At 46.5% G+C, this 69341-nt stretch overlaps 1 protein-coding gene and 2 long non-coding RNA genes across 5 annotated transcripts; 2 read left to right on the forward strand and 1 right to left on the reverse strand.

The window, feature by feature from the left end:
- Positions 1-26913: 26913 nt before the first annotated feature.
- LOC148002515 (uncharacterized) lies at positions 26914-32476 on the reverse strand. Of its 3 annotated transcripts, XR_015633019.1 has the most exons (4): positions 32347-32476; positions 31598-31796; positions 30866-31028; positions 26914-28172 (listed from the first exon to the last, which is right to left on the reverse strand). It is a non-coding gene; the product is annotated as an uncharacterized LOC148002515 (long non-coding RNA). The 3 variants fall into 3 exon arrangements; XR_015633020.1 differs by lacking the exon at positions 30866-31028 and having other exon boundaries at positions 27943-28172; positions 32347-32448; XR_015633018.1 differs by lacking the exon at positions 26914-28172 and having other exon boundaries at positions 29025-31028; positions 32347-32448.
- Positions 32477-35045: 2569 nt separating this feature from the next.
- LOC148002516 (uncharacterized) lies at positions 35046-44226 on the forward strand. The gene is made up of 3 exons (XR_015633021.1): positions 35046-35276; positions 40602-40704; positions 43096-44226. It is a non-coding gene; the product is annotated as an uncharacterized LOC148002516 (long non-coding RNA).
- Positions 44227-57734: 13508 nt separating this feature from the next.
- LOC148002517 (elongin-C) lies at positions 57735-58214 on the forward strand. Its single transcript, XM_087577266.1, has one exon. It carries the CDS (start codon positions 57849-57851, stop codon positions 58185-58187), a length of 339 nt encoding a protein of 112 aa, XP_087433392.1. The 5' UTR covers positions 57735-57848; the 3' UTR covers positions 58188-58214.
- The last annotated feature ends 11127 nt before the right edge of the window (positions 58215-69341 follow it).

Below are 69341 nucleotides of genomic sequence, written 5' to 3' on the forward strand. Positions count from 1 at the left end.
ATTAAGTGTTCCAACACCAAAATATGTATCTTGTCCTGAGCTTTGGTGCCCAACATTCCTTTTAGGTGACCCAAGGCTTGTATCTCACGCTGAATACTTTTTCCTAAAGGAGGGGGAGGTCCTCTAATACAGTGGTTCTCAACCTGTGCATCATGACCCCTTTGAGGGGTTGAATGACCCTTTCATGGGGGGGGGGTCACCTAAAACCATCAGAAAACACAGATATTTATATTACAACTCATAACAGTAAAAATATGACAGTTATGAAGCAGCAACAAAATAGCCTTATAGCTGAGAGTCACCACAGCATGAGGAACTGTATTAAAGGGTCGCGGTGTTAGGAAGGCTGAGAACCACAGTACTAACGACACCTAAGTCGCTTGCACGCTACTACCGGCTGGGTCTGGCAGAAGCATGGGTTCCATTTGTTGCTTAGGGCTTGGTGAGGTTCTTCACCACAGTGAAGTTGGTACCAGCTCCACTAGGGCTCCTTGGGTCACCCCTACCCCACCCCGCACAGCCTGTAATCTTCCAGTAGGCGACAGCTTCCTTCTCTGACAGAAGCAGTGTTCCAGCTTGGGAAATCTGGATTGTCAGATGATGCTACATCATGCTGCCCCTTCTGGTTACTTAAAGAAAGTCACAAGTCCAGCCCGGTTTCCAAGCTGCAGAAATAGACTTTGAGATACTTCTTGAGCATCGAAGACTTACGCCACCCTGAGTCCCCCCACTTGGAATTGAGCTCCGCTGTTGTCCACTATTTAAGCTGAACAGTTAGTCAGAATGCCAAGACCTCCACAGAGGAAAACTCTCGGCAGGGACCAAGCTCTGCACAGGCACACACGGCTCGGGGAAGGGCAGAGATCAGAACAGCCCCGTCCTGAAGAGGCCCCTGGAGTTTAATTGTAAGAATCACAGAAGAAGCCAAGGCTGGACGCGTGCCACAGGCTTGATGCATCATCTATGATCTACCGCATCCCATCAGCATCCTCAGCGCGAACCCTCGCACAGCGCTGCACTGGGCACTGTGCCCAACACACAGCACAGAGTAACTCAGTGAATACCAGCAACTGAAACGTGAGATGCCATTGTTGATCCCGTTTCACAGGAAAAAGGAGACCAAGGCCCGGAGAGGTTACACGAGCAGTCCAAGGTCACACAGGTTGCTGCCATGGAGTTAGTTTTGACCACACAGATAAAAAAGAGCTGGAGTTCCTCAAAAGACTTTGCTAACAGAACTGAATTAAGATTCCTGCCTAAACTGAGTCCTGGTCTGAGCCTGAGCATCCTGGGATGCTTCAAGAGAAGGAATATTCTAGACTCTTCCAGAAAGAAAGGACTCGTTTCTGTGATGAGGCAGTCCAAGGCACTCAGACTTTAGTGAGGCCACGTTAACTTGGGACAGAGTAGACATTTGTTTCACAGCAGATGAGAATAGACCATCGGGCCGCCTTCTTTGACGCAAATGAAGTGGGAGAGACAGCAGGCACCTGGGGCACACAGCTGTTTCCTGTCTGTTCGGATGGTTGATTTCTGGTCCATAAAGAGAATGGACTACTTCCTGTCTACAGCAAACATGACCGTCTTTATGGGAAGCTTGTGTAAACACTGGCAGGGGGCTGCTGGAATACCCTTTGAAATTCAATTCCCCCACCACCTCATATTCCCAGCTGGACCGGCTGACTCCCAAGCTGACCTGGAACTGAGAAGGGGCGAATCTAGAAACCTCTCCCATGGCAGCCTAACGGACTGTCCCAGGCCTTTTTATGCCTAGCCTAGGGCCTTATCATGAGTTCTAGAAAGGGAAGAGAGAGGGAGGGAGGACCGTGCTTGATGAACTGTCTGGGAGCACCATTGCAAACGAAGGCTGTTGAGTTCCAACCAGCCCCTGCATTGGCTTGGACAGAAACAGAAAAGCAATTGACAAGAGACTCTCTGGGTTGTGCTTGGAGAGTCAAGCGGGCTTTAGCAATGTCCCTGCCATGTTCTAGAAAATCCCCCAAGAGCCTGAAGGATGTGGCCATGGTCAGACAGAGCTGGAAAGGGCAAAGTGACCACAGAAAAAGGAGCTCTGACAGAGACTCCGGAATGTGGAAGGAAGGATCACGGAACTGACCTGACTGAGAACACTACCATTGACCTCTCCCACACTGGCCTCTGGCACTGTGGTGGTTTGAATACGCTTGGTCCAGGGAGTGGCACTATTGGGAGGCGTGACCTTGTTGGAGGAAGCGCGTCACCGTGGGCGTGGGCTTTGAGAGCTTCTTCCTAGCTGCCTGAGGATGCCAGTTTTCTGGCTGCAGTCGGATCAAGATGTAGAACTCTCAGCTCCCCCAGCGACATGCCTGCCTGGACGCTGCCATGCTCCCACCTTGATGATAATGGACTGAACCTGGGAACCTGTAAGCCAGGCCCAGTTAAACGCTGTCCTTTATGAGAGTTGCCTTGATCATGGTGTCTCTTCACAGCAGTGGAAACCCTAAGGCAGGGACCCTGGCGAGGACGGAATCCTCAGCTCATGCCTCATTTTAAAGCTATGCATCTTTGTTGCCTCTTCAGTGAACCCAGGTGCTAGTGATGATAACTGGGGTGAGGGTGGACAAGAGAGAGCAGGCCCAGACTGGCTACAAAATCCCTGTGAGCACAAGGTACCCTGGGACAGCAGTGTGAGCTGCTGGGCCTGCTGTGTGATCGGCATCCCAAACCTCTGTGGAACAGGTCAACAAGGCACTTCCCTCTATCTCCTCCATGCTCGCCCCCCCACTCTCTTTCTCGCGCTCTCTCTCTCTCTCTCTCTCTCTCTCTCTCTCTCTCTCTCTCTCTCCCCCTCTTGCTCGTTCTCTCTCGTTCTCTCACACTCTTTCTCTCTTGCTCTCTCACTCTGGCGCTCTCTCTCTCTCTCATGTGCTCTGTCTCTCGCTTGTTCTCGATGAGTCAGCACTTTTTTGGTTACTGCCCCTTAAGCGCTTCCATGGTCAGAATTTGACCACAACACAGATGAGGAAGATGTCATAGGAAACCAGGTTCTTCCGGTCTCTGCCCCTTCTCTTTTCCCCTTCCTCCCTCTTCTCCACACCTTCCTTGACATCTATTTGATCTTGGAACGGAATAAACTGTGAGCATGTGCATGTGGGCGGATGGATGGGTCACACATCCAGCAGAGGCCAGCTTTCTGTTCATAGGCTCCATTCAGACTGGATCACTTTTAATTTTTTTCTCCAGTGTCTGGGATTTCTACCTTCCAAAATAAAAAAAAAAAAAAAATGCTCAGGCTACTTGAGCATGTTAGAAAGATTTGGCCCTTTGAGTTTCCATGGAGACCTCAAAGAACCTAATATTCCCAAGAGAATGAATGGCTCCAATATCAAACATGGAGGGTCCCCAAAGAAAAATGTTCCAGCAATGAGCTCAAGTGGATCCACCAGGCCCAGAGTTGCTCCAAACACCTAGAAAATTCTTGAAGCTCTCAAAGTGTAATCACCAAAGGACACAGGCCCTTGGTAGTTGTAAATGACCAAATGTCACAGTTGAACTACCAGAAACCCATTTGCTGGAGGACTGTGCGGGCAGGGAGCTGGGAGTAGCTCACTCCATTAGAAACAAACAGGAGATGTGGGCCGGCTCACTCCCGATTTCTTATAACCCAGCATTTCCCTGTTGCCTCAGGAGTTCCTGGCAAGTTGGGGCCTTGTCCAGGACCTCATTCACTCCAGAGGTTGCCTGCAGCCTGCAGCCTGCAGAAGCTATCTGGAAGCTCCCCATCAAGGGAACGTCATCCAATGGTCATTGGCTTTGTTTTCCCTAAGTCCTCACAGTGGGGACTGACAGTGTTCGCTGTTCATATTTTACTGAGGAAAAAAATGCCCATCACTTCCTCCCAGAAAATCAAATGCTGCTTTCCGTGCTGGGGGAACAGCATGCTCTGACAATCCCCACTGAGCAAAGCGAGAGTGATTCATGCTCAGTATTTAGACCCAAGACCAACATATGCTGGGCACATGTGCAGGGAGTAGGCCACGCTGCCAAGCTGCGTCCTGAGAACGGCCCACTCAAAAGAAAGTTCCTTATTTCACCCTCTGCCCAAAACAGAAACTCACACCAGTTCTCCCACCTAAATAGCACAGCCGTAGGCCTTGGCATTTCGGAAGGGCTGCTCAGAGGCACAGGACGCGCGTTTGAAACCAGACCACAGAAGGGCAAGTCAGATTTATAGAAACTGAATGAGCCCCATTACCTAAGAATAAAAGAACCCAGATTCTAAAAACACAGCAGCACTCTTCTTGCCAAGCCCCCGTGTTTCTGTACCCATGTGGTGTTGAGAAATCTGTGCCTTTTAAAGATGTTTCTATGGTTCTTGCCACAAAGAAACTGATTCCAAGCATCGTTTAAAATAGCTGACAGCCCCTGGTACAGGGTACTCCACCTGAGAGGCTCTGTCAGAGAATGGGACCCACGGTTTGGAGCAGGGTAGGTCTCTGGTTATGTTTGAAAGGCACTGAAGTATTTACAGCCATAGGGAGAAGCCTTGAGCTAAGAAAGCGTTTGCAAGAAGCCTCCTTACTTGTTCAAGACAAGGATGCTTAAAACAGAGACACAGGAAGACATTCATAAGAAACACACTCCAGTGTGCTTCCTTGGGGGAATGATGGCCTTGGCCCCCAACATTCTCTTAATACTTAACTGGGAAAATCAGACTGAGATAAAGCTCTGGGGTCTGAATTACACAATTAAATATGAGTCCTCATCCTGCCGTTCTCCATGACTCTCAGGCAAGAGCTTCAACAGTCTGTAGGGATGGACTGTTGTCTGTCCATTGTCATGGTGAATCCTCATTGTAAGTTTGACTGTTAACACCTGAGTGTATCTGAGTGTTCCCAGAGAGCATCACCTGAGGAGGGAAGCCCCACCCTGACTGTGGATGGAGCCATCCCATGGGCTAGGGAAGGGATTTAAACAGAAAGAAAGAGGAAACAAGCTGGGGTGAGCGCTCACCTCTCTCTGCTTCCTGAGTGCACATGCAATGTGACCACCGGCCTCGTGTTCCTGCCACGCCAGCACATCCCCTTGCAAGGACAGGTTTTATCCCCTTTCTTTCCTTAGATTCCTTTTGTCAGAGCAATGAGAAAAGCAGCCCCCTGCCCATGCCCTGTGACAACGGAAATGAACGTGGTTTCTGGTCAGGGGATGTTTAGATACCAAGGGATGGTGATGTTCCTCCTCCTGGACACTCCCAACCCTATCAAATCTTCCTACAGCGTTACCAAAAGCCTCACACAAACCAGACCTCCTCTCCTATTACGTCAAGTCCTGGCCTGTGTTCTCACAGTGGGCTCCAGGGTCCACACACACCCAGAAATATGCCTACAGCTTATCCCAGAACCCACGAGTTAGACCATGTTTGGGCGAACAGGCAAGCTTTTGAAAACTAGGCTTTCCTAAATTAAGGTGTCTGAGATGACAGGTTTATTCTGGATTGTCTAGGTGAGCCCTAAACACCAGCATGGTATCCATTTAAGACGTTTAAATAAGGAGATTTAGCACAAATGAAGAGGAAAGGGGCATGGCAGGGAAATAGCCACAAATGCCGAGGAGACAAATATGAGGAGAACCAGCAGCCACCAGCAGTGAGGTGCAAGAAGCAGATGCTGAAAGTCTCTGCTCGCACTCCCGGCCTGAGGGCCTCCAGGCATCTAATGCCACCCGCATCCTGTCTGGATTCCATTTAATTTGACTGAGAGCTAAACTGTACCCACCACCCCTCCACACACATGCACACGACCTCCTTCAGGAGACATGCTGGAACTCTATCCAAACCATCCCCAAATGTCCTGGGTTGAGCCAATCAACTAAGCTTTAAGATAAGACTTAGGAAGTGGAAGTCTTCGAGGCAACCGAGAGAAGATTTTGAGCGGAGGGAAGGCTGGGAAGTGAACTTTGGAGCTTAGACATCGGAAGACTGGCCAAGGGAACTCAGCAGCAGAGAGAGGACAGCCAGCAAGCACATGCCCAGACAGCGATGACCACGTACGGGAATCACCACCCCTCTTCTGGTCTTCCCGGAGGAGAGGCACCCTGCAGAGAAGGAGCCAAGAAACATTTTCTGGAAAGAGATAAATGAACACAGTTTTGGCTTCCTAGGCTACAGAGTCTCCACTGTTACTACCTAACTGTGCCTTTGGAACTCGGAGCCCATCTTAGACAACACATAAACGAAGACATGTGGCTGTGTTCCAGGAAAACTTAATTTACAAAAGTAGGCAGCACGCCAGATTTAGCCCTTGGGAGCAGTGCGCTGACCCTTACTTTAGAGTCATGCTTCTGGCCTCTCCCTCCTTTGTGCTTCCCGGGGGATCCATTAGGGCTGATGGGTGGGCTCCGCCTGAGTGGGGAGAGCCGCACCACACTGAAGTCATGGTGAGGCCTAAAGGTCTTCAGTGCAGTCAGTCACAGGTCTAGAAGCCTGCCTCCTTCTGAACTGCAGTATCAGCAGGGCCACTGGGCTAAGAGGATGACGTAATCATGGACTAGTTCATCAAAATAAAATGACTGGGATCTCCATCTACATCCTTAGTAGTGCACTCAGTTACTCAGGGCAGAGGGATATGGCATGTTGACCTCCTTCCTGATCCCCCGCAATGGTAGAAAAGGGGGATACTGTTCCGTTTAGATGCACTGTAAGTTGGATCCCAGTATCTGTGATTTGCTACTCCCTTAGGAAGCCTCGGAAATGCCTGTCACCAGTCAGGAACATCTCTTCTCTTCTGCTGGATGTAAGCACGTGATGCCCATGGGTAAGTCTCACTGCGGCCCACCGGTGATGATGGGTTTGGGCAGTATGGCTGGGATGAGATGCGCTTGGAGAGTCAACCTTGATGACTTTGGGGGTTCTCTAGGGAGGAGGCAGGGACTAAGTTCACTATCACTCGGCTCATTTTCAGAGGCCCACGCTCCCCAAACACCAACATTAGACTCTTACCAACTGCTCAAGTACTACAGAGCCATAGTAGTTGATGATGATGGTGGTGGTGGTGACGGTAGTGGTGGTCATCATCGTCGTTGTCATCGTCATTGTCATCATCATCATCATCATCACTACATCATCATCATCATCACCACCACCACCACCATCATCATTTTCATCAAGAGCAGCAGCACTTACAGCAATAGTAGACAATGCAAACATCCAAAGAAGGCAGAAATCAAAACCACCTTCGTCTCCACCCAGGGGTCATTGTTAGGTTTGGCACGTGTGGCGGCTAGTCTTGTCAGCTCGATGGAGACAAACCCGTGGATGTCTGTGAGGGTGTTCTCAGCCAGCTAACTGGACAGGAAAAAAAAAACCCACCCTAGATGAGGACGACATCATCCCACAAACAGGGGTCCTAGACTGGACCTAGACAAGGCAGAGTGGCCAGCATTCAGCTCTCCGGTGAACGTGGCTGCAGGAGCACCAGCTGCCTCCGGGTCCCGCCCCCACTCCTTTCCCATTATGACTGGCTGAGCCCTCACTCTGAGCCAAAATAAACCCTCCCTATTTAGACTGCTTTGTGCCAGGCATTTTGTCACAGTGAGGGGAAAAGCAGCTCGTGCAGCCTGTGTCCTTCCAGAGGCGCTGTGAGATCATAATGTCCTTGCTGATTTAGAAGTGGCCCTTGGCATTTAAAAGACAACAGATGACTTTGTGCATCCCACAGCAGAGCCTGAATCCTGATTTTTATTAATGACACACTTCATTTACTCGATCCCCGCTTGTTGGCTATCGGACTCTTCCTGTTTCTTTTTTTCTCCCTAGTATAAATAAGACCGAGGCTAGCACTGCGGCTACTCAGGGAGGCACGTCCTTAATTATTTACTTTAGCTAAAGCTCAAGAAGACAAGTATGACCGTAAATGGACTGAAAAAAACTTTCGGAAAACCTCATATTCCACATCCTTCTATGGGGACCCTGACTTGGAGCAAACGGATCCAAACGAGAAGAGCAGGTCTGAGTTGTGCTTAGACGATTCCTGAATCGGCACCGGGGCAGTCTGAAGTCCTCTATACATCCAGGGGCCACAATGACACGTGATCTTGGCCCGCACCCCACCCGTCCTGAGTCCTGACAATGCCGGCGACGTCAACAACTTAGGAACAACGAAGATCTGCCTGAATTCTAACCATTTGGAAGATAAGCAGAGAATATTCAAACACTGCTCCCCTGTGCTGTGAAAAGTGGGGGAATCTTGCCTGGCTCCCTTTCTTACATGTGCTTGACTCTGTAATTAGATCTTGGTAGAGTTCCCATGTGCTTTCTCCGAAAGGCCTCTCAGCTACTCAGAGTTCAGAGAACAGGGGCCAGAGGAGAGGGGCTGAACCCTGGCTCAGCCTCCCAGGAAAAATAGTCTCCCTCGTTTCCTACTGGACCCAGCTTAGAAGAACTAGCAAAAGGCTGGAAGCCCTGACAGGATGATGTAGGCCCTTCACCCATCCTCCCTGCCTGTGACTCTTCAAACCCAAGCAGACGCAACCATTGAATAGCAGCCACAGAGCAGAGCACAGAGCTCCCTGACAAGGGACCGAGTCCCCAGTTCACCCCAAGACCCCGCAGAGTCTAAGATGTACCCACACAGGTTCTCAGCCCCAGTATGCATCTGGGTCACAGAGAACAGATTTAAATCCCAAAGATTCTGAGTCCAAACATCCAGGATGGAACCCAGCTACAGTAAGAGTTAAAACAGCTAATTATTGTGTAATCTATTTAGGCTACTGGCAGCTCATGCTGTAAAGGGATTGGGAGCTCTATAAAGAACTGGTCAACACCAGGCAGTGTGCCATGCACCTATCATCCCAGCACTTTGGGGGTGAAGGCATGAGGTTCACAAGTTCAAAGTCAGCCTTGGCTACATATTGAAGTGAAGGCCAGCCTAGACTACATGAGTATGTGTTTCAAAAGCCTCCAAGGAAATAAAAGCCTAAAAGACCCCAGATAATGGGAGTGAGGATGAATTATGTTGGGGCTGTTTGCTGCCAAACCTAGTGACCACAGTTCCATTCCCAGGACCCACCTACGGGGAGGTGAGAACGGACTCCTTTGAAAGTTGTCCTCCCGTTTCTATATACGTGCCTTGGCACATTCGCATCCGTTCACATACAAACAAACAAGCAAACAACACTGTATCTTAAAGGGAAGTGAAGCATTCCTTTTGCAAGATGGCTGTGCAGAAGGTATTCAAAGGATTGTAGGTCAACATGGTCTCGCCTGGCTGTAGGAGGAGTAGGAGAGCAGGTTGGGGGAAGGGCAGAGCAGCCATTACTGTCTGTCAAGACTGATGTGAGGTCCTTGGCATCAAATGGTAACTAGAGCTGGTGACGATCCTTTGCCCACCTGTAGGCTGACGATTTGTCCTGTTGACAGTGGCCTTCGCCTTGCAGAAGCTCTGCAGTTTCATGAGGTCCCTTTTGTCAATTGTTGATCTTAGAGCCTGAGCCCCTGGTGCTGGGCTCAGGAACTTGTCTCCTGCACCCATGCGTTCAAGGGTATGTCCCACTTTATCGTCTGTGAGATTTAGTGCGTCTAGTTTTATGTTGCGTCCCGGATCCACTTGGACTTGAGTTTGTGCGGGGTGATAAGTGTGGACCTATTCGAGTTCTTCTACAGGTAGACATCCAGCTAGAGCAGCACCATGTGTTGAAGGCGCTTTCAACTTTTCCATTGTATGGTTTGGGCTTCTTTATCAAAACTCAAGTGTCCATAAGTATGTGTGTTTGTTTCTTGCCGTTCGATTCCATTCCATTGATAAACGTGTCTTTTCTGTACCAATACCGTGCAGTTTTAATCACTATTGCTTTGTTGTACATCTTGAGGTCAGGGACGGTGATTCATCCCGAAGTTCAGGGGAAGGATTGTGGGAGGGGGTGGCCGGGAGGGGGACAGCAAGCGGGATGTAAAGTGAATAAGTAAAAAAAAAAATAAATTAAACTAAAAAAATGATAACTAGAATGACAGTTGCCTCTCAATGGAAGCAGGAGAGTGACCCAGGACCTGTCACAGACGCTTAAATGCACAGCTGTTCAAGTCTCAGAAAATGGCAGTGTTTGCACACTTCCTATTTACAGCAACCCATGGACGTAACTTTTCTGAGTGTATGTGATCTAAGGCTAGTTAGCTTTCTCATTCCCGCCCAGTCTGCTGTCAGACTGGGGTTCTAGACCTGCGTTGTGTTGTGATGCTCTCCCTGAAGGAATTGGACTCTGTTATTATTGTTTTTTGGTGGTGGAAGCCAGGTCTTCCCAGGTCTTAGGATCCTGCGTTCCTCCACCGCCTGTTTGTTCAGTGTGATTGGCCAATGGGGAGAACAAAGGATTCCGAGCAACGCTTCGAGCTTTCCCTGGCTCCTGCTAGCACAGGCTGATCCCTTTGAGTGACTTTGAGTGACTTACCGGGAGGCTGGTACAGCGCCAAACAGGGCTGTAAGTCAGGTCTGGGAACCCGGATGTACTTAGGGCTCCGCAGAGCTGAGCGAGGGGTTGGGGGTGGGGGGACCCTTGGGACCGTAGCCGTTTAGGTGCTTTCTTCCTAAGGTCTTTAGATTACACGAGCTTGTCTCTGGGCTTTTTACTGCATCTTCGTTTGGAGTTTCCCTGCTTGGGACCCTTCTTCGCCCCCTTCCTCAGAGATTAACGATGTGCTGGGAAACATGGATGAAGCGCGAGGCCTGAGCTGAGGAGGTCTCCTAAAAAACAGTCATCCTTTGAATATGTGGCTGTTCGGCCTGCCCAAATCCGTCTGCTTTGTGCATTTTGGTTCATGTATTAGAGTTTCTTAAAATAGGACTCACCACCGAAGCTCACCCGGGCTCCGAGATAAAACCTTGAGCTGGTCTGCAGGGAGCAGCGTGAGCCAGCCAGCTGCGGTGATGACGGGCCACAGCCTCATGCTGGGCTCTAAATCATGGTTAAAACCCCAGAGCTAAAAGCATCACCCCTCTCTGGCACTTTCAATTTAAAAGCCATGCTATATTTTTGTTTCCAATTATAGAAGGGGAAAAATAAAAGCATCTGGAACGTGTTACTGTCCCTTTCTTCCACGCCGTAACTCGCAGAAAGGAAAATAAGCGGTCTGTGGACTGCTCGGCGGCTAGAGGAAGTGAGGAGCCTGGAGCTCAGCCCCTGCAGCCCCAGCCCACCTCCCTGTGCAGCCCCAGCCCACCGCCCTGTGAAACCCCAGCCCACCCCCTGTGTAGTTCTGCAGCCCAGCCCACCCCCTGTGCAGTCCTGCAGCCCAGCCCACCCCCTGTGTAGCCCCGTAGCCCCAGTCCATCCCCTTCTGCAGCCCTGCAGCCCCAACCCACCTCCCTGTGCAGCCCTGCAGCCCTATTGCAAACACATGGGATGCAGGCTTTAGGATGAAAATCTTGACAGTTTTCGCCTGCAGGGAGGCAGCTTAGAGACTTTCCAAGTGACCCAGCTGTTCAGGTCACAGTCCAGCACTGTCCCCCCCACCCCCCCACCCCCAAGAAGCTAAGCCCAGCAGAGTCAGCCCTGCTCCCTAGTGTCTGCAAAAGAGGCTAGATCTCAGGCTTCCGGATATCCGAGATTCCGGTGGGTGCTGTGAATAAACCAGCCTGTGGGGGAAGCAAAACCTATCCTCTTTCATGCCACACAGAAGGACAGGAATGAGGGCCTGACTCCCGGTGGCCTCATGAGATCAAAACCTAGCTTCTCGGCAGGCCACACAGGCCCTTCCTGGTCTGCTCTCTGTCACTGCCTCGATTCAAACACTCATCCTCCCTAACGGTGTCTCCTGCTAGATGAGAATGCATTTCTTTAAACACTCCACAGACTGCTCATGCCTCTGCCTCCACTTGAAAGCCCTCTTTTCAGTCCACATCTGGATCTCCACGAGGGCTTTCTCACACAGAACAAAGCATGGCGTGCACTCAGAACACACTCAGAAATTCCACGCCAAGTTTGATGGTCCTGTGGGCTCAGAACTCACTGCCCCAACACATGCCGCTTTGGAAATGGAGGAAACCAGTAAGATTCTCTGGCCTTCTGTTTGGCGATGTGCATGCTGGCCATGGAGAAACTCTCTGGCCATCCTCCCTAGAAGGCAAGACATAAGACCCTTGGTGACAGGTGTCCTGCTCTCTACCCAGAGGCCAAGAATGCTGTGCGCAGCATCCTCTAAGACTCATGGCTCGTACGCAGCTGCCTGTTCTTCGTGCTGACTTTGGATGCTTGGGCCTTCATTTCTAGAGGCTCCCACATGTTGTAACACTTTGGTTAAGTGAATTTTCTGTGCTTTCCTCCTGTTAATCTGGAATGACTGCATTCCATAAAGACTTTTCTCACCTACTGTAAACACCAGGTCCGTGTACCCTTGTCTCGGGGGCCGCCGGATGTAGCTGGCCCTGGAAGGTTTCTTAGCTTCCAAGGGCAGCTGTAACAAGCTCAGCACAGCACAAACTTCTCAGTCTGTGAGTTTTGCAGCATGAGTATTAGGCAAGAGCTACACCCTACAAATCTACTATTGAACAATTCTGTGGTCCAGCACGGATCTAACTGCGCTAAACTCAAGATGCCAGCAGGGTTGCATGACCACCTGACCGGAGTCATCTCCACTGGGCCATAAACTTTTCTGAGATTGCAGCCCCATCCTCTCTTTACTGGTGAAGTTAGGGACAGTCTAGAATGTTTCACATTGCCCGTGTCTGCTCTGTGCTGTGCTGTTCTGTTTGAACCAGGGCCACATTCAAACTCAAGCTGGCCTACAACTCAGTATGTGGTCCAACCCAGCCCAAAACCTGTGCCAATCTCCTACTGGATTACAGGTGAGAACCAAGCACAACTTTGTCTCCTTTCTGCCTTCTTCCTTGACTGTTAAAGACACAGTGACCCTAACCCTAACCCTGAAGCCCTAGATAGTTTGAAAGTTCCATGTGCTATGACCCTGAGGCAGCTTTACCATGTAGCACGATGCTGTCTTTCATTTGTAGAGCTCTTGGATTGAGTGGGTGTACCTTTCTGTCTCCTTCGGAAACTACACTGGTCATCAGATACTGTCATTCTCATCAAGAGGCATTTCTTCAGAGTCTTCATTACAAACAAAACAGGATTAGTAACTCCTTTTATACCCCCACTGTATTTTTTGCACGTTATAAATGTCTCTCTGACAACATGAACACAGTTAAAGCAGTGCTTATCCAAGTGTGGGATATATAATACTTGTGTTTTCATTTAGTCATCTGTGTTGCAGTGATTATGCACTTGTTTTAATGTTCATTTGGAACCTTTAAGTAGTGTATCCAATTTATGACACAGTCTTTCCTTTTACATTAACCTGATATAAGCTTGTGAAGACCAACCGAGACTCAGGGAAGACATGAATTAGCGGCATGTGTTGTATACACCAAGAAGAGGAGGAGGAGGAGCAGGAGGTAGGAGGAGGAAGAAGGAAAAGAAGAGAAGAAGGAGGAGGCACAGAAGTGAGAGGAGAGGAGGTCTCTGATGACTGCAATGTAAGAAAACTCTTCCTGCTTTGCTCTTCAGAGAAACCCTGAACTCTTCAAGGGCAAAGATTTGTCTGTTATCTCGTTATTGGACCCCTGTGTCCCTGAAAAATTCAAATTCCCCAGTCCAGACACCCCCTGTGTGCTCTTATGCACATGGGTGCACACACACACACTGCACACACACAAATACAGCATATTATACACATGCATATACATATACACATACTATATACACACACAACACACACACATATACACACATTACACACAAACACACACATACACAAACTCACACATACACAAACACATATACACAAACACACTATATACACACATATATACACACAAACACACATACACAAACACAACACACACTACACACACATACACAAACACACTACACACACACACACACACACACACACACACACACACACACACACACCCTTCTTCAAGGAACATCTGCTAAAGTGGTAAACAGCAGTAAGGGGCAAATGCCTTACCTCTCACTCCTTGAGGGCAGGAGCTGTGCTGATTAGTGATCATACCTGGAACCTGGACTGGGAGGTTCACAAATGCGTAGTGAATGAATGAGTTAATAGTGAACGAATGAATGACAGGCTAGTGCCTGGGCTTGAGACACACGCAAATCTGTCCCTCCTGAGTTAGCTCCACACTGTGGAAACGTCACTAACGTAACAATTGCTGGGTGCTATGCTATTCTCCTTGTGATGGAACTTTCCAGTATTGCACACTGTATAGGAAATACCACTCGAGGGAACAAACACTGACGATGGAACATGGCGAAGCTCAGATTCCTGACAGCGGGTGACAAGCGGAAGTTTACCCCAAAGCGCAGAAGCATGAGAGCTGATATGGAGACACAACTCCCATCTTTTCCCTCCTGGTTCCTGGATCTTAATAGTAAAGGGGTTGTAGTTTGGTGGTTGTTTCCTAAATTACATAGTTATTATTTGGGTAGGAAGTGTCTTGTATACCCTGCCTTCAATTCATGTATTGAAGGCCTGGTCTCCTGCTAGTTGCAGTATTTTAGAAGGTGTTTGGAACTTTATGATGTGGAATCTAACAAGAAAGGAGTAGGTCATTGGGATAGGTCTTTTTTTTTTTTTTTGGTTCTTTTTTTTGGAGCTGGGGACCGAACCCAGGGCCTTGCGCTTCCTAGGCAAGCGCTTTGCCACTGAGCCAAATCCCCAACCCCAGGATAGGTCTTTGAAGTGCTCTCCCCACACCCTCTTCTCTCCCTCTCTCTCTCTCCCTCTCTCTCTCTCTCTCTCTCTCTCTCTCTCTGTCTCTGTCTCTCTCTCTGTCTATCTCTCTCTCCTCTCTCTCTCTCTCTCTCTCTCTCTCTCTCTCTCTCTCTCACACACACACACACACACACACACACACACACTATTCTCCAACCAGCATGATCACTGTCCCCATGATCAGTAGAGCCAAAGGCTCTGCCGACTACAGACTGACCCCTCTGAAGATGTGAGCCCAGATGAATCCTCCCTCCTGTTTGTGGCAGGCATCCTGTTGCAGCGCTGAAAGTCTAACAACCACACCGGTTCTCTAACTCCCGCACACACTCCGCACCGTGTCATGTCTGCTGCGTGGACTAACACAGGGGTGTAACAGTTAACTAGACCCAGTTACTCACTGGGGAAACACCCACACTTGAGCCCATTATTCAAAGCACCTGAAAGAGTTACTCCCAGGATTAAAAGAAAAGAGAATTTATAAGCTTTTAAGAGTTTTATTGCTGAAATAAACAAACACCTACAAAAAGAATAGAACAGAATCCAGGATTTGACAACATAAACTTTATAACCTCTGGCAAATTGCCTTTGGAATTCTATTTAACATAAGAAGAGCCAAAGAAATATCACCTCGGCTCATGAAAAAAGACCATCAGCGGAGAAATCAGAGGTGCAGATAGCAGATGTACGTTCTAAACAGGACTTGATTATATTTATTAAATTAAGGGAAAATACATACACGATGAAGGAAAACATAGAAAAACCTAACGGAGAATCAGTCACTATAAAAAAGGACCTGAATAAAAATTCTAGAAGTGAAATATACAATTTTTAAATTAAGAATTCACTAGCTGTTCTTGAGACAGAAATAAATCTCAGTGTGCCAATGAACCTGAAGGAGACAAGCTAACCCTCTCTCGGAACTTCTCCTACTCCCAAGAGCTTTTCCTTAATAAATCTCTCTCTCTCTCTCTCTCTCTCTCTCTCTCTCTCTCTCTCTCTCTCTCTCTTTCTCTCTCTCTCTCTGCTAACAGAAAGAAGCAAGGGTGGAGGGAGTGGAATTATTAACAGAGACTTGAGAACCAGTTAAAAAATATTTAACGGGGTTGGGGATTTAGCTCAGTGGTAGAGCGCTTGCCTAGCAAGCGCAAGGCCCCGGGTTCAGTCCCCAGCTCCAAAAAAAAGATTTAACATGCCTGCTGCAGCTGGACTCTTAGAAGGAAAACGAAGAAAGTTTGAAACAGAAAACAAACTAGTAAGTAATGGGTGAAAGTTCCCCTGATTTCATTAGACGATATTACAATATGAAGAAACTCGTAAATGGACATCCTGGTCCAGGATATGGGTCTATCCTGGGGCAATGGGGAATGCTGAGTCCATATGGTCATGGGAAGATCTGGAAGGAACGCGGTGATAGATAACCTCTGTGTAAACATCCGGAATATAAAGTTATTGACACGTCATAGAATGCTCAGAAGGAGGCAGCCGAGTCTGAGAGGCTCTTAGCCGTCAAGATAACACGTGCGCAGGTCTTGTTGATCAGCCTCCGGTCACTCAGCCCCTCAGCTCTGCCCAGTGGACTTGTGAGACAAGTGGACATTGTAACAGGGTTGGAGACAGTGCCTGAGACCAGCAATGGGAGGTTTCACTTATCAACATTGACAGCCAACACTGGCAGTGCTAAGTACCTAAGAGGCAACCAAAGAGATTAGCAGTGAGTGCCTGGCATGGGACTCTCCTGGGGTTGTCAGCTGGCCACATTGTGCACGGTCATTAGAGTCCTCTCTTCTTCTGTCTCTGGAACAGGTATGGCTTCTGTCTGTCCTCTCTGTAACGCTTCCGCCAAAGCCTTTACTTACTCGCATAATGTATAGACTTGCAAAGCACTGTAGTCAGTGTGTTCATACTCCAACCGGTACTGCTTCTCACACAGGGGCTCATCTTTAGCACGTGTGTTCATAGCCAAGGAACACCCTCGTCCACCAACTACCCTGAAGTAGCTAGCCTGGGGCAATGATGGGTTAGCCTTTGAGGCTCTGTTGTCTACTACCTGGGTGGCATCAGTCCATTCATGGGACTCCAGAAAATGATACTTCTTTAGCTCAATACAGAGGAGTGCCATCACTTTCAGTGGTTCAGATTTAAATGTGTGGATGTCAACGAGAAGAGGAAATGTTTGCTTCTCGTTCCCGTATCTCGGGTCTTGCTTGTGTCCCGTTTCTGTTCCTGTTGTCCTGATAAAGCGTTGTTTGGGGAGAAAGGGTTTGTTTGGCTGACTGCTCCAGGTTAGAGCCCATCACTGTGGGAAACCCAGGGCAGGACTTGAACCAGTTGATGACATCTACGGTCACGTGTGGTGAGAGGACAGATGCACACACGCTTGCTCGAGCTCAACCTCTTCTCTACCAGGACCTTAACCCGGAATGGTGCTACCTACAATAAGTGTGTTTCCCCATCTCAATTAACCCAATCAACATAATCCCCCAGAGGCATCTCCACAGGACAGCCTCATTGTGACCCTATTCCCAGGAGAGCCTGTACGGTGTAAACTGACAACTAGAACTAACCCTCACTGCTTGTGTAGGCATGGCTGCTTCTAGGGGGCCGCAACAGTTCTGTTTGACCAGAAGGTTTCCACACGCCAATGAGGCTAACCGAAAAGGGGGCTGCATGACCATAGGACATGTCTGCCAAGGACACAGGGCGTCAGCTGGGTCATGGAGGAAGTGAATGGTAAGTACCAACCATGGCCACATCCATCACTGAAGAAGTGAGGAAGGATCTTTGCCGTCATTAACTTTCCCAAGAGACGCTCAGTTGGAAGACAAATGGTTCTCACCCAAGATATGGATAAAGAGACTGTGTGTTCTCTGGGGGAGGGGAACCATGACGATTGTAACTCAAGGGTGATTGTGCATCTTGCTAAGCGAGAGCATCATAGTGTACTTATGTGGAAGAAATAGTTTAAGAAAGAGGGGGGTTGGGGATTTAGCTCAGTGGTAGAGCGCTTGCCTAGGAAGCACAAGGCCCTGGGTTCGGTCCCCAGCTCGGGGTGGGGGGGGAGAGAAAGAGGGACGTACGTGGATGCCAGGTGGATAAAGTGTGGTGTTCTAGATTGCTCTGTGGACACAGGACTGTGCATAGATATTTTTAACACTGTGTTTTTCTTAAATGGTTGACTCCCGGTGAGAAAATAGGTTCAGAAAGGTTAAGGAATGCGTCAGCGGAAGCAAAGGCTAAATGGTTATCCAGGATTGTCTCACTAAGAAATCCTTCCCCTTTCCAGGGTTTTCTGTCAGCCCTACCGTGGTCACAATGACAAACACTGGATCCTGTCATAGTTGCTAATAGACATTGTTTCTTAGTCTCTCAATAAGGTTTCGAGGAAGGTGTTTCTGTCTCTCCTCTTTGAAGTCATTTGGCAGTTCTCTAAGGCTACAGGATGGGGTCTGCACCAACCATAGCTACTCCTGGGGTTCTGCCCTTCTGTGGCCTTGGTAGTGGCTGTTTAAAATATGACTATTTCCCCTTCTTCCCAAGGCTTTTCCTCATACTGCCAGGAAGATGCACCCCCAGCCCACCTTCCCACCTACATCCCAGTCTCCAGGTGCAGCAGACACCCCAAAGGACCCAGTGCTTGTTATGCCACTGCTGGGTGCTGTTAGCATGCCGAGACCACCACCTTCCCCTTCCAGCCTCTCAGGAGCTCTCAAAGACCTCTACCGATTTCAATGCCTAACCACCAACCAAACCTCACATGACTCATCCAAGCAAACAGCCTCTCCCCAACTTTGCTCACACTCCTGATTTCAAAGGCCTCTACCATCGTGTCAATTTTACAACAGTGGCATTCTAAGTTTCCAGTGCCTACTCTCCAAGCAGACACGGAGCTCCTCTAGGGAAGGGTCCTTATCATACCTCACCGGTATGTCTGCCGTACTCAGTCCAGCGCCTGTTGTATCACCATAAGGAATGAATAGGTAAGGGAATGTGTAGGCCTACGTGTGTAGATTCCACATGAGGACACAGAGCTCCTGAAGTGTGCTCGATCCCACCCACTCACTCCTCCAGGAGTTCTGATATTGCTATTAAATGCATCTAGTGGAGTCCTTGGACAATAACGTCGGGGATCTGCAAGGGAAGAATTGGCTTCTTCTTAGACTCCAAGAGAGTTTAATGGACCCAGAAATCCAGCTGAGCCTCTTCTGTCATTTTGCAAAGAAAATACAGGGGAAGTTTTATCTCATTTTATCTCACACTACCTTAAAGGCCAAACACCAGTTCCTTGAAGCGATTTTCATCAGCTCTGCATTAAAGAATCTGGTGCATGGTTTAATCCCCTCCCCACTTACTGTCCCTGAGCAGTTTAAAGTGGAGTGGAAACCTGGCAGCTAACCAATTAAGTTGATTGGAATAAACAGCCAAATTAGATAATTAATGATCATGTTTGCCAAATTTCCACTTCGCTGTGCTGCTGGCTGGATAGCACCCTGAGGCGACAGATACATTTACAAGTGAGTTACCCAATTCTCCTGGTGAGTCTCCCTGTATCTTGAAAGCACCCCACATCTTCCATTATCCACTCTGGTTCTTTTTTTTTTAATCACTTTTGAAAACAGTTAGAGAAGGAAGACGGCTCCTAGTGCTGGGAGACTAATTCTCAGGCCTAGTTCTTAGGAGTCTGGAGCCTTAACCTTGCCTGGCAGGTCAACCCAGGTAAGGGTTTTGACCCTGGGTGTCCTTTTGTAGCATAACTAGTTACCTTCATCGTCTCCTTTGCTGACATGTGGTTTGGACCTCAGGGCTTGCTTCCAACAAGAAAAAAAAAAAAGAATTAAAGAGAGAGTGACTTTAAAGAAACAGCCTTTGGATGCTGCCCTGACCAAGTGGTCAAGGCTGACATCACTAGTTGGAATACATGCTGATAACATGTACCTCTGACCCGATTGTGCTGGAAAGGCACCACAAGACATCATAACCTTATTAGGGACATAAGAAAAATATCAAACAAAGCCAAACTGAGGTTCGGTCTATAAAATATCAATTCAATATCCCCCCTCCACCCCCAGACTCAATGTGACTCAGTAAAGGAAACTGTGTCCTACTGAGAGAGCCAAATGAAACACAACAGCCACATACAAGGTAGGGTCCTGGACTGAATCCTAGAACAGATGAGCAATACCAAAGATAAAATTGGAAAACGTGCAAGTCAAGTCTGGAGGTTCCTTAGAAGCACAGTCCGTTGTCATTCCTCTTGGTCTGTGTGGATGTTCCTCAGTGATGAGACATCAGTGTTAGAGAAGAATGGTGTCCTGCAGTAGGCAACTCTCAGAGTTGTCTTTACAAATTTTATGTCCATTGAAATTCTGTGAAATTGTATGCATGTGCATGTATGCATGTGTGCATGCATGCATGTGTTTGTGTGTGCATGCATGCACACATGTATATGTGTGCATGTCTGCATGTCTGTGAATGTGACTGCATGCGAGTGTATGCATGCTTGTGTGCATGTGTGTAGGTGCATGCATATGTGTGGATGCATGTGTATGTGTGCATGCCTGTATGGTGTGTATCTGTGTGTACATACATGTGCATGTATGTGTTTGAATGCATACATGTGTGTGCATGAGTGTGTTTGTGTTTGTGTGTGTGCATGCATGTGAGTGTGGGCATGTCTGCATGCCTGTGCATGTGTTTGCATGTGTGCATTTATGTGTCTGCATATGTGTGTATGTATGTATGCATGTATGCATGTGTGGTATGTGTCCGTGTGTACATACATGTGCATTGTGTGTTTGTGTGTTTGTGTGTATGTGTGCATCCATGTGTGCATGAGTGTTTGTCTGTATATGTGTGCATGTATGTGCGCATGCATGTGTGTATGTATGTGCATGTGTCTCTATGCATGCGAACACGCATGTGTGCATGTGGGAAGATAGGTTTATGCCCTTGAGCTGGAGTTATAGGACACTGTGAGCCTCCTAATGTGGGATCTTGGAATCCAACTCGGACACTGCAAGAGCAGTACATGCTATTAAATGCCGATCCATCTCTCCAGCCCCTGACATTTAGTTTTAAATAAAGTTTATTTGGAAAAAATTGGATTGGAGAGCCGAAGACATGGTTCAGGTTTAGGCATAACTATTGCTCTTCCACAGGACCCAACTTCAGTTCTCAGCACCCACATCAGGCAGCTGCCAGAGGCATGCAATGTAAGCTGCAAGGGACTAGCATCCTCTTCTAACTCATGCAGGCTCCTGTATTCACATGCACATACTCCATGCAGAAATAACAAATGCCCAAATGAAGTTAGGAGATAAAGATGACTAAGTGCCAATCCCCAGCACCCACACGGCATCTCACAACCACTTGTAACTTCTGGCCTTTATGAACCCTTTCATGCAAGTGGTGTGGATAAACTCAAGCAGGTAAACAGACATTAATTAATTAATTAATTAATTAATTACATCTTTAGAAAGAGAAGTTTTATATAAATGAATAGCCAAATAAGCGAAACCATTTATCAAAAACAGTAAAAATGCACACCAGCGAGAGTTTGACTGTGCTGACCAAAAGCCTGTTGTCTGTGGTGAATATTCCTGAGTGGTCGCGCAGACTGCTAGTGGGAGGCACTTTTTGCAGGATGGGAGCCATTTGGGAATTCTTGATACTTTCTTGAACACTTTTGCTGTGAACCTAAAACTTCTTTAAGATTCAAGTCATCAATAATAAAGAGAAGCAAACTTTTACTTGCAGCTAAGTAACTTAGCAGGTCAGTGCTCCCATAAAAATAAACACTAAAAACGTGCTTCCAAAAAAAATCACCTGCTTGAAGATGTGCGGGGCTTTGAAGGAGCTTTGAAGGCTGGCCAGACTTGAGCCAACTTGACCCCAAAAGGAAGAAGCCCAGACTTCGCATGATAACTCCTCCTCAAAGCGTTCAAAGTCTTTGCATGAGGCAGAAGCAGCAGAGCTTTTTAAAGCTCACTGCTGTGTGAGACAAAAGCTGGAGGATTTTGTGGACACAGAGCAGACAGGTCTTGAGGGGTGGGATTCATTTAGCACCAATCTGTGTCTGTTTCGTCTCCCATCCTCCGTCCCTGCCACCACCCCACCCTCCGTTCCCTTTTGTATAGGCGCCCATATGTGCACGCATGTGCACATGCGCCCACATGAGGCGGCGAAAGGAACCTTGGATATCTTTCCTCCATTGCCTTCTACGTTGTTGTCGTTGTTGTTGTTGTTGTTGTTGTTGTTGTTGTTGTTGTTTTTGAGATAGGCTCTCTTATTGGCCGAGCCAGGGACTCACCACATAAAGTAGACTGACTGGTAAGCGAGTGAGCTCCAGGGAATCCTCCAGTCTCTGCCTCTCAAGTGCTGGGATGGGATCAAAATCTTGGACCGTCATGCCCAGGACTTTCAAAATGTATGTTCTAGGAATAAAACTCAGGTCTCAGTGCTTGCCTTGTGAGGCAAACCCTTGACTGACAGCCATCTTCACAGCTCCCAACACCGAGCTCTGGTTGTGGAGCCCTTTGTTCTCCACGGGTGAGAACTGGGTAAGCTAACCTAAAACAACCAGAGGAGATACAAAAGCTTGCAGTGGTGTGTATCCCAAGGCTCCTCGCTCATGGAGGAGGAGGTCTGGGCATGCTCTAGCTGGAGACTAATCCTATCGAAGGAAACTCCAGTTGGATGGTGTTCCCTTCCATTGTCCAGCAGAGTAGAGTGGACCCGCCCCAGAGACAGGTAAATCATGTAGAACCTTGTAACTTATTGTAATACATATCTACAACATATATCACTCGCTCTACAGTTATCCAACAAACAAACAAACAAAACAACAACAAGTGAAGGAAAACCAGAACCAAAAAACAACCAGAGTAATTTTGAAATGTCTCATTAATTTATTGAAAAACTAGACTAGACCATGGAGATATTTGCCAGAAAACTGGAATCAACTGTAAAAGCACAGAATGGAAATATAAAATTAAAAATTATAATGACCAAAGTTAAAACCGTACTATGAGTTGAATACCAGAAGGAACACCGGTCAAATGAGCACCAGTGGGACAGGGGCTGGGTCATCAGAAGGCATCCTTACTGTCAGACACGTACAGGAAGCATGCAGAGTCAAAAGGTGGCTCATCCCATGGTGAAAGGGCTTCCACGAGGGTAAAGAGAACACTGGGGAATGATGAAGGTAAGGACTTCCACTGTGAGTTAGGAACCACAAGCTCTTGGAGCCTTACAAACTTGGAGCAGAGCAAAGTAAGAGCCAACAGTAACTTGGCACACAAGTGCTAAGATCAAAGACCAGTTGACACATTGTTTAAAGTGTCCAGGAAAACAATACAAAGCCTTCCAACGAGTCAATATATCAGCTCGTTATTGCAACAGACACAGGGAGAAGACAGCAGGATGCTGCTCTGAATTCAATGTGTGTCTTCCAGTCCATAGCTTGAAGCCAACACAGTGGCATTTGAGAAGAAAATGTAGTGCTCATGAGTAAGTGGCCCCATAAGAATAAATAGGTAGATCTCTCCAGTACAGGAGGACACAAGAGTCTGCCCGCAAGCTGAGGAGAGAGCCCTCACCAGGGACCAAGCTGCCTAGCACCCTAACCCTCTTTCCCCTGCCTTCAGAGGTATAAGAATTAAATGTCTGTCATTTAAACCACCAAGTTTATGGCATTGTGTTATGTTGTTGAGCAGACTAAGGCATATGTCATCTTTATGGTATAACAGAAAATAATGTCAACATAGAAATCTACACTCAGAAAAAAAAATACTCCTTCAAAGTAAGGGCAAAAGGAAAGGATTTTTCTAATGTCTGCCAGTGTACTTACATGAAAAGAACACTAAAGGGATTTCTTCGGGGTGGGGGAAATGTATGAACAAATTAAGGGCCATGGAAATGGTAGCTATATAGTAAAACTGAGTGTCTATTCATTAGATAAAAGAATCAGTTGCATTGGTCCTGTGCACGTAAATAAAATTTATTACAAGAGATGGAAGTAAGGGAAACTGAGTCAGGTTTGGTTTCCTAAAATCATATGAAAGGCACAAGCAATGGCATGTATCTGTAATCACAGGCACTCCTACAGTGAAGTGGAAGACAGCCAAGAGAATCCTCTAGACCAGAGGCTTAGGGCCACCACAATGGTGGAAACAAGAGAGACCATTCTCAAAAAAGGACTCACTCCAATATCTACTGTGGCATTTTCCACCCTAGCCAAAAAATAGAAACAATGTTGAATAAATTGGTAAAGAGCTTCTGATATGTATCTGTGACATGATATTGTTCAGGCTTCACAATGAAGACCTTGCCTTATCCTAAAGCACAAATGAGTCTGAAGACATTGTATCAAGTAAACTAGGCCAGATACAGAAAGAAAAGAACCATACTCTCCCTCAGATGAGGAGTCTTAACAAAAACAAAATCCCTGAATTCAGAGAAACAGAATGGCAGTGTGGTGATGCGGGCAAGAAGAGCAGGGATGCAGCTCAGGGGGAACAAAGATGCAGGTGTGTAGGATAAGTCTGGGTACCAATGTACAGCACAAAGGTTGCAGCTACTGTTCTGGGTCCTGGAAGTTGGTGGCAGGAGTTGATTTTACCTCTCTCATATACACAAAGAGATTGCGTGATGATGAGTGTGTTACTTTACTGTGTACATTGAAACATCATGTTATTATACATGTCAAATGTGCATGATTTTAAAAAATCAAATTTGTGTACCAGTTCGATGGAGTGTATCAAGAACCTAGCTTTCTGCCTTTCTTTTTTTTTTAAACAGAAATTGACATGATTCTAAAATCCATATGAAAATTTAAAGGACATAGAATAGTTAGAAAAGAACAGATTTTAGAGGATTCCATTTCCAATTTCAGAACAGTATGCTACTCTGGAAGGATGGGCCAGCATATCAATGGAGCAGAATTGGGAACTCAAAAATAAAAACGCACATATGTGATCAATTTGTTCATAACCAGAGCCAAAGACTACCCGATGGAGAGATGATCTTTTCAATACACTTCTGAGATAATCAGATACCCTCATGAAGAACAATTTCTCATCATAGGCAAGATTGCTCAATGGACAATCTACCCAATACAAGCTAAACCTATAAAACTTAGAAAAGCTTGCTTGGTCTTCAATTGGACAGAGTTTTGTTAGTTGATACCAAAAAGAAAACAAGAGAAAAATAACGAATTATACTTAACCAAAATAAAACCTTTCATGCTTCAAGAACACCATGAGGAGACATGGGAAGAAGACTCAGAGCGGGACTAGCAGCATATGAAAGGATGCTCGGTATCATTAGTCATTAGGGAAATGCAAACCCAAAGCTCAACAGACAGACTTCACACCCACAAGAATGGCTACAATCAAGACAGCCCATACCAAGTGTGGGTGAGGATGTGGGAACTTGGAATCCTCGTGCACCACTGATGGGACTGTGATGTGGAGCAGTGACTTTGGGAAACTACTCAGTGGTTCCTCAAAATGGCACATGTAGACTAACTAGCCACATGACCCAGCAGGTCCATCCAAATACACACCTTAAAAGAAATGAAAATGGGCACACACATAAAATTTGGATTTGAATGCTCCTAGCAGCATTTTTTCATACTAGCCAAAGAGGGGAAACAAGTCAGATGTCTATGCAGAATGTGGATACTCTGAAATGACTTGGTGACAATGAGAATGAAATACTGATGACCTTTGAGAGCATGTCACATGATCTATGAGTACACTTATACCAGATATCCACAATAAACAAATCCACATTGGAGAAAAGCACATCAGGTCACTGCTAAGGGATAATAGGAGATGAAGAGTAAATGCTAAATGGTATGAGGTTTAAGAAATTATGTAAATGACCTTGTTCTGGTTGGCTTTAACTGTCAACCTGACAGTCTCAAGTCACCTGAGACAGGCGTCTCCATTGAGGGATTGCCTAGGTCACATTGGCCTATGAACATGTCTATGTGGACATATGTCTATGTGTTGTCTATTCTGATAATTAATATAGAAGGTCCCAGCCCACCATGGGCAGCACCATTCCCTCGGTAGGTGGACCTGGGATGTACAAAGAGTCTAGCTAGTCAGGAGTCTGCCAGTGAGCAAGCAAGCAGCATCCTTCCATGGTTTCTGCTTCAAGTTCTTCCCTCGGTGATGAACTATGATCTGAAAATACAAACCAAATACATCCTTTGTTCTCCTAAGTTACTTTTGGTCAGACACTTTAACAGAGCCAAAGAAAGGGAACTAGAGTAGACCTAAATTTAGATAGTTTTGAAAGTAGCAAAAGGCTGTGGATATAAGTTTTTCAACTTAAAGTGAATTTTATGGTATGTGGAACATACTTCAATAAAAGTATTTAAAATAGCAATGATTGTCAAATTCTAATTTTATATATATTGTAGTTACAAAATGCAATAAATATAAGCAAGTTGAAAGTAAGTGAATGAAAAATACATACTAGGGGGCTGGAGAGATGGCTCAGAGGTTAAGAGCACTGACTGCTCTTCCAGAGGTCTTGAGTTCAAATCCCAGCAACCACATGGTGGCTCACAATCATCTGTAGTGAGACCTGATGCCCTCTTCTGGTGTGTCTGAAGACAACTACAGTGTACTCATATATAATAAATAAATAAATCTTAAAAAAGAAAAGAAAAAAAAGAAAAATACATACTATACTAGCACTCAAAGAGTACAATAGCTCTCAAGATACATTTCCAGGCAAGAAACATTGCTAGAAGCAAAGAAAAAAAATTTCTCAGTGGACGATGATAGGTTAATCTGGAGAGATATAAGAAAACCGAGTTCAGGGGTTGGGAATTTAGCTCAATGGTAGAGCGCTTGCCTAGGAAGCGCAAGGCCCTGGGTTCGGTCCCCAGCTCTGAAAAAAAGAAAAAAAAAAAAAAAAAAGAAAACCGAGTTCAGATGAATTAAGGAACATAGATTCAAAACATATAACACAAAAGGTAAAGGAGCAGAAGTGAGTCATTGAAAAATGCTTCCATGGTAGCCGGTGTCAGGAGGACAAGATGCAAAGGGGAGAAAGAAAGCCAAGTCTCTCAGCAAGAACTAACAAATTCACTTCAGTGGCATGGAAAAGTCCTGACACCCAATGGTGCAGAATATTCATTTTGTTCTCACAGGCATTTTATTCAGGATGGAAATAGAGGCAGACAGCACTTTTAAGGGCCACCCATGTTGACTCATTTCTACTGCATAGGTCATGGTCCCTTCCCTAAGGTTCCATAACCTCCCCCAAACACCACCAGCGGCTACCAAGTTCAAATACATGAGTCTGTGGGGACACACGTGCCATTCAAACATGAGTGAGTTCCTAATACGAGTTCTTATATGGACTTACATGTAAAATTGTATTAATCTTCCTGGCACTTTAAGATTGTGTCTTATTCAGCAGTTCATTTCTCGGCTCTCTGTTTTATTTCGTCAAACATTTAAGATACATAGGTGTATGTCCCCTTTGATGATCTAGCATCTGGAATATGTATCCAGGATGCTTGGGGGTTTTGGTTAATTCCAGATGTAGTCAAGTTGACAACCAAGAAAAGCATCCCTGGAAGGACTCTGTTTTCACTGAGAACACCTCTTCATCAGCAACACCAGGCAGAAGCCCAGTAGCCAAGGCCTTAGCTGTCAGATTTCCTCCTACCTCTTTCAACTCCCAGCACTTCTTCTGCTCCACATCCCTTCCCACCCAATACAGTCCCCACTCCCACCTCCCATTGCTTCCCTCCATACAATCTTTACTTTCCCACTCAACCCTCTTTCCAATAATCCTTTCTGTTATGTTATATTACATTGTTTCTACTTTTTCACCCTCAGAAAATGCTGGGATAAAACATTTGGAGCACATGTGCAAGAGGAAACATGCCCAAGAGTAGAATCACTGAGTTACAGGATACATTCTATCTTCCAAGGTATCCCCAAAGTGGTTACTAACCTCATTACTGTCTACAGGGGATGAAGGAGATCATTTGTTCTGTATCCCTGGTGAATGGTGAATTGTTGTCTAAGTGACTCTTTAGAATGTTCTCCCTTGATCCCTCCCTCTGACCTGATGATCGGGAATGAGCGACACAGTTACGTTGTTCTGGAATTTTCTAGATATTGGACCTTAGACCAGGCATCTGCAATCCTTCCTAAGGAGTGGACAGAGATCCATCAATTTTATTTCGTAGGAGGACAAGTGATAATTAGTTTTATATGTCATCTTGTGCTATGGGATGTTCAGAGAGCTGGCTAAGTGTTATTTGTGGGTGTGTCTGTGGGAGTTCCTCCAGAAGTAATTCAGCACTCAGATCGGCAGACCAAGTAAGGAGATGGCCCTCCTACAGTACATGCAGGTGGACATCATGCAGATTCTTCAGGGTCTGAAAAGGAAAAATGACAGAGGAAGGCTAAATGAGCTCCAGTTAGCAAAGCTGAAGCATCGTCTGCCTTTGGTCCTGCTGAGTCTCCTGCCTTCAGACCCAAGCCTACATCATTGACTCCCCAGGTCTCAGGATTTTGAACTATTCACCAGTTTTTCTGGGTCTCCATTTAAGCTGGATCCATGAGCCATAGCAGACTTTGGGAGTTCTGCTTCAAACATTATATGAGCCAATATAATAAATACCAATGAGCCTTATAGCAAATACCTCTCCCAGATATAGATAGATTATAGATAAACGATAACCTATTGATTATGTTTCTCTTGAGAACCTTCATCAATACAGAGGAGTTGACAGCTTTACTCTGAGTGTAAACATAGGCTCTGTAAGAAAGAGGTGAGCTGAGGCTCTGCTAGCCAGGGGACAGCCATTCATGCAGCTGCTTGGCTGAGGTCTTTGAGGTGAGCTCAGCAGTAGACTGACTCTTGAGTCAATGAAGCAGCTTACCCAGGACCTCCTGCCTCTGATCCTGTGAGAGGACATCTAGATACAGAAAGCAGAAGGTCCTGATAGGTAGCTGACATATTGGTGACAGGGACAATCAAGCAGAATCTAGGGGAAGAGGTAACATGGGAGCAGGAAGGACAGCAGTGAATGTCCTGAGGGATCTCTGTGAACATCTGGATTTGAGACTTCTGCTTGCTCATCCTTCCACGTCCAAAGTGAGGAGAGAAGAGTGATTGGGACCTCAGAAGGTGGCTGACCTGGGTCCATAACCCGTGACTTGAGGCAGACTATTTGTCTTAGTTCTAGGGTTTTACTGCTGTGAGCAGACACCATGACCAAGGCAACTCTTTTAAGGACAACATTTAATCGTCAGGGGTTCAGTCCATTATCATCCAGGCAGGAACATGGCAGCATCCAAGCAGGCATGGTGCAGGAGCTGAGAGTTCTATATCTTCCTCTGAGGCTGCTAGGAGAAGATTGGTTCCCACACGGTTAGGAGGAGGGTCTCATTGCCTGCTCCCACAATGACACACTTCCACCAACAAGGCCACACCTCCCATAGTGCCACTCTCTGAGCCAAGCATCTTCAAACCACCACACTACTTAACTGTTCTTTGCTTTTACTTCCTTATCAACAAAGTGAGAACATTTATATAAACCTATGAAAGTTGCCCTGTAAATAAAGGAGATGATGAATGGAATGCTGGGAAGGGTCTGGTGTACAGCGAGACTTCAGGAAACACCAGCTGCTTCTCTGAACAGCAGCTTTACTGTTTCAAACTAGCCCATAACTAGTTCCACTGGAACAAACCAAAACACCAGGTGTGGCTCCTCCTATGTATATTCTGATGATTGATCTATCATTAGTGGCTACTCATTGAGAAGAATTCCAAGATCTCCCTGTGTTCATCCACCAAATGATTCATTGGCAAAATTTCTTAAGGCCCCTGATGAGAGTGGTAACAGACACACATGTGCTTTCTCCCTAGGGAGCTAGCAATGAGCGTGGATTTCCTCATATACAACATTGTATCCTAAGCAAGTACTCAGTGGAGTTCCTAAAAGTGGCTACTAGTAACCATTGGTTCCTCTGATGTGGGGGAGAAGCGATCTTTACCAAAGTGATCTCTGTGGGACCAGCCTCCTCCCTCTGTGAGGTGGTTTCCTTCAGCCCTTCTCCCTAGAATCTGATTATCAGACCAGTTAGTAGTTGTGGGAGGAAATTTGACCGCAGCTGCTGAAAGAGTGGTGTTCTAGACACAAGACAGTGTTTTAGGCCATCACAGTTGCCCGACTCCTTTGATTTAACCTCCAAAGCCATCTGTGGAGACTTCCTGAGGAACATTAGTGTTTTCCTGAAACCAAGTTCACCCTCTACAGCAGAAAAGCAATCACTGTTAAGGCTCCTGAGAAAAGAACATTTTGGAATCTGAAGGCAGTCATTCACGAACAATGTCAAATATGCTTTAGACCAGGGAACAAGCAAAATACACTTCTCATGTCTCTAAAGGAGCCATGTTTGTAGTGCTAACATTCAACTTTGAGGTTTATAAACCAGGTTGGGTAAGAATACAGCATGTGTGCATTCTGAACTTGATATTTTTTAAGATTAATTTTTATGTGTATGCAGAGTTATGTGCCCATGAGTGTGGGGGCCTGCAAAGGCCAGAGGCATTGGGCCCCGGGGCTAGAGTTACAGGCTGTTGTTGTGGGTCCTGGGAACCCAACTCAGGTCCCTGCACTTAACTGCCGAGCCACCCCTCTAGCTCACTAAACTTGACCTCTGAAGCCCCTTTCTGTCTGTGTCTATTCAACCTCACTTCCCCTCACTCCCATTAAAGCTGGCTGATTCAAAACTGTCGTTTCAGGAAACTCCATTTCATAGATGTCACATTTGGGATTCCAGCTCTAGAATTCTGTAGATTCTGATGTCATCCTCCAAACATGATTTTCTTGTTTTTACACCCACTCACAAGACATTTTGAAAGACCTCATCAGGGGAAGCTAAGAAACTAGAAGTTTGTTTCCATACTGAGAGGATGAAAAAGGAAGTGACAAATAACTCAAATGCTGCCTTCTCCCTCACCGGAAACGCTGCCAGCCACTGACTAGAGCATGCCAGAGAGGGATTTTCGTGGGCTTTTCTTTGGAAAACGGGCATTTGCAATCTTCTCTTCTTTTCTCACCTTCTGAGATCAGGGTTTGATTTTGTAGCCCAGGCTAGTCTGCAGCTCACAGTCCTCAGCCTCCTGAGGGTTGAGAGTTCAAGACTGGGCTGTTTCTTACATTGGCCGAGAGGGTCACACAGCTTTCTTCTACTGGCTATTTTTTCTCAAGGTGACCAAATACCTAGCATGAAGAGATTTTTAAAAAGTGATATTTATTTTTGGATTGTGGTTTAAAGGCGTGTAGTATGTCACGGTGGGGTAGGCAGGTGGTGGGAGACTGAGTCCTCTGGTCACACGATGTGTACAGTCAGGAAGCACAGTGAGAATGGAGGCCTGAGACCTCTAAGTCCCCTGTGGCCCACTGTGTGCCACTTGTTTATTATTGAAAACAGATTCTTCACTCATGCAATACAGCAGGCCACAGTTTCCCCTCCCTCCACCCCTCCAAGCCTCTGTCCACCTCCCCACTCCCAGATTCACTCCCCTTCCATTTCCCTCAAGAAAAGAGCAACAACCAAACAGGACAAAACAGGACAGGGTAAGACAAGGCAAGTGTTCTCATAGTGAGGCTGGACAAGGAGATCAGACCAGAGGAAAAGAAGCTGAGGAGCAGGTAAAGAGTCAGAGATACACTCATCCTCACTGTTAGGATTCCCACAAATACGAAACTAGCTGCCGCCATAACAACACTGAGAACAACAGGCGCGCTGGCCCTGGAGTTCCCGCCATTGTTCTGTTTACGTCTCTCACCTTGCTACGGGTGCGCCGAGGTTCCAGATGTCTGCCATCGCATCCGACTTTATGTACAGCATGTACAATACCACTGAGCTCTCTCTCCAGCCATGCTTTTGTTTTAAGCGACCAGGGACTTGCTATGTAGCTTCAGAAGAGCTTGAAACAAACAGTCCTCCTGCCTCATCCTTCTGAACGCTGGGATTTCAGTCTTATCCTTGAAGTACAATTTCCAATGAATGTTTATCTTGTCTACACCTTCGCAATGCTAACAAATTGTAAATGGGATCATCCTAAACCAGGGATTATCTGTACGGTGTTTTGTGAGGGCAAACATTATACTTTGGTTTTCAGATTAAAACAAGACAGGTCTGATGCATGTAAAAATAGCTTATGTGTATGTAATAGAGGAATGAGAGACAGAGAGACAGAGAGACAGAGAGAGAATAAATTAAGCAATACACTAGTTTTAAACAAAGTATTATTTACACACACAACATCATTCTTATTGTAGTCCTTCTTCTCACCCTAAGCCCCCATAAGCACTAAATGGATAGAAATTCCTCTGTGATTCAAGGCAATCACCGATGAAATAGACCATACATTCCTGTCTGGCTTTTCAAGGCTCAGGGAGAGCCCATTCTAAGTAAGAACAAAGGTTTCGGGGAAAGCGGTTTCACACACAACGCAGCGCAATGATTGGCAGGCTGATTATTAGGCTGAGTTAGCCTCATCTGGCCTTTTAAAGCACAATATGGTACACATACCATGACATATGAATGCAGAACTCCCCGACAGGTCCTCCGCAGGAGACAATGGAGCTGGCAGCCAACGCCAGAGCAGCTGGGAGGGGAAGGCTGGGTTTCTGCACATTAACATGTTTGACATTTGGTATCCAAAGGGAAGAGCTAATAAATAACCCGCCAACGGTGACACGTCGCCAACGATGACATGCTGCCGTGACAGCTTTTATTACCAGCCAGTTAATCCTGTGCTCCAGCTCTGCCCTTTCAGGCCATCTGGCGTCCAGTTATTTACTTATTTTTATTTTCCTGGGGCTCGAACTTGGAACCCTTGTCCCCTGCTAGTCTCTCATCTGGAAGCTGGCTCCAGGGCTCTGACAGCGGCCGGCTGGCTGAAGGTCCGTAGAAAATGGCAGTGGGCAGAGACTTCGGCAGGCGACCTTGGAATTGGGGTCACCTGCATGGGATCAGCCATTCATCTCAGACATAGTGTGGTGAGGGAAACCCGTCCGTGATCACTGCTTCTCGGAACCGGGATGTATAGTTTCTGTCTCTAGTGGGTCTGACATACACAGAGCATCATCTACCCAATAACCCATAACAAGATGTATTCTGGGGACATTAAAAAAGAAGACTATTTAGTGATGGTGAGATGGTTCAGCAAGTAAAGGCTCTTGCTGCCAAGTTGGAAAACCTGAGTTCACCTACATCGTAGAAGGAGAGGACGGATTCTGACACACTGTCCTCTGACTCCACACTTACAGCACGGCGAGCATGTGCCCACACATGTACTTACACAGGTACACAAAAATGAGTATAATAGCCTCTCTCTCTCTCCCTCCCTGTCTCTCCCTCTCTCTCCCTCCCTCTCTCTCTCCCTCTCTCTCCCTCCCTCTCTCCCTCCCTCTCTCTCTCTCCCTTTCTCTCCCCCTCCCTCTCTCCCTCTCTCCCTTTCTCTCCCCCTCCCTCTCTCTCTCTCCCTTTCTCTCTCCCTCTCTCTCCCTCCCTCTCTCTCCCTCCCTCTCTCTCTCTCTCCCTTTCTCTCCCCCTCTCTCTCTCTCCCTGTCTCTTCCTCTCTCTTCTCTTCTCTCTCTCTCCCTCCCTCTCTCTCCCCCTCTCTTTCTCCCTCTCTCTCTCTCCCCCTCTCTCTCCCTCTCTCTCCCTGTCTCTTCCTCTCTCTTCTCTCCTCTCTCTCTCTCTCTCTCTCTCTCTCTCTCTCTCTCTCTCTCCCCCCCCACCTCTCTGTCCCTCTCCCCCCGCCCCTGCAGGCCAAGATGAGCACTTTTCCCAAGATCAAAGCATGCTGGTACTTTGATCTTGAACTTCTGACTTGCAGAACTCTGATAAATAAACATCCCTTCTTTTTTTATCATTTTTATTGGTTACTGTATTTGTTTACATGTATCCCCCTTCCCAGTTTTCCCCCAACAAGCCCCCTCCTCCCTCCTCCCTCCCCCTTTCCTCTATGAGAATACTCCCCGACCCGCCCACCTACTCCTGCCTCAGCAACCTAGTGTCCCCCTACCTGGGTCATGGAGCCTCCACAGGACCAAGGGGCTCCCCTCCCAGTGATGCTAGATAAGGCCATCCTCTGCCACATATGCGGCTGGAGTCATGGGTACCCTCTGTGTACTGTTTGGTTGGTGGTTTAGTCCCTGGAAGGTTTGGGGGGGGTCTGGTTGGTTGATATTGTTGTTTTTCCTGTGAGGTTACAATCCCCTTCAGCTCCTACAGCCCTTGCCCCAACTTCCCCCGTTGGGGTCCCCATCATCAGTTTGATGTTTGGCTGTATACATCCCCATCTGTATTGGTCTGGCTCTGGCGGAGCCTCTCAGGGGACAACTATGACCGAGCTCCTGTCAGTAAGTCCTTCCTGGCATCAGCAGCAGAGTCTGGATTTGGTGTCAGCAGATGGGATGGATCCCTAGGTGGGGCAGTCTCTGGATGGCCTTTCCTTCAGTTTCTGCTCTACACTTTGTCCCTGCATTTCCTTTTGACAGGAGGAATTCTGGATTAATATATTTGAAGTGAGTGGATGGGCCCATGCCTCAACCGGGGGTCATGACTATCCACTGGATATGGTCTCTACACGTTCTATCTCCCTGTTGGGTATTTCAGCTAAAGTCCTCCCTGTTGGGTCCTGGGAATCTCCTGGGCCCTGGCGTCTGGGACTTTCTAGTGGTTACCCCCAGTTCCCCCTCCCCCACTGCTACACACCTACTTTCAAATTCCTGACCCTCTGTACTTCTCCCCCATCTCCTCCCATATCTGAACTGGCCTCCCTTCCCTCCCCCTTCCTGATCCCTTCTTTAAGTCCCCTGGTCTATGGCATTTTTGTGACATTTGTAACAGTAGCCGAGGGTCATTAGGACTGCCAGCTACAGTTTCATTGGTGCTGACAAAAGAGAAGCTGGAGGAACTCACCCTGCTGCTCAGAGCCACGGCAATGCAGGATTATCCTTTGTAGGGAGCGGTGCGACAGCTGTATGATAATGAGGTGAATCTGGCGCCCTCCTAACAACAGTACTGAGCATGCGTGGAGTTTTGCACCTGCCGTCAGTCTGGCTGGGGCGGTACTATGCTAAATGGGAGTTCATGCCTCGCCAATCTCTGGAGGACAAGTAGCTGGGATGGCAGTGGGGTGACTCGTGCCCCACCAATCCCTGAAAGAAGATTAGCATACTGTTGTGTATATAAGCCGAGCGGCCGGCGCGGTAACACTTAAAGCTGTAACACTTGGAGCTGTAACACTTAGGGCTGGCTGCCGCCGCCTCCCTGTATCAACAAAGAAGGTCTCCTGCAGTAAAGGCTGTTGAGAAGAATCCAACCGTGTTGCGTCTTCCTTGCCGGACGAGGTGGGCGCGACAAAGTGGTGGCCCGTACGGGGACGAGGACATCCTCGTGGATCTCAGAACTCTTCAGCTTCAGGAGGAGCGACGTCGGAAAAGTTCCCGGTAAGGGACCATAAAGTTCTCTGGAGGTGAGCAGAGACGAAGGAAGCCTTGGGTTAGAGGCTAAAAGGTCTGCGGTCTGCAGCGATGTTGTTTCAAGTTGATCCTTTGTGGGCAGGTTTTATAATTTTGTTTCTTTTCGTCTTTGTGTTGTGTGTTTGCTTTCTTTTGAATTGCCACCGTCCCGGACGGGAGTGCACTTGCTCGGAGTAGCCAACAGGTGCCAGGCTACGGAGTTGGGTATAAACAAACAGGCCAGCTTGCTAAAAAACCGCTTGCAAATAAGTTCATTGAGTATGGGAAGCTCACATTCCAGCCCACTCCTGACAGCTCTCCAGGAGCTCCTTAATCGGCGTAAGCTCAAAGTTGAAAGGAAAATCCTGTCAAGTTTTCTTGATGAATGCGATCGTTGTGCTCCGTGGTTTATAGTGTCAGGATCTCTTACCTTGCGAGCATGGGACAAATTGGGAAGGGATCTAGATAAAGAAGCCACAGAGGGCAAGCTTAGACCCGGATCAAAGCCTCTTTGGCGAATAGTCCGTGCTTGTTTAGAGGATAAGCGATGTGAGGAAGTCGTTAGAACAGGTCAGAGAATCCTTGCAGAGCATCAAGAAAGTATGTCAGAGGGAGAAAAGGTCCCAAAGAAAGAAAGGAAAAGAAAAGGAGACAAAAGGAACAGAGAGAAGGCAGAGATAAAAAAAGGAGATAATCAGGACCAGGAAATAGATAAGATATATCCCTCCTTAAAAGCCTTGACTTTAGAAATGTCAGATGAGTCAGAGCTTAGTGAGGATGGTGAGGCTGACCTTGAGGAAGAGGGGGAGAGATGTGATCCGGACTGGCCACATGCTAACACCACGTGGCAAGGAGGCAGACAATTAGGCAAAAAGGTAGTTATACCAACCGCACCTCCGTACAACCCTCAACATAAAAGCATAGCGAGGCCTGCAAAAGGTACTTCCTTTTGCCCAGAGGTATGGAGAGAAATGGGATTAAGTTTCCCAGTATTTTTGGACGCCAATGGGCAACGATATCATGAACCCGTTGACTTTAAGACTATAAAGCAATTGGCAGAATCGGTTAGAACTTATGGGGTCAGTGCAGCTTTTGTTGTGGCTCAAGTTGAGGCTCTTGCTAGGTATTGCCTCACCCCTGGGGATTGGGGGAGTCTGGCTAAGGCCTGCCTCTCCTCAGGTCAATACTTGGATTGGAAATCTTATCTTTTTGAACATGCTAATGCTCAGGCTGCCATTAATCTGGCCTCAGGAGCAGACCCTCAGAGACATTGGGATGCTGACATGCTATTGGGTCTAGGGAGATTCGCTCTGGACCAGACCGGTTATCCAGAGCAAGTTTATAGCCAAATTAATGGAGTAGCCATCAAGGCATGGAAAGCACTGCCTAATAGGGGCGCAGTCTCCGGGAACCTTACCAAGGTTCTGCAAGGACCTACAGAGCCGTTTTCAGACTTTGTGGCCCGCATGGTAGAGGCCGCTACCAAGATCTTTGGAGACCCTGATGCAGCCATGCCGCTCATTAAACAGCTGGTATATGAGCAATGTACAAAAGAATGTAGGAATGCCATAACACCATACAAACATAAAGGTTTAGAGATTTGGATGAAAGTCTGCAGGGAACTGGGAGGACCATTGACTAATGCTGGTCTAGCGGCAGCTGTGGTACAATTAGGGAAAACCACTACCACGGATACCTGTTTCCAATGTGGCCGTAAAGGGCATTATCGAAAACAGTGCCCTGAAAGGAGTAAGGGGAAAATTAGCAATAGATCCAAGCAGCCTGGACTATGTCCATGATGTAAGAAGGGAAACCATTGGGCAAATGAGTGTCGATCTGTGAAAGACTTGGATGGCCGACCCCTAGTGACAGGATATGGTGGTACACAGCCAAAAAACGGACAACGGGGCCCACGTCCCCAGGGCCCTCAAATATATGGGGCTCTGCAGGGCGACAGACAAGGACAGGACAATCAGAGGCCTTGGCCTTTCCTTCGCCACCCGAAGGACCGAGGAGAGCCGTTAAAGGCTCCGCAGGACTGGACCTCCACTCCACCACCAGACTCATACTGACCCCCCAAATGGGAGTGCAGCCTGTAGATACAGATTTTAGAGGACCCCTCCCTAAAGATACAGTTGGGCTTTTGTTGGGATGCTCCTCCTCTGCCCTGGACGGTTTGCAGATTGTGCCCGGAGTAATTGATCCTGATTATTTAGGTACAGTAAAAGTGCTGGTAGCCTCCCCCCAGGGTGTCACTGCCATTTCCCCTGGAGAAAGAATCGCTCAAATGCTGCTTCTGCCCAGCTTACATAAGCGCTTTCCTGCTGAAAATAGGATTAGAAGGGATAGGGGCTTGGGATCTACAGGTTCCCGATTTGCCTTTATCTCATTGGAACTGAGTGATCGTCCAATGTTAACATTGACTGTGGAGGGACGTTCATTCCTTGGTCTATTGGATACTGGAGCAGATCGTAGTATTATCTCTGCTCATGACTGGCCACCCAGATGGCCTACACAAACATCGTCTCAGGCCCTACGTGGTTTAGGGTACGAAATGGCTCCTTTAATGAGCTCAAAAGAATTGACGTGGAGAGATACAGAAGGGAGATCAGGAAAGATCACTCCTTATGTTATAGACATTCCAGTAACGCTGTGGGGCAGAGATGTTTTAGTAGAGCTGGACATGAGACTGACAAATGATTACTCCCCACAAGTCCAGGATATGATGGCAAAAATGGGTTACGTGCCTAGAAAGGGTCTGGGAAAGAACTTACAAGGACGAGTTGACCCAGTACTGTCAGAACAAAAACATGACAGGACGGGTCTGGGTTTTTCCTAGGGGCCGTTGAGGGGGGAATACCCATTACATGGAAAACAGAGGAGCCTTTATGGGTTCCTCAATGGCCTCTATCCTCTGAAAAATTAATTGCTGCTGCCGAATTAGTATTCGAACAATTACAATTAGGACATATTCAACCATCCAGATCACCTTGGAATACGCCCATATTTGTTATTAAGAAAAAGTCAGGAAAATGGCGGTTATTACATGATCTAAGAGCTATTAATTCTCAAATGCAAATAATGGGTCCCATACAGAAAGGTATACCATTACTCTCCAGCATTCCTGCTGAATGGCCTATTATTATTATTGATATTAAAGATTGCTTTTTTTCTATCCCTCTTGCTCCACAAGATAGCGTGCGATTTGCATTTACTTTGCCATCTATGAATAATGAGGAACCTGATAAGCGCTATCAGTGGGTGGTCTTACCTCAAGGTATGGCAAATAGTCCTACTATGTGTCAACTTTATGTAGGACAGGCCCTACGGCCTGTACGTGACCAATTCCCAAAATTAAGAATGATTCATTTCATGGATGATATCTTGCTTTCTGCTAAAGATCATGGCACCCTGGAAGTAGCTTATGCGAAAGTGGTTAAGGCGCTTGAAAGCAACCAATTGTGCATAGCACCTGAAAAAGTCCAAATGGGCCAAATGGGAGAATACTTAGGAACAAAAATCACTCCTCATAGTATTTCTCCTCAAAAAATTGAATTACGGAAAGACCATTTAAAAACATTAAATGACTTTCAAAAATTACTAGGAAGCATAAATTGGATTCGACCCTATATTAAAATGCCCAATGTAGATTTACAACCACTTTATGAGATCCTGAAAGGGGATTCTCAGCTTACTTCACCCCGTGTTTTAACCAAGGAAGCACGATTATCCTTGAGGAAAGTAGAAGAAAGACTAGAAAAGGCAATACTAAAAAGGTATAAGGAAGAGGAAGATCTGCTATTGTGTATACTGAGAACTTTTCGTCAACCTACAGGAGTATTATGGCAACAAGGTCCACTTCTTTGGATTTATCCCCACATTTCTCCTAATAAAACCCTTGAATATTACCCTTCTGCTGTTGCACAGCTAGCTATATTAGGCGTTAAATCTTGCATTCAGCATTTTGGTATTTCACCAAAGAAAATTATTATACCATATACAACTGCTCAGGTAGAAACATTGTGTGCATTGATAGATGATTGGGCCATATTGCGCTGTAGTTTTGATGGAGAGTTTGACAATCATTATCCTAAGGATCCGCTGCTACAATTTTTTACTGAACATCCAGTGATCTTTCCAAAGGTCACTGCCTCAGAGCCTTTGTCTGGAGCGTTAGATATTTATACAGATGGCTCCAAAACCGGTGTAGGTGCCTATATGGTTGATTCTCAAGAACCAGTATTAATTCAATATAGTCCAGGTACCCCCCAAATTACAGAATGTAAAATTGTATTGGAAATTTTCAAAAGATTTCATGATTCTTTTAATTTAATTTCTGACTCTGCTTATGTGGTTAATGCGGTACGCTCACTTGAAATTGCAGGGCCAATTCGGTCGACTAGTACTGTATGTCAAATTCTTTTAGAATTACAAAATTTGATTTGGGCCAGAAAAAATAAATTTTTCATACAACATATTCGAGCCCATACTAATTTGCCTGGTCCCATGACCAGTAATAACGCCCTGGTGGATGCTAGTACTCGTAGAGAGTTTATTTTTCATGCTGCTCCGGTTGATCTCGCTAGAGAATTTCATCAAAAGTTTCATGTACCTGCCTTTACTCTTCAACAAAAATTTAAAATCTCTAGAGCTGCAGCTCGTGATGTGGTGTTAAGTTGCCAGAATTGTGTTCAATTTCACCACCCTCCTCATGTAGGGATTAACCCTCGTGGTCTGATCCCGCTAAAACTTTGGCAGATGGATGTCACACACATATCTCAATTTGGAAATTTAAAATATGCTCATGTTTCTGTTGATACATGTTCTGGTATTATACATGCTACTCTGATGACTGGTGAAAAGGCTCGTAATGCCATTAGCCATTGCTTAGAGGCATGGGCAGCCTGGGGAAAGCCTGATAGTCTCAAGACGGACAACGGGCCTGCCTACACTGCAAAGTCCTTTCAGGCATTTTGCCAGACAATGCAGGTCAAACATACTACAGGATTGCCATACAATCCCCAAGGTCAAGGAATTGTGGAAAGAGTACATCGTACCTTAAAAGAGCTGATAAAAAAACAAAAAGAGGGAATTGCCAGCAGCCGAACACCAAAAGAACAACTTTCTTTAGCTCTTTTTACTCTAAATTTCTTAGTTTTGGATGCGCATGGCCGCTGTGCTGCGGATCGCCATGCTGCTACTACACCTATAACTAATGCAGAAGTAAAGTGGAAGGATGTCTTAACTGATAAATGGTGTGGCCCAGATCCCGTGATCTCGAGATCTAGGGGAGCTGTTTGTGTTTTTCCGCAGAATCAAGAAAATCCAATTTGGGTACCTGAGCGCTTGACTCGAAAATTGCCTTCTGCTCTTCCTGAAGATGAGACTACGAACCCTACTATTGCTACTGGGAATGGTAATACAGGTTAATTCGATCACCCTGTGGGCTATTGCCAGATCCTGGCCAGTACCCATGCCAGTCCATAGCAATTCTACTGTTTTACCAACCTTTTTCTCTACCTCCTGTTTGCGTGATGTTCCTTGTATAGTGCCAACTGGAGAAATGCCCCAACGGTATGCCGCCACTAACGTTTCTCTGTTGCATACCTTATGTTTTACCATTAAAGACTCTTCCCTGCCCTGTATTTGGTTACGTAGAGCCACGTTGGCTAATTGGTTGAATCCTATAAGTGACAGCACAATGAACACCGGGATCATCCTGGCTGCTTTGAGTCAAATTGCCCAGGGAGTCTCTTCACCCAGCGAGGACATGTCAGTCGATAGTTCTGCTGATCTGAACATTACAACACTAATTGTGATGCATAATTGTAATGTTCCATCACGCCCAGGGCAAGGTAACTATGCACAGAATAGCTCTACCCGTCGTAGAGTCTTACCCGCTTGCCCCCCGAATCAAGAGTTTCCACCTAATTTTACCCCATGTCAGAGTCCATTCCATAGAACAAAACAATTCCTACCGGGATTTGAATTTTCCCCTCCTCTTGGCCATGTACAGTATGACTGGGGGGAGAATAAGACTGGCAAGCATAATCTCTGGCCTTGGTTTCAATGGGTGCTGTCCAATGAGCAAGGGGCATATACATCCCTGACCCCTTTTGCTAGGTTGATGGGTGAGAACTTCACGCTGTATAATGTTTCGGCTACAAGAAAAAAGGATACCAGGTTGACCAATATTCAATATAATAACCTCTTGGAACATAATACTGCCACTAGTACTTCAGTATGTGTTAGATCACCTTTTTTTCTCTCTGATAAGCACTAATGTCAGCAATGGTGTTTTAAATTGTAATAGCTCTGATGTAGTCTGCTATTTAGCTGAATGCTGGGATGGCAACAATGACACCGCAGTGATGGTCAAGATTCCCTCCTTTGTGCCAATCCCAGTAGAGGCAAACCCAGATAGTTTTCCTATTCTCAATTTGCTGAGAACCAAAAGAGATTTTGGAATTACGGCAGCCATAATTTCAGCCATCGTGCTGTCTGCTGCCGCAGCTACCACAGCTGCAATTGCTATGACCAATCAAATACAGACGGCTGAGACTGTCAATCAGATTGTAGAAAGAACTGCAATGGCGCTAGAGATACAAGAAGAATTTAATACTCATTTGGCATCTGGCCTTCTATTAGCCAATCAAAGGATAGATTTAGTTCAAGAACAAATTGAAGCACTGTATCATATGACACAGCTGTCTTGCGTTTCCTCCCTAAGAGGTTTATGCATTACTCCTTTGCAAGCCAACTTTTCTCAGCATTCTCAACAGAGCAAAGAAATCTCAAATTATCTGAAAGGAAACTGGTCCATGAAAGCAGAGCAACTATCCAGACAATTGCTGATGCAGATTGCTGTCCTCAACAGCACTAGGCTGGACCCCATCACAATTGAAGACTTTACCTCATGGATTACCAATGCTTTCTCCTTTTTTAAGGAGTGGGTGGGCATGTTTGCCTGGGGAGCTATTGTCCTCCTGGGATGCGGAGTATGTCTCTGGCTTATTGGCCGTTTAAAAAGAGAACATGCCAGACACAAAGCGGTTGTTTACCAGGCTATGACCGCCATTGACAATGGTGCTTCTCCCAATGTATGGCTGGCCTCTTTGAAAGATTAAGAGTTCGCCCTAGATCATTTTTGTCACAGTCATGTGGGGTCATTGTATCCAGGGACGGGCAACTTTCCTCGAGCTCGGACCAACCTAAGACACGGGGCCCGGTGGCGATAGGGTGACCCAACGACGGGTAAGGCCGAGTCATCGTCAGGAACGACCTAAGACAGGAGCAATGACAAGATTGACGTGACACCCAGATCTAGACCAGTCATTTTATTAAACAAAAAAGGGGGAGATGTATCCTTTGCTGTACAGCTCCCCAAGCCTGATTTCTAGGATGAGACAGAGGTCAAGTGAGAGTTCATTTTAAGAGCGGTGCCTCAGCACGGGCACCCCAAATCTGTTATGGAGTGCCCCCGCAAGACATCCCCGAGCATCGTCTCCAACCAAGGCCTCCAAACCTACAGAGGGCGACTCTCCACCAGAGGGTGTTACAAAACCTGAGCCACGCCTAACTAAGGAAGGAGAAATGTCTCAGAGTTGTGTCTCTGGTTGGTCTGTCTGTCTTATTCCCTGGAGGAGAATCAATGGTGGCACTTCCCCAGCACACGCTTGTACCTCGAGGAAGAGTTTATAGTCTGCCCTTGCCCGGCTCCCAGACTCATGCCTGGCCACACCACTACGACCCCGGCTCTCTCACTCCCTCCCTTTGACCATGTACTTCTCTCTCTTCTTCACCCCAGAACACTTCACTCACCGCTCATCCCTTAAGACCGGGGTCACCTGCAGGCATCCACCTAGATTATCTGAGGCTGGGAGAGGCACCTCTCTTTACTCCACTTCTCCATAGATGGGTCCTGAAGCAGTTTGTCAAGTGAACCAACCATGAGCCCTGACCCAGAGGATGAAGGAGGCTGGCATACAGGTGCTCGGTGACACTGGCCTCACTGTGTGGACCGAGAAGCCATGGAGAGTTCCCAACGTTTGCACTTATAAAAGTTCGTAGATCTAGGAAGAATGCATTTGTAAACTCTACCTCTTCTGGCTCCCAGACGCCTCCTTGCCCATCTGCTATTGACTGTCATAAATGGAGTCATATATGCCATGCGTAGATTCCTCAAGCGTGCCCCACCTTGAGTCCTATAAGAACAAGACAAAAGGTAGTTTGAAAGGAGAGGCTGGGGAGACAACAGGACTCAGAAGCTGAGTTCAGCCACAGACACTGGTCTAGCCACACGTTCTTGAGAAGAAGACCATGTCTTGTTCTTGGCTGACTACTGGTAGCTCATCCTTAGTAAATGCTCATGAGAGAGCATTGAATGAGTAAATAAATGTATAAATGGATTTTGTAACATAACGTTTGCCATTGGGTTCTGGTGCCTCCGTGATCTTACCCACACAAATGTACAGAAGTCTGCTGTGTCTCACAACCTCAAATGTGTCTCCCGATTCCAACAGACAAAAAAAAAAAATGTGCTTCCTTTCTCCCTTCTCCATCCTCCGGGTTCTTCCTCCATCAGTCTAGGCGACACAATGTTTGAAGACTGATGGTTTGAATAAGAAGTGTTGCCTATGGCTGTACCACCCTGAAGGTGTCTGATCTGGTCTGAATGAGAAATGTCCCTCGTATGTGCGTGAACTCTCAGTCCCTGGTTGGTGGCACTGTTTGGGGGAGGTCATAGGCTCTTTAGGAGGAGTGACCTGGTTAAGAGAAGTATGTCCCTGCAGGAGGCGACCTTTAAAAGTAGATGGTCTTGTTCTCCACGTGTATTTCCTCTCTGTTTCCCGTATGTGGTTGAGATGTGATCTCTCATCCTGCTGCCGGGCATCCCTGCACCATGGAACTGTAAGCCAAAATAAACTGTTTTCCTTAAGTTGTTTCTGGTTCATGGTGTTTCCTCACACCAATAATTAGAGAATTAATTAATACAAAGACCAAGGCAGAATAAAATGTATCAGAGGGAAGTGCTGATAAACGACATGAAGATACCCTCAATTACTTACTGAATCCAGGTTAGTGTGTGTGTGTGTGTGAGTGTGTGTGTGTGTGTGTGTGTGTGTGTGTGTGTGTGTGTGTGTTTGCTGTTTCTAGGCTCTAGGAGAGCCACCTAGCAGACAACTGTTTTTCCTGGCTTATGCGTTGCCCCTGTCTCCATCTCCTGTTTACCTGATTAAGTCAGATTAAAATCAACATCAAAGGCTGCCTGTGGGCATGTGAGAAAACAAAAGACTCAACACATTCCTTTTGCACTAACGGACCATGAAGAAAGACGTGGGTGTGCAAGCCCATGCTTTGCTTTCACCCAAGCTGGAGCCATCTCGTCACCAGCCCTGTCCCCTGAGCATCAGCCAGCAGGTTAAGGAGAGTGGGCATGAGAGGCCACGGCAGCAAGAGCCACCCCCAGGAACAGTCAGCCCTTCACAGTGCAGAGAGCAAGCCTCGGAATCTGCATCAGCTTCAGGACGAAGGTTTGTGAGGACATCGGTACACAGCAAACTCTACAAGAAATTACAGCCAGTCCTGCACCAGCAATGTCAACAGGGGCTCAGAAGAGTTACCTTGCTCCATTTTCCTAAAGTTCAAGCACTTTCTCCTTGACATTTAAATAGAAAGATGAATAGACAAATAGATATGTAGATAGATAGGTGATAGATAATAGACAGATTTAGATATATAGATTATAGATAGATGATTGATGATACATAGATGATATATTTATACATAGATGATTGATATATAGATGATAGGTAGTGATACATAAATGATTGATAGATGACTGACAGATAGATAGATGAAGGATTATACATAGATGATAGATAGTGATGCATAGGTGATTGATACATAGATGACAGATAGACAGATGATAGATTATATATAAATAGGTAGTGATATATAGATGAATGATAGATGATAGACAGACAGATAGATGACAGATAGATGATAGATTATATATAGATGATAGTGATAAATAAATGAATGATAGATGATAGACAGACAGACACACACAGACAGACAGGTGATAGATTATACATAGATGATTGATAGTTGATAGTGATAAGGAGATGGGTGATATACAGAGAGAGGGGGAGGGGATAGGGCAGCTCTATCATGCTAACTTAAATAAGAACTGAGAAGGTGGCTCTTGGAAAAATAATATTTATTTGAGAACGAGTTAAGGGAAACAACAATCCAGCACACAGAGCCAACATAGGTGTACCTAGAGAATTTAGGGGAAAATGAAAGATTTTAAAGACAAAGAGGGATGCATTTAATTTGTTTTAAAACAGAAAATCCATGGTTACCTCGGCTCCTCAGAGGATTCACATCTGTCCAGTTCATCTGTGGAGACAGCACATTAGCTGAGCGCCTTTTACAAACAGCTCTAAAACGAGCTGCAGTCTGGGAAAATCTCTTTGCTAGTTCCTGATTGGGCCTTCAGACTCAGGGTTTGACACAAGTGACTCCACCTCAGTGGTCACAGCATTCACACAGGGAGGTCAGGTATCCACTCAAGCTGATGAGAACACGGGAGCTACAATTACCTAATTGCTTCAAGAATACAATCCAGGCCTGCAATGATGGGAGCTACAATTACCTAATTGCTTCAAGAATACAATCCAGGCCTGCAATGATGGGCCAATGGATAAGAACACTTGTACTTCCAGAAGACTGGGGCCCAGATCCCAATACCTACCTGGCTCCCACAACTGTTTGTGACTTTATTTCCAGAGGCTCCAGTGCCTCTTTCGGCCTCTATGGGCAATACATATACAAGGCGCATAGACATACAGGGAAACCACTCGTACGTATAAAGTAAGAGTAAATCTTTTAAAACAGCAATATAAGCCAGCCGCACATATAAGCCAATGGTGCATACGATACGTTTGCTCCTAGAACTCAGGAGGCAGAACAGCGAAATCCCAAGGGCCAACCTGGTCTACATAGTGAATCCCAGGTCAGCCAGAGCTACATAATAAAGAAACCTTGTCTTGAGGAGGAAAAAAAGGAAAAGAGAAGGAGGAGGAAGAAGAGGAGGAGGAAGAGGGAGAGGAGGAGGAGGGAGAGGAGGAGGAGGAGGAAGAGGAGGAGGAAGAAGAGGAGGAGGGGGAAGAAGAGGAGGAGGAGGAAGAGGAGGAGGAAGAAGAGGAGGAGGAAGAAGAGGAGGAAGAGGAGGAGGAGGAGGAGAGATGGGAGAGGGAGAGGGAGAGGGAGAGAGAATATAAATCTGTGGAAGAAAATGATTATTCTCTCTCTCTAAGAACTGTATTACATTTTAAGGGGCCACCATTGCCAGCTCTAGCTGCCCATCTATTCCTTATTTCAGATTCGTCACTGATATTTTTCTGATATTTTAGCGCGTGCCTCTGCAGGTGTCCAGTGGCGACTCCATCCTCACACTGTGAGGTTCTCCACATGACTATATTGATATTTGGCATCTGATAAAGTCTCCCGTGTGTGGGCTGTCCTGTACATTCTAGCTAGCAACATCCATGCCTCTGTCCCCTACATGGTTAGCATTTGCTGGTTGGCTCTCTTGTCATTGTCCAGTGCTGGCTGCAAGGTAAAATCGCTTGAGTTAAGAAGCAGTGTTCGGAGATGAGGCCATGACAACAGCCACCCTGTCATTCTTACTGAATGTTAAATAAAGTATGTTTAAACTCTCCAGAAATTAGAGAAATTCACGTGCTTTCTACACAGAGGCCCTCCCGATATCTGTGCTATCAATTGTGTGAGAAAGGGCCTCGACGGGGCAGAACACAGAATCGACCCGGATGTCTTTAGGAAAACAAAAGTTCAACATGCATTTGTGCATCTAGAAAAGTCAGGGAAGGAGCCACCATTAGTGGGCCATTTCAAGTCCTAGATTCTTCTCCATCAAGGTGAAGAGGGTCCACCCCCAGCTGCAAACTCTTGTCCCTGATGTGACAGCAATGCTTTAGAGCCCTTTGACCTAAGGGTAAATCCTTCTCTGTTCCAAATATTGGATTCCTCGGCTCACAGCCAAAATTTGAAGGAGATAGAGTATACTCGCCTAACAACCTTTGAGATCCGAAAGGTGCTAAAGTAGATACAGAACAGATTCTCCACGGGGAGAAATCAATGCCCAGCAATGGCAGCATGTGCAGACATCCCCACATGTGAGGCTACACGACTTCCTTACACGAGTGTCACCTCCCTCCACCCACCTGCCCCAGCCAGCACCTGGGTGAGCCATTTGGCAACCTGACAAGTCCTTCCTCAGAAAACATTTTAAAATTCCCAAGTTAGAACACAGTCACAAACTACACGTATGATACGGAAATATTTTGTTCTATAATTTGTGTTCTTCCTTCCTTGCCTCCTTCTTATATTTCTTCTCTCTCTGTCTCTGTCTCTTTTTCTCTGTCTGTGTCTGTCTGTTTGTCTCTCCCCCGTCCCAACCTTTCTGCCCTCTCTTCATCAAGAGTCTTCTGTATACAACCCAGGCTGGTTTTCAACTCCTTTCCTCCTGCCTCGGCCTCCTGAGTGTTGGGATTTTAGGTATACGTCATGATATCCTTGCTTGATCCTTTATTAATGCATTAACTCCCAAGGTCAGGGCTCATAATTACTCCACTCAGAGGCATAATAAATGCAAATATCATTCGGGGACATTTGCCTTTACTATAATGTGATAAGTAGACATTTTTATTTGTGTCAGAGACACAGACATTATTACTACACTAAGGCTTATCATCTGTATGTTATTATAGGAAAACATTAGATTCCAGTTAGAGGGTGTTTGAAATAAAGAGGTAGATTCTCTAACCAAGCCTTTGCATTTAAAGCAGTGCGGAGTCTGCCCCAGGGCAAGAACTCTGCCTCCCTCAGCACAGTGTCCAACGATGTCTCAAACTGACCAGTCACAAAATCTGAGAGATTTTTTCAGAGATGAGCATTTTTATCACAACCAGATCAACCAGTGTCTTTTCTGGAACATTCTGACAAAGGTCTCAAGGTGATTTTTCCTTGCACAGAGGATACTATGAGAGTGTGTACGTTTAATTAGAAGAACAGTGCTTCAAAACCCTATGCTGCCTGTGCAGGTGACTGCTACGGATCGGCTATTTGGGGACTGATGTTACAATCAGTACACTGAATAAAGCCAGTTGTCCTCAGCACTGGTGTGACACATTTAATCCGGGCTGCCTGTCTTCTTCTGACATTGAACACAAATTCAGACTGAGGCTTTCCCCACAGGCTCTCCCACTTCTCAAGTCTTCAGAGGTGGACAGGAGCTAACCTCAGTCTTCCAGCCACAGGCTTCAGTGTCCTAAGCCTCATGACTATATGGTCCAGCACCTTATAACAGATAGGTAGAGAAGTAGACAGACAGACAGACAGACAGACAGACAGACAGAGGCATCTTAATGGTACTGATCCTCTAGAGACCTCCAAGTAAAACACTACCCAAGCTTGACATCCATAGTATACTGGCAACGGTGTAACCTTGGAACAGAACACAGACACTAAGTTTGATATTTCTACTTCCCAGTTTAACTACCTGTCATTTATAACATTGTAACCCCAGGCAAGGAGAACTGAGAAAAATGGCATATCAGGGCGGGGCCAGGTGGATGAACCTACACTATGGTGTAATTTTTTTAAGTTACTTATTTAATGTATATAAGTACACTGTAGCTGTCTTCAGACACACCAGAAGAGGGCATTGGATCCCACTACAGATGGTTGTGAGCCACCATGTGGTTGTTGGGATCTGAACTTAGGACCTCTGGAAGGACAGTCAATGCTCTTAACCACTGAGCATCTCTCCAGCCCTCTATGGAGTAAATTAATGTGGGTTTCCCATGTGGCAAATGCATAATCCTGTAATGTGATATGGTGCAAAGTCTCTTGGTTAAACTGACTTGTGTACTTTAAGCTTGTTGAAAAGAGTTGGGGTGTGGAGGCCCCCCTTGTCTCCTCCAGACCTCTCTGTTCTGGGTCAGGCTAGCCCGAGGTTCTGGAAGGGGAGGGGGAAAACAGCAAATGGCTAAAGGTATTAAGAACCTTGTGTCTTTGAGAACAGGCAGAAGGGATCGAGGACAGGATCTGGAGAAGGAGAGAGAGAAGTAAAAGAGAGTGATGCCGTGTGTGTGTGTGTGTGTGTGTGTGTGTGTGTGTGTGTGTGTGTGTGTGTGTGTGTGTTAAAAGAACAGGTGTAATTACTAAAAGCACCTGTTAAAAACCAAAAACACAGGTATTGCAGATTGTTCTTCCAGTTGTGCTGGATACCTGAGAAGCCACCGAATGGCTCTTGCACCGAGCTGTCACTGAACTAGTTTTTGGAAGGAGAAAAACTTCAAAGCTTAGGGTTCTCTTCACAGTGTCTGTCCCTGTTCAAAAAGACCTCATGGGGAAGCACTTTCTTGTTGCGGCCAAATTAACCCCATGAAAAACCGTGAGACTCTGCCACTCTTCCTCAGGTGGATGCCATTCTGGCATGTGCTGCCCATCTTGTGGGTCTTGTGTGGTTCTCGAGTTTGAATGTCCATACCCGTCCATCAGTTCCAGCCACTTTCAAGCAGAGAATAAACCCAAGGACCAGAAGAAAGGTTTGGGACTGGGTCTGATGTTTCTGGTTCACCTGCAGCATCTGGGGAAAAGGTCTGTGGCCCCCTAAGGCTGAAAGCGAGTGTTTGGAACAACTTCAAGCTGATGAAATAATCAAGTCAGAATTGGAGCCGTTTAGATCACGTCTGTGGGGCTGTCTGCTGGCTCTCTGATGGGGACACAGCAGAGGGAACCTTTCTTGTAACTTGGCCCTCCTCATTCCGGGGGTGGGAAATAGATTCCAACGATGTACTGGAGCTTAAAGTCAAGAAGATGGAAAACAGCCCAGGCTCGCATTCCTCTCCGGGAGGTGAATGCTGGACACTCTCTCTACCAGCGCCCCCTGCGTGGCTCCAGCTACCTACCCTGTTTTCAGTCTGCTATCCTTCCAACTCCAAAGAAATGGCTATTTTATTTGGCTTCCCTTCTATTGCTCATACGGTACAACATGTCTGCTGCTGCCTGGCCAAGAAAGAGAACGAGGAGAGATTAAAAACAGATCTGTCTAGTGAACAGGTGCTGCGCATTATCTAATAGCAAACTAAATATAAAAAAAAAATGGAGCCTAATTAGCGTCCTGGCACGCCTCCTGCTTTCTAGCTCTTTAACCCTTGAGATGCCTCTCCTAGAGAAGGGCAGAATTCACTGAAAGGGGAGTCTGTGGTTTCACATTTGTGTATGTGTATGCAAGTGTGCGTATGTGCACATGCCTCTATCTGTCTCCCTCTCTCTGTGTCTGTCTCTGTCTGTCTGTCCTTCTGTCTCTGTCTGTCTCTCTGTCTCTGTCTCTTTGTCTCTCTGTCTGTGTGTTTGTGTGTGTGCGTGTGTGCGCGTGCGTGTGTGTGTGTGTGTGTGTGTGTGTGTGTGTGTGTGTGTGTGTGTGTGTAGGGAAATGTAGAGAATCCAGGAAAGGATTGGTTTTGTCTGGCAATGCCAGACAATGATAACATTAATAAGAAATTTCCAGCCTTCTACAGTCTTGCTCCTCAAAGTGTGGGCCTCAGCCCCACAGCCTGCACACGCCCAGGTCGCTTGGGCCCCACCCTGGAGGTGCTGTATTAGAGCCTATATGTCTAACGATGGGCTTCCACATGACTTCTAGACACACTGAAGTCTTAGAGCAGCATGCCAGGGGCTGGAGGAGAATGGACTGAACTGGTAAGGTAAGAGTGGACTGAGGCAAAAGAAAGGGCAGGTTTGGGGGTGGGAGGGTGTCGGTACCCCCACCACAGAGTCAGCACACTTTTGTCATAAAGTTCAGATGGCAACTATTTGTGCTCTGCAGGCCCCGAGACCTCTGTTTAAGCAGTGGGCTCTCCCACTACAGCAAAGGCAGCCTCGGGTTTTATGCAAACAGATGAGCCTAGGTAGGTTCCAGTAAAACCATGTCCAAAAGCAGACGTGGGGCTCCTTTAGCTCATAAGTAGGAGTACTCCTGGCCTGTGTTGAGAGCACAAGTGTGTCTTCATGCAGTATAGAACATTCTAGACCACCTATGGGTTTGACTCCACTTCCTACCAAGACTTGAGTCTATCAACTGGACTGAATTCTTCTTGTTCCTACTTGAAGCATTCTTTATCGTGTGTGAGACTCTCAGTTATCTTCTGAGAACCAGAGGATAACATCAGCCCTCCCTGGTAAGACATACAGCTCAGCAAAGACAGTAAGTGTCAGACCTGGTGTTGGTGGCTTCTCTCCTTGCTTTTTGTCTGTATTGCCATAGCAACCCCATCAGTCTGTCCACCATCTTGGGACTTGCAACAACACTTCTCCCTGCCAGTATGGTACATGGGGATCTGGACCTCAGAGTTGTGGAGGAGGAAAAGACTCAATAAAAAAAATTAACAGGCAGGGGTCCTGTCACACTGCTTCTCCAGTAGCCATTGCCTGAAGTCCTGCTCCAAAGATCACATTACTTCTGGGTCATTTCACTCTTGTGATGTAAAACAATGCACACTGCAGTCCCTTGCCTTAGGGTGGATCTCCAGAAGCAAATCCTGAGATTTTAGTACAGAAGTAACTCCATCACCCGCTGGGAAGGTTATGGGGACCTGACTCAAAGGAAGAAAGCCAGCCAGCAAAGACTGCACCACAGCAGGACCACAGGCAATGAAAGCTACACACTGTGGTGTCCTGGGATCCAAAGGGGAACTTGCCTTAGAATTGCCTCACTGAAGAAGGCAGAAGCCCCATCATCAGAGAGCAAAGGATAGATGTTCCCACTGGTGGGAAGAAGGAAGGGAGATGATTCCTTGGGGCTTCTTTTCAGCCTGTCACATGCATGATATGCAGCAGACTCCTGACGCTGGAGGATGACCTCCAGTAGTGTTGTAGAAGCCAGAAGATGGGAATCGGCTTGGTGACAGAAAAATGGTGGCCATGGAGGGGTCCCCTGCCCTCTATCCCCACCCTCTCTGAACACAGAACTAAAGTAGACTCACAACAGACACAGGGAATCTGTGTCGGCGTGGGTTGCATTCAGTTGCAAGGAATTGAAAATGTGACTAAATAGCGCTTTAAATATATTTAGAGGCTTTGTTTTCTCACAGAGCCAAAAACCAGGAAACAAGAATTCAGGGTCTGACTGGGTAATTCTGCAGCTCCAGAAGAGGCCTGCCTTCTGTCTTCCAATTAGTCATCCTCCTGAAGTTTTGAGCCCCATGCGGCCCACTGATGGCTGCAGGATGGCCATTCCAGCCTGGGAGCACCGTCCACTCTTGGGGGGTGATAAGGAGAAGGGCAAAGGTCAAATGATTCATGCAGGCTTAGTAGTTCTACTCTACAATAGCCTTCCATAAGTCCTTCCCCAGAACTCCAGTTTCCATTTCTTGATCCAAACATGGGGCTTGTCTATAAGGAGACTAGAAAACAGAGGTTTGATTTTAAATTTGAACACATTGCTGCCCTGAACAAAATTTGGTAAAGAAGAAATCGAGGTCAGATGCTGGGTGGGAGCTCAACAGTCTTTGCCACGTGACACTCCACCCCCACCCCCCACCCCTCGTCACACACGCACTGTGACATTGACACACTAGCTACTTAAGCAAAGCACACAGCTTAGGAAATCCTTGAAAGCTATGGCAGACAACTAATCTAAGCAAGACAGCACATCCCCATGGCTAACCCGTGCTAGGCCACTGCAATGTTAGCATTTGTAATAAATAATAAATAATTTTTATTTTTGCTTTATTTTTTGGTTATGGGTATTTTGCCTGTACATGTAAATCTGTGTGTGTGCCTGGTACCCACAGAGGCCAGAAGAGGACATCACATACCCTGGAAGTGAAGTTACAAATAGATGTGAGCCTCCTTGTGGGTGCTGGGAATCAAACCCAGTCCTTTGGAAGAGCAACAAGTGCTCTTAATGGTTGATCCATCCTCCAAGCCTTTTTCCCCTTGCAAGTTTGGAGGTTGAATAAGAATGATCAGCATACATGGGATGGGATTTATTAATTCCCTGTGCATGTATCATAAACAAGAACAATTCTCCAATAATCACGCTCGCGCCTCTCTCTCTCTCTCTCTCTCTCTCTCTCTCTCTCTCTCTCTCTCTGTTAATGGTTGTGACACCCTAGTTGTCTTAGTTAGGGTTTACTACTGTGAACAGACACCATGACCAAGGCAACTCTCATAAGGACAACATTTAATTGGGGCTGGCTTACAGGCTCAAAGGTTCAGTCCATTATCACCAGGGCACAAACATGGCAGCATCCAGGCAGGCATGGTACAGGAGGAGAAAGTTCTGCATCTTCATCCAGAGGCTGCTAGGAGAAGACTGACTTCCAGAGGGCTAGGAAGAGGGTCTTAAAGCTCAAGGCCACGGTTACACACCTATTCCAACAAGGTTACAGCTCCTAATAGTGCCATTCCCTGGGCTGAGCATACTTACACCACCACACTAGTGAAACACATGAGCCACAAATTTCTCACTTTCCCCAAAATTCTATGGAAATGACAGCGATGGAAACTTTAAACTAAATCCCACAAAGGCAACATGATGATGAACGAGGAGCAATCAGGATAGGCTGCAGGGTGGTGGACACAGAGACCTGACTCGGTCCCCACAGAACCATGACGGTGTCTGAGGGGAGGAGTCAGAGGAAACACAGCAAGTGAAAGCTTCCGCTGAAAGGCGGTGGAAAGTGTCCAGGCCTACCAGACACTTCCTGGACTTGGGTCAGGGAGTCTCGTTCTCCAGGGACCTGGAGCGATGATGTTCCTCCCTTGGGAAACTAAACAAGCACGGATTGGGGACCAGGCTGGAGGTACAGAGTGACAAGGGAAGTCTCAGTAGACCTAGTGAGATCTCTGCGCTCTTCCTCTCCTGCTCCCAGAACCTCGAGATTCTGAAGAGTTAATACCTCCAACTGTTTGATGTTTTGAGATCCTCAGGTGAAAGAACCAGACACCCGGGGTTCTAAAGGGACACCTTCCAATAGTGAAATTTCAGGACTCTAGAGATTAAAATATAAAAATCTGTAAGGGGGTCAGGAAAAAAAATCAGTTCACATTACTTAAAATGACTACTGACTCTTAAAACTATCCTAAGAAGGATAGTTTTAAAAAAATAAAAAGGTAAGGGTTCGATTCCTGCTTACAGAACACATTCAATCCAAGATATACACTCAGCTAGACTGTCGGTCTCATGTAAAGAGGGAATAAAGAAATTTTCTTTTCGTGTGTGTGTGTGTGTGTGTGTGTGTGTGTAAGAGAGAGGGGGAAGGCACGTGCCACAGTCACCCATATGGAGGTCAGAGGTCAACGTTATGGCGTTCCCTCCTTCTACCTTTACGCAGGTTCCAGAGGTGGAGTTCAAGCAACCAGACTTGTGGGTAAACATTTTCACCCACTATGCCATCCTGCTGGCTCCAGGAGACGAAAAACCCAGAAAAACTACCCTTCAACGTTTTTATAACAGAAAGACAAGCCGAGAGACAGGAAAGTACAGGCCCGTGGGACAGATGGGTTCATTCCCCCGGAAAAGGAACTCAAGAAGGAAGTAAGGGCCGAAGAGGAGCATCATGGGAACAGTAGTTGGATCATGAGTTGTCGGTCTGCTGAGAGTGTAGCAGTCCCCGGGGTTTAGCAGGAAGGAATGGAATCAAATGAACTACAAGACATGTGTTCAGCCCTGTAAAGTAACAAGTAGGAAGATGGATAATTAGTAGACTCCATTAAAGTGAGGAAAGAGGTGAACTGAGCCACGTGTGGTGTCCTGCAGCTTTAATCCCAGCACTCAGAAGGCAGAGGTAGGCAGATGTCTAAGTTCGAGGCCTGCCTGGTCTACAGAGTGAGTTCCAGGTCAGCCAGGGCTCCCCAGAGAAACCCTGTCTCGAAAAACCAAAAAGAAAGAAAGAGGGGGGGAGCAGAAGGGAGGGAGGGAGGGAGAGAAGCACTAGTTAAGAAATAAAAGGTTTCATGGGAGAGGAAACACGTGGGTGTGCTTTGCATATTAAACACACAGTGCATGTGTAATTAAAAAACAACTTTAGAACTGTTGTTGGAAAATTAATGACACAATTTCCCACACTCGGTGGGCAACAGTCTGCACGCCCTTCTAGCTCCCGCAGAATGAGCTATCTCTGACTCCCTGGGTGGCTTCACTAACACACCTCACAAAGGGTTCTCCTTCTCTTGTCTCACTGTCCTGCCTCACGTCCCAAATAAACTCTGTGCACTAAAAATGAACTCCCTTTGATTCTCCTCTGACTTGCAGAGCTTCATTTGAATGAAGTTCAGGGCAAATCCAGGATGCATATCCGTGTGTTGGGAAAGGGGATCTGTCTTAGGAAAATGAGATATTCTCCAGTCATCAAAAAATCAGAGGCTGTTCCATTCTGGCAATTAAAATCTCCAGACCTGCCTACCAGCCTGAATTTTACTTCAGTTTGAAGAACACTCCAGAAGGCTCCCTATGGAGTGTTAAATCCAGACGCTGCTCTCAGAGCGTTGAACAAGGGTTCTCTGGTCCTTCGAGGTGGAAGAAGAAATGAGAGTGTAGAGTAAGAAGGGACCCACAGCGAGTACTTACATGAGGTGAGGCTGTCCTTGGACCCTAGCCCCGCCATTCTTGAGGGTTCTCACTGTGATTCTCTTCATCTGGGTAAATATTCAACTGTGATTGACCCTGAGCTATTCCTCTTATAGCTCCTGACCTGTCCTCCTGCTGAGAACTAAGGGGACTCTCACCCTATGCTGCCCACGTGACTGGGAGCCCACCTTACCTTCATAATTTTCAAAGTTCTTAAGAGTGATTCGGTCACTATCATTTACGTCCTTCAAACTTCTAGAGTTTTATCAGGTGGCACCCATTCAGGCTGAACTCCCTAGTCTGGAGGTAAGGGAGAGGCATTTCCTACCCCATCCACACACGTGATTGTTGAGAGATGTTGTGAGCAGAGTAATTGGTATTAGGAATCTCTCTGTCATCCTCCCCAATCTCCAACCCTATGCTCCCTTCAGCCTCTTTTACGGGCTACAACTGGGTAGTCGGCTGAGCGCCTGTGATCGCTAGCTCGGCCGATCAATTTGATTGAATCACAAGACACCTAGGAGATGAATAAAAACATTTCTGGTCCGGTTGGGGATTTAGCTCAGCGGTAGAGCGCTTGCCTAGCAAGCGCAAGGCCCTGGGTTCGGTCCCCAGCTCCGAAAAAAAAAGAAAAGAAAAAAAAAATTTCTGGTCGTGTCTCCGAAGACACTTTCAGAGAGGATCTGTCCGTGAGGGCTTTGACCTGACTGACGATTTAAACCATTGATAAGAGCCAGAATTTGAACAGGCTACGGAAAGACAGTGAGTGGCTTCGCAGACAGTGGGGCCCAGCTGGAAGTGAGCTTCTGGGGGGTTTATCTTGACCCTTGCCCCTTCTGAGGTTCCGAGTAGCTTCCTGATCACTCTCCTCCTCCAGGAAGGAACTTTGTGCTGCAAACCTAAATGCAACAGAGCCTGCCGATCACAGATTGACACCTCTGAAGAGCCAGCCCAAGTAAACCTTTCCTGTCTCTAGTTGTTTTCCTTGGGTCTTTTTTTCACATTGACAGAAAGCTAATTAACACATGACAGAATCTAATTATGGGGTTCTCTATTGCAAGACCTGCTTCAGGGCTTTCACTTGGAATTGTGGGCCTCATCAGTCTGTATCCTGGAGTTTCATCTTAAATTGGGGGTATGAGGGCTCCTATTTTAACACCCAGCCACCCATAATATACAATTTGTCTCAACGCTAAACTATAGTCACACTATCACAATAATGTAAATACTGAGAATTGATTTTTTTAAAAAAACTGATGGTGACATCACACTGTGAGAGCTGTGTAGGGTGTCGGGCACCTAGCTGTTTCTGAGTGTCTGAAAGGTGGAGCTCCAGGGTCCACTGGGGCTTTATAAAGCAGGAAATGACATCATTGGAAGATATCAGGAAGTTCCTAGGCATGTTGAGAAGGCTACACTTGTGAATCTTCCTACCAGTTCTGCCTGCCACTTCCAGACCCCAGAACCCACACAGCAGCCGAGACATCACAGCTGAGACCTGGGCCATATATCGGGGCTCTGCCCTCCATGCTCACAAATCAGACCACACACTTCCACAGGACGTCCCCTCTCCTTCTCCCCTTCCATCACGGATTCATTCTTGAATGCAGGTGTGCACCTGGTGGGTGAGGCCTAAATCCCGTGCTACCTCTCGACTTCAAGGAAGGCCTAGAACACGGTGTTCATCATTTCTATCTTGGGAACCACACAGGAAATTACCAAGATGTGAGGCATGTTCAAAAAAAAAATCAACGGGGGTAGGCAGCTGGGGGTGGGGGGGCGGCCCTGAATAGGGGCTGTGGCGGTACGTGGGGTTACGGCTGTGGTGGCTGCGGGACTGGCTAGAAACTAGTAACTTCCTCTGGGATCAAATAGAATTTTATAAGAACATAATGGATGGAGAGGAGAAAACCTATGGTGGCTGTGAAGGCCCTGATGCCATGTATGTGAAATTAATATCTTCTGATGGTCATGAATTTATTGTAAAAAGAGAACATGCATTAACATCAGGAACAATAAAGGCCATGTTGAGTGGTCCAGGTCAGTTTGCGGAGAATGAAACCAATGAGGTCAACTTTAGAGAGATCCCTTCACATGTGCTATCGAAAGTGTGCATGTATTTTACCTACAAGGTCCGCTATACTAACAGCTCCACTGAAATTCCTGAATTCCCAATTGCACCTGAAATTGCACTGGAACTGCTGATGGCCGCGAACTTCCTAGATTGTTAAATAAAATAAATTATAATAAACTGTTAATTTTTTTTCAGTAAAAAAAAAAAATCAAGCTTCTACAAATAGCGAGTGTCTTCATCATGGAAGCCAGCAGATGGTGGAAATTGAACACTTCCTAGACTACAGGTCAGCATTTCACCCAGAAAGATGATGGTAAAGACAGGACGAACTGTTTCCGGGTTAAAAGTCCCAGGAAGACACGAGGGGTGGGGAGGTAAGTCAAGGTCAGCTGTGTTTTATAGTTCTTAGAAAGTGTCTTTTTAATAGCTGTGCAGGTGAAGAAGATAACTTTAAAATAAATATATAAATATTAAAGGGATTTATGTGCTTCTTGGAGAGATAGCCCAGGGAAGGTGGCTTTGTAGAGGCACCTGCCAAGATATGTGTTCTGATGACAAGTAACTTGTGTTCTGCCAGTCTGTCCTAGTTGTCTGTGGTCTGTCTCAGTTGTCCGTGGTCTGTCCCCGTTGTCTGTGATCTGTCTCAGTTGTTTGTGGTCTGTCCACAGTCGCTCGTGGTCTGTCCCAGTTGTCCATGATCTGTCCAGGTGTCCATGATCTGTCCAGTTGTCCATGATCTATCCAGTTGTCCATGATCTGTCCAGTTGTCCATGATCTGTCCAGTTGTCCATGATCTATCCAGTTGTCCATGATCTATCCAGTTGTCCATGATCTATCCAGTTGTCCATGGTCTGTCCAGTTGTCCACGATCTGTCCAGTTGTCCATGATCTGTCCAGTTGTCCATGACCTGTCCACAGTTGTCCATGGTCTGTCCAGTTGTCCATGATCTGTCCACAGTTGTCCGTGATCTGTCCACAGTTGTCCGTGATCTGTCCAATTGTCCATGGTCTGCCCACAGTTGTCCGTGGCCTGTCTGGTTGTCCGTGGTCTGTCCAGTTGTCCATGATCTGTCCAGTTGTCCATGACCTGTCCACAGTTGTCCATGGTCTGTCCAGTTGTCCATGATCTGTCCACAGTTGTCCGTGATCTGTCCACAGTTGTCCGTGATCTGTCCAATTGTCCATGGTCTGCCCACAGTTGTCCGTGGCCTGTCTGGTTGTCCGTGGTCTGTCCACAGCTGTCTGTGGTAAGGGGCCGTCATAGTCTTAACAATCGATGTCTGATCGGGAGGGAGAGACATGAAGTGGCTTTGGGTGTCCTGTATTTGCTTGTTTGGATGCTGTTGTCTTCTTTTTCTCTTTCTTGCTTCCTTCCTTCCTTCTCCTTTCCTTCTTTCCTTCCTTCTTTCCTTCCTTCCTTCCTTCCTTCCTCCCCTCTTTTGTTATATCTAAAGCTCCATTTTATGCTAGGCATCCATCTTGGTACACACCAGCTCTTTGCCTCTGACTCCAGTCCCGGGAAGATAAATTCCCAGTAACCCTGACTCAGTGAACCGCACCCTCACCCAACAACGTATAACCCTGACTATCCTCTTGTTATGATAAGACTGAGTACATTTTTCATGATTTTTGGAGGTACTTTATAAAGACACCTAAAGATTGTTTTGAGTTGCCTTAATCATTTGATCAGCTTCCATAGATAAATATTGATGGTCTTCATGTGGTTTTCCTCTTTAAAAGTCCTTCCCCATATCTCTCCTTCCTGGAGAGCTGGAGCCATGCATTTCTCTGAAGAGAATCGTCCTATTTTTTAGCAGGGTCTCCAGGTTCTAAGGGCAGGGTAGGTGACTCAGGAACAGGACACTGTGCCAGCATTGCCAAGGTCCTACGTTCGATCTGCAGCCCGGGGACAACATTCTATGACCCTCAAACATCCCAGGACTCAGCAGAAAAGTGAGCACTTCTCTGTGCCACTAAATCTTGAAGGTGGCAGGTGGTACATAAATTATAACTACGTCAAGGGCTCGCTGTCGGCTGAGCCATGAGCTAGCATTTCTCAACACCAGGTGTCCCTTGCCATAGAAGAGGGTGCCAAGCAGTCAGCAAACTTCCTTTGTTAGAAATGGCTGTGAGCCGAGTTCTCAGATCCAATAGTGAGTGCTTTCCAGCAAATTTCTCCACACTGTAGCTCTCTGTCTAAAAGGAGACACTTTGGTCATTCGGGCCAGAGCATCAGAAGGGAAATTCATTTAATACAGTATGGCTTTAAGAGTTATTTGTAGCAGAATCCTTCAGTACCAGTAAATTCTGAAAGCTTAGGCTCACCCAGTGTTAAAACTGGCAGCAATCTCAGAACATTGGCTCTTAGAGAAGGGTTGCACAAGTTAAAAGTGTTTCAGGAAGCTTTCGCCGGTTTATTCAGTGTTATGATCTCAATAAGTTAAGTGGACCCTTGGAGATCTTTCTGTTCCAAACCGATACACTGGTTTGCTTAAGAAATACCCCCACCCCTTTGCAAGACATGGTGACTTTTGTACTATCACTGAGACCACACCATGGTCTGGTCACCATGTCTGCCCCCAGCCTTCTGGTTGGACAACAGGTATGTGTCTCTGGGACCACTGTGGTAGGCGGTGCTGGAAGGAATGGGTGAACAGGACTTTGCGACACAGAGTATGAAACCTCAAGGCCCACCCTCAGTGACCCACCTCCTCCAGGGGGCTCTGCCTCCTAAGGTTTCCACATCGTTCTAAAGCAGAACCACCAGCTGGGGCTGCAGGTTCAAAAGCAAGAACCTGGGGGGACAGTTCACATCCCAGCTACGGCACTCGTCCGTCTGCAGACTGAGCAGTCCACCTGACAATGATGTCACAGGCACTAAGGTTCTTTGCAAATTAAATGTATTGGTTACTTGGGACAATGTCGGGGAGTTGAGCTGTTTGCAGGGATGACTGAGAGACTTTATAGTTTCTGACCATTAGAAAGAATGGGTAGTACAGCCCTCTTGCTGTCAGTAGAGGCACTAAGAGGAAGACCACGGCTAATCCTAGAGTGCAGACCCTTCAACTCACGCGATCCGCTGCTGCTTTACCGCCTCGCCAGCTCCACCACCCTCTAACCAAGCTCTATCTACTTGGTCGATATCTGTGTCTTCTATCAAGTAAACGAATCCCGGGAGAGAGAGTATCCTGTAAGCCTTCCTCCTGACTTAGCTTGGATCCTCCTAACGTTGACTTGTCTAGTGGGTCAGCATCCCAACGGGCAGGGCTTGTCACTGGAAAAATGAGAGGAAAGCAAAGACGTGACCCTTCCACCAGATGACACACCTCCTCCTCCCCCTCCTCTTTTCCCTTCCCCCTCCCCTCCCCCTCAGTTTGTCAGGAAATCGTGGGCACACCTCCAACCACAACCCTTCACTGAGACCTCAGGTATCACCCACCCCACACTAGCAGGGCCCATTTCTGGAACCACCTGCATGACTGAGGGTAGACCCTTGGAGCCCCCTCCCTACATCTTTCTGTTAGTGTCCTAGGTAGGCAACCCAGGATGGGAATCAGCGGCTAGGATCTGTTTTGGACTAGAGATCAGAGACCACGCATCTCAGAAAGGGGAAAGAGAGCAGTCAGACTGCTACTTACAAAGGACATACCTTGAACTGTGTGCCCCTATCTGCACTTTTGATACTAAGTATCCTTTAATACCCAAGACTCCATTTCTTCCTCTCAGACCTCTTTACCTCAGTCTCGCACCTGCACATCCCACTCGCCCTGGGGTTAGCATACTGGACACATTTGAACTGCAGGTGCTCCTGACGTACAAGGGGCTCCATCCCAAATACACATCACACACTTACTCTATACCTTTGCTTAGCAACACAGTTGCCTACTCGCCGCTCTGGTTTCTACTGAAGAATATTTCCTTGTATCCTGATGAAGTTGCCAACTCATGAAGTTGAACCATTGTAGGTTGGGAACTGTTTGTACTGGCTGATTGAGTTGGTACTTGGGAAATAAATCTGCTAGAAGGGAAAAGGTAATGTGACAAGTCAAGTCAGGGAGAAGAAACTAACATCAAAGCACCCTAGTAGGGTTTTTTTTTTTAAATCACTGGATGACTTCCCCTTACATGAGGTTGTTACTCGGATTACTGGGAGAGACTTGATGAGTGTCAGATGCAGAACGATCAGAAGGCGCGACTGTAATGTGCCCTGAAAATGCAGTCATGCCTTCACCCTACTTCTCGGGGTGCAGCGGGACCCTGCAGCAGCTCACCACTGCAGTCCTGTCCTCGAATGGCCCAGACTTACCATCCCAGCTGTGAGTTATTTCATCCAGTTTTGGAGGACGCTGTTATAAAGGGAACCAGAGAAATCATGCTCACAGCTGCGCTTCCAGGAGAGCTGAGGGATAAACAGGAAAACACTGTGCTGGTCTCAGCTGTGCCAAGGACACAAGGCGGGAGGCCTTCCGGGATTGAATGCGGGCAATACTCATCTAACTTCTGAGTGAGTCAAGGTCTCCAAGCTCTTTCCTACCAGATGGTAGAAGAGATAAATTATCATGCTCTGTGTATCCAGAAGCTGGGGGTGATGGTTAATCTTGGTGGTCAATTTGTCACCCCTGGGAAGAAGGAACCCCAGTTAAAGAATTGCCTCTTTAGGGCATTTTCTTTATTGTTAATTGATACAGGAGGGCCCACTATGGGCAGTGCCATTCCTAGGCAGGTAACTAGAGACAAGAGGCTGGAGTCAAGGCAATAAGTAGCATTTCTTTCATGATCTCTGCTCCAGTTCCTGTCCTGGATTCCTTCACTGATGGACTGTAACCTGTAAGGCAAATAAACCCATCCTCCCCAAGTTCCTTTCAGTCTTGGTGTCTATCACAGTTACAGGAAGCAAACTAGAATGCTGGGGACAGATTCTTTGCTGGTGGGAGCATTCATTTTCTGATGAGAATATGAATTGGGCAATTCAGCTCAATGTACACAAAGAAAAAGATACACAAGGGCTGGAGAGTTGACTTAGTGGTCAAGAGCACCGACTGCCCTTCCAGAGGTCCTAAGTTCAATTCTCAGCAACCACATGGTGGCTCACAACCATCTGGAATAGGAGCTGATGCCCTCTTCTGGTGTGTCTGAAGACAGTGACAGTGTACTCACAAAAAAATAAATAAATCTTTGAAAGAAAGAAAGAAAGAGAGAGAGAGAGAGAGAGAGAGAGAGAGAGAGAGAGAGAGAGAGAGACAGCCTCTTGGCAGTCATCTCTTTGGTAGGGTTCAACCCTGTAGATGTGCTTCTAGACACAAACTGTAGTGGTGTTATAATGTTAATTGCCATATTGTTTGAGTCAGAAGGAAACCGAGAAGCAACCCAAGTACCCGTCACTAAATGAGAGCCTGGACGACGAATGATAAATGGGTCACGTGAGGTTAATACTGTGTTAAGAAGAAAGTCTGTGCTGCACGCAGACATGAGAGTATGTGGGATAGTGGGAGGTCAAGGCGTGTACGGCAGGGTAATGTGCTGCTCTTTGGATGAAGTGTATACTTCTGCGTGTGGGCGCCAGTGTGTGCACAGATGTCCCTGTAATATTCCTAGGAATTCCTGGGATTCCCTCTAGAGCAGTGGTTCTCAACCTGTGGGTCATGAGCCCACAAAGGTTACATATTATATATTCTGTGTATGTTGGATGTTACATTACGATTCATAACAGTAGCAAAATTACAGTTATGAAGCAGTGACAAAATAATGTTATTGGGAGTCACCACAACATGAGGAGCTGTATTGCAGCATTAGAGGGGTTGAGAATCACTGTTCTAGAGAAAAGGTGATACCCTAGAGCAAACCAAAGAAAAGCCTCTGCGTTATAACTTCTTATTTTATTTTAGTATTTATTTGTATGAATACTTGTCTCCTCGTATGTATGTGCACCATGTGCATGCAATACCAAAGGAGACCAGAAGGGGGCATCAGATCCCCAGGAACTGAAGTTACAGGCGTCCATGGAAACTGAACCTGGGTTCTCTGCAAGAGCGAGATCGCAACCCAGCTTAATCAGCCTTCTGTCCATGACAGGATACCATAATCAAATTCAGGGAAAAAGATGGCAAATTTGGCCCATGGATTAATTTCTCTTGGCTCTATTCTTGGGGGTCTATGGTGAGGCAGGACACCGTGGCATAGCGCGGAGGAGGAGTTTTGTTGAGTTCATGGTGGCTACAGAGAGAAGGAATCGAACAGAAGAGTTTAGCATCTCAATATCCCCTGTGAGGGTGTGCCCAACCTCCCCATCGTGTTCCCCCATGGCCTCGCGTTTTGTTGTTGTCTTGTTTTATTTTTTTATTGAAAATAGATTTTTTTCCTTACAATATATTCTGATTATGGTTCCTCCCCCCAGCCTCTCCCAGATTCCCCCCACCTCCCCATCAACCCAAATCCACAGTTTTCTCTGTCATTAGGTATAAACATTCATCAAAAATAATTAATAATAATAATAATACAAGATAAAATAGAAAACAAAGTGGAACAAAACAAGCAGAAATATAAAAAAAAAAAAGAACTGAAGGAAAAGCACAAGAAACACACACAGATGCTGAGATGCACACATGTCCACAAACAGAAACCCCTAAAAACAAAATCAGAAACCATAGTATATGAGCGTCTGTAAGGAAGAGTTAGCTAGCTAGCTAGTTAGTTAGTTAGTTAGTTAATAATGCTCAAAGCATTGTGAAACAAAAAACTTCCAAAAATGCCACTGAGTTAGTTCATTTTGCATTGACCTGCACTGCTGGGCACAACCACCGTTAAGTGTAGTTTGTGTATCCAGTAAGACTCTGTAGGGGAAAACAAGCTTTTCCTTTGGAAGAGGTTATCTATTGGAGACGGCTTCTGGATTAGAGCGCTTGTGTCTGCTTCCCCTCAGCACCCGGATCCCATCTGGCCCAAGCCGATGCCAGCCTACGCATGCTGCCGAGTATGAGGCACGCTGCTGTGTATGAGGCACGCGGCCACGTACGCAGAGATCTCACATATCTGTGACGTCACACGTGCATCATCAGCCCTGCTTGTTCCCTCGGTGTCCTCCACCCCCGCTGGCTGTTATACTCTTTCTGCCTCCTCTTCCACGGGGTTTCCTAAGCCCCTGGAGGAGGGATTTGATGGAGCCACTCATTTAGGACTGAGTGTTCCAAGGTCTCTCATTCTCTGTATTTGTTCTCCTCTGCTGCGGGAAGAAGCTTCTCTGACGGTGGCTGAGCAAGGCGCCCCTCTCTGAGTACAGGATGGCGTTAGGAGTCATTTTATTGCTGTGTTCCTATAGCAGAACAGTACTTGGTTTTCCCGTAGGTCTTTGGCTTATCTAGTCTCAAGTTCTGGTCACCCAAGAAGGGTCAGGTCAAGTTCTGGTCACCCAAGAAGGGTCAGGTATAGGTTCATACCATGGTGTGGACCTAATGCCAATCAGACGGCGGTTGGCCACTGCCACACCTTCTGTGTCACTATTGCACAAGCGTCCACCGGCTTCCACCAGGCCTCACTTCCTAAACTTTCCTGACAGTGCCACAGACTGCAGAGGCCTTTGGGAGACATTTAAGATTTTAAACTACAACAGTTTTTAACTTTCAAAGTGCAGAACATATTCAGGTCTTAATTTTTTTAAATGGGGAAAAATAGCAATGGTGGTGTGAAGACGGTGGCCAGGAGTTTTACTAAAGTCCAGAATCTCAAAATCAGTCTCCCAGAGCAAACAGCAAGGCCTCAACTACTGAGGCTCTTTCTGGAATTCCAAAAGAGAAACTATTTCCTTATTTTGTCCAACTGGGAAGGGCCTCCTACATCCCTTAGCTGTGCCCACTGCACTTCTTCCCATGAGTCTGACCCTCCTGGCTCCGTTTAAAGATTACTGACAATACTGGATCCATCAAGGTGATCCAGGATAAGTAACTGTAAGAGTTGGTCAGGTCTGTTTGGATTCAAATGTTAAATTCTGTACCCCAAGATCTGCTTGTTCCAAGACAGGAGATCCTCATGTATACCAGCTTTTGATGTGTAAACTTTGCCCCCCAAATTATCCCTGATTGGTTAATAAAGATGCCTATAGCCTGGGCTGGGCAGAGAGAGGAGGCTAGTTGAAGGCTCCTGGGCTTGGGGGTCTCAGGCAGGGACCACGAAGAAAGGAGAAAAAAGGACACTGGGGAAGAAAGAAGCTACTGTGGGGTGGGTGGATCATGAGCGCATGGCCATGAGGGCCAGCCTGTGGAGTAGGAATGGCCCAGACAGAACATGGCAAGTGATATCTCGGGGTTATTGACAGGAAGTAGACAAAACAGCATAGACGGTTGGTATCTGCCCAGTTCTAGTGCTTTAAGGTTTATTATAAATATAATGGTTTATGTCTTTTATTTAGGAACAAAATATCTAAGATGGGGTAGAAAGCCTCAAATAATATTTACCGCAACAAGTAACCGATTCTGGGTTCTGACTACTTGTTGCCATCTTTGGAGGTCATTGTTGGACTTAACAGAGGAAGCATGGGGGTTGGGGATTTGGCTCAGCGGTAGAGTGCTTGCCTAGCAACCGCAAGGCCCTGGGTTCGGTCCCCAGCTCCGAAAAAAAGAAAAGAAAAAAAAAAAAACACAGGAAGCATGAAAGGAAACATTTTGATCAATTTTCATTCCAGATGTCCCTGGGAGGCAGGAACGAGCTAGCGGACGGTTCTGACCTTTGCCAGGCACAGGTCACCAATGTGGGGGTTGTCGTGTGGAAGTGCTGTTTCCTTGTTCCATTGGGTGCTCCTGTCCTCGACCCCACATTCCGCACCTCTGAGGAACCTAGTGACCAGGTCCACTGGAGGAAGCCTGAAAGCCTTCTTCATGGGAGAGACATTGAGACTCCACCACATCCCAGAGCCTAACTCAGAGCTCCATGTCTTGTTGGTGTGTGAGCCTGCCTAATACATCAGATTCCGTCCCTGGCAGCTCTCAGAGTCTCTCCCATTGGTCAGACATTTGGTGAATCAGACAGTGAGGACCCCAAGAGGCACATGGGTCCTCCCACCATGGGGGTTTAGTGCCACACTTCACAACCTTCGGTTTGGTTTGGTTTTCTTTTTTAATGAAAGACTGACCCATGACACCATTTTTCTTTCATGGTCTCTTGGATGTTAGAAGCTTTTTGTCTTCCAAGCCATTTATACTTCCTACGTATAAACCTAACCGCAGATTAAGGCATCACTTCTATTAAGCTTTTAAAAATACCAAAACTCTCTTTCTAAGCCGGCAATCCGTAAGGACGAAGCCATGTTCAGCTTGAGCGCCAGGACTGTTAACCCCATCTGTATGGACCATGCTCAAATTCTTTTTCTCATCACAGTTCCCTAAACAGGATAACATACCAAGTAGTCACACAGAATTTACATCACATTCGGAATTAGAAGTAAGGTAGAGGTGTTTTTAAGTGTACAAAGGTTATATGTGGTATACACACATATTTAGTCTCTTTATGGAAGGAGGCAGAGCAACTGTGAGCTCTCCTACTACAGTGGCCCTAAACCAATGCCCTGAATATCGAGTGAGTGTCACGTTGGGAGGCAAGAGTGAGGCTGAGGCAGGAAGGCTGCAGTCTAAGTCCTGCCCTGCCCTCCACTGGCTACCTGAACTATGGTGCGCTCACCTGTATGGGGCCCTTTATAACCACAACCCCTCCTCTGAACTTCCACTTAGTTTTCTAGAGTGGGATTCAAACCATGAGATTTCCTTTGTGATTTGAAAGGCTCTAAAAGAGGTAGTTCAGGGTCATAGCATGGGCCTGGGGTCTGTCTCCTGCTCTCGCTGCTATACTGTCCACCCCACTCCACCCTTTTTTCCACATTCCCCTTGGCCGAACCAAATCAACATTTCACCAAAACTTGCAGAAGCAGTATTGGGACCGGTGTTCCCAAGACACCGAGACAGCAGACTACATTGGAAGTGAAAGACTCCAATTAGTACTGGCCTTTGGAGTCTCTATCAAGATTGACACTCAGTGTCTAATTCTGCTTTAAGACATATGGTAATGGGGGGGAGGGGAGGTATGCATATATATATATATAGCTCAAAGGTATGTATGCATATGTTGCTAAATCCTTTCCCTGGGGTAAGATAAATGACACCTACCCCTCCTCCTATTGGGCCACAGAGCAGTGGAAGAGGTCATACACAGGAGCATAGGTGACTTTAAAGCACACACCCTGGAAGGTCTGCACCCATTGGATAGAAGGCTTCCTACATACGTGGGGCTCCTCCCTCATCCTTCCCCACCTATATACTCCAGTCCCTCCCAGAGAAAGCCACTCCAAATTAAGATATACAACTACATACACCTGACTGGAAGGGATGGCTGGATACTCAAGTGAGGCTCCTATGACCCTCCCTACCACCAGCTGAGGTGATCTTTGGCAAGCCCGCGCAGATGGTGGCACTTTGCCTCAGAGGGTAGGTCAGCACAGCCGCACGATTGTGGCAGGATGGCTTGCTAGGCCAACCAGAACAGACAAGGACACAGAACAGACCAAGGAGCAGCACTGCCCTCTACACGCTGAGGTAAGTCCTTTACATGAGTTTTTGTATCTTATCTTCTCCAAACCCTAAAAGATAGGTAGGATTTTCCTTTTAATGTTAGAGAATAAGAACAGAGTTAAGTACCATATAGATTTTGTGGCTAGTGGTGGAGCAGGGGTTTGACTCTGAAAGACCCCCAGAGTGGGGAGACCCTCACTCAAGTCTCGGGATGACGCGACCCTCCAAGAACTCACGTAAGACCATCCTTGCTGTAAAAACACGAGGTTTATTGATAGGAACCAGTGCACTGGGGTCGAGACTCATATCCCACGCAGGGGCAGAGGAGTTCGACCCCCTGTAGCTAAGAGAAGGGCAATTTAAAGGAAGAAACCACAACCCAAGGGGGAAGGGAGGGCATCCTTGGAAAATGTGGAGAATACCAGTGAAAAATTACAAGGAGGAGCTTCCTGTTTCTCAAGATTGTTTAACTTTATGGTCAGCCAGTTCCTGGGAGAAGCTTCCTGTTTCTCAAGATTGTTCTTTAAGATTTTTTTTTTTTTTGGTTCTTTTTTTCGGAGCTGGGGACCGAACCCAGGGCCTTGCGCTTCCTAGGTAAGCGCTCTACCACTGAGCTAAATCCCCAGCCCCAAGATTTTAATATAACTTTATGGTCAACTAGTTCCTGGGAGAGAGTTGCCAAACCAGCTGGTGTACTTCTTCTGCTCTAAACTTTTGTCTAGGGGGGGCAACCTTAAAACTACTTTTCAACTCCAAGCTGT

This window comes from Rattus norvegicus, chromosome 11, assembly GCF_021556685.1.
Source record: "Rattus norvegicus strain SHRSP/BbbUtx chromosome 11, alternate assembly SHRSP_T2T, whole genome shotgun sequence".
Lineage (NCBI taxonomy): Eukaryota > Metazoa > Chordata > Mammalia > Rodentia > Muridae > Rattus > Rattus norvegicus.

Coding starts and splice junctions, on each gene's coding strand:
- LOC148002517 (XM_087577266.1), top strand. CDS start 57,849: ATGGATGGAGAGGAGAAAACCTATGGTGGCTGTGAAGGCCCTGATGCC.